At 38.0% G+C, this 72,089-nt stretch overlaps 2 protein-coding genes, 1 long non-coding RNA gene, 3 pseudogenes and 1 gene segment (V, D, J or C); 4 read left to right on the forward strand and 3 right to left on the reverse strand.

Annotated features, from left to right (window-relative positions):
* Positions 1-3,993: 3,993 nt before the first annotated feature.
* On the forward strand, positions 3,994-4,435 carry LOC103469178 (immunoglobulin heavy variable 3-30-3-like). The segment is given in 2 exon segments: positions 3,994-4,039; positions 4,122-4,435. Coding segments are annotated over 2 exon segments (360 nt in total).
* A 5,694-nt stretch (positions 4,436-10,129) lies between these two features.
* Positions 10,130-10,582, forward strand: LOC103469180 (immunoglobulin heavy variable 3-23 pseudogene; annotated as a pseudogene).
* Positions 10,583-18,681: 8,099 nt separating this feature from the next.
* Positions 18,682-19,567, forward strand: LOC145552511 (uncharacterized). Of its 2 annotated transcripts, XR_014088579.1 has the most exons (3): positions 18,682-19,032; positions 19,142-19,219; positions 19,307-19,567. It is a non-coding gene; the product is annotated as an uncharacterized LOC145552511 (long non-coding RNA). The 2 variants fall into 2 exon arrangements; XR_014088578.1 differs by having other exon boundaries at positions 19,142-19,567.
* A 14,977-nt stretch (positions 19,568-34,544) lies between these two features.
* LOC145552676 (immunoglobulin heavy variable 3-23 pseudogene) lies at positions 34,545-34,997 on the forward strand (annotated as a pseudogene).
* Positions 34,998-46,327: 11,330 nt separating this feature from the next.
* On the reverse strand, positions 46,328-51,808 carry LOC145552513 (nucleus accumbens-associated protein 1 pseudogene; annotated as a pseudogene). Its single transcript, XR_014088580.1, has 2 exons — positions 51,581-51,808; positions 46,328-48,149 (listed from the first exon to the last, which is right to left on the reverse strand). The product of XR_014088580.1 is annotated as a nucleus accumbens-associated protein 1 pseudogene (transcript).
* Positions 51,809-58,303: 6,495 nt separating this feature from the next.
* Positions 58,304-63,254, reverse strand: LOC145552512 (uncharacterized). Its single transcript, XM_081609874.1, has 8 exons — positions 62,842-63,254; positions 59,899-59,956; positions 59,734-59,780; positions 59,528-59,646; positions 59,282-59,394; positions 58,884-59,047; positions 58,530-58,691; positions 58,304-58,433 (listed from the first exon to the last, which is right to left on the reverse strand). Exons 2-7 carry the CDS (start codon positions 59,948-59,950, stop codon positions 58,674-58,676), a joined length of 513 nt encoding a protein of 170 aa, XP_081466000.1. The 5' UTR covers positions 59,951-59,956; positions 62,842-63,254; the 3' UTR covers positions 58,304-58,433; positions 58,530-58,673.
* Positions 63,255-69,397: 6,143 nt separating this feature from the next.
* Positions 69,398-72,089, reverse strand: part of LOC145552514 (uncharacterized) — a 5,860-nt gene continuing 3,168 nt past the window's right edge. The window contains exons 2-6 of one of the 4 annotated variants that reach the window (XR_014088583.1): positions 71,290-71,347; positions 71,125-71,171; positions 70,919-71,037; positions 70,673-70,785; positions 69,398-70,438 (exon numbers count right to left, since the gene is read on the reverse strand). Coding sequence is in view for 1 of the 4 variants with exons in the window: in XM_081609875.1 (XP_081466001.1) it covers positions 70,230-70,438; positions 70,673-70,785; positions 70,919-71,037; positions 71,125-71,171; positions 71,290-71,341 (540 nt within the window). In the remaining 3 variants the exon portion in view is untranslated. Of the gene's footprint in view, positions 70,439-70,672; positions 70,786-70,918; positions 71,038-71,124 lie in introns of all 4 variants that reach the window. The other 3 variants (XR_014088582.1, XR_014088581.1, XM_081609875.1) reach the window with 3 other exon arrangements.

Genomic DNA, 72,089 nt, shown 5'->3' on the forward strand with positions numbered 1-72,089 from the left:
GTTCTGACTTTCAAAATAAAAGCCTACTTCACCCAAACCAAGTCTTCGAAGTAAAAATGAGCCATGTGAAGTGGATTATTTTAAAATAAAATATAATAACTTTTTCATTATCGGTAACACTGATAAGTGAAATTAAAGGTTAGATAAAAATAATAATAAAAAAATACACTTTTTTTTCATCAAAAAACGACTAACAGTGGTTTTGAACCAAGTCAGACAAATGCAATTTAGACTCTTATCTCAAGCACTCATTCAACTATAAAGTATGAATTCATTCAGTGGTCAAAAAAATCTGCCAGGACATTTAGTCTAACCTGCAGAGAAACTATCTTCATATTCAGCTGCTGGGAGGGAAAATGGATCAAAATTTACGAGAAAAAATTTGTTGAGATTGATTTAGTTTTTCTTATATCAGTGAAACCACTGTAAAAGGGTAGCAGACACCTACAGAGGTCTGTACTTTGACCAGAAGGTGGCAGTAGAAGAAAACAGTTACAGTAATAATGATGTACGTCATACAGTTGTACAGAAAAAACAGTCATTAACAACATGACAGCAACAGATGTTGTGTCTGTTATTGAGAAAGTAACACTCAGGAGTAACACTAGTCAACACTGTAAGACATTTTGTGGAAATTCAGGCTTTTTCCCTACTGGAAAGGATCCAACCTCTCATTTGGAAAATGTGGTATCAACTGGATCAGAAAATCCATCAGAAAAACATTTAAATTTGTGGGCTACATTTAAACAGAATAATGTAGAACATATTACTCGAGCAGTTTTCAGGGCTGATTAAAAATCATCAGAGAAAGCAGCAGCACGACAAAATTCAGTGTTCAAAGTGGAGGAGATAAACAGAATGTTTTTTCCAACAACAATGGTCATGTTGCTGAAAATGGGGTGTCTCTAATTTAGCAGCACCTTGTAAAAAGACATAAAGCAGCAAAATATGTGATGTAAATTATATTTCTCAAAGAAATTGACATTTTAATGTTCTTATTTAACCATTTTTGCTTTACAGTGTAAAGGAATATAATCATGGGGCTTTTTTATTGAGTTTGGTGGTAAATGTGTTTCTGAATAATGTGAAAATACAATTGTTTTGTAAAATAACAGTGTCATTATCCATAATCTGCTGTGGAGGAGGAGCCAATGAAAAACAAATCTGCCTACATCTGTGTATTTAAGTTAAGAACTGAGACCAGCAGATACAGTTTAACAACATGGACTACAGGAGCGGACTGCTGCTTTTATTCATCTGCTGTGCAGGTGAAATGTTGACGTTTTATCAGATTTTCTCAATTAAATGTTTGATTTGCCTACATTTAACAAGGCAATACATGAAGCTAAGATTGTTTCACTTCTTTTTTCCCCTCAAAGGTGCTGATGGGCAAACTCTGACTGAATCTGAATCAGTGGTTAAAACACAGGGAGAATCTCACAAACTGACCTGCACAGCCTCTGGATTCTCAATCAGTAGCAGGTGGATGCACTGGATCAGACAGGCTCCTGGAAAAGGACTGGAATGGGTTGCTGCTCATTATGACAATAGGAACATAATTTATTCACAGTCAGTTCAAGGCCGGTTCACCATCTCCAGAGATGACGGCAGAAATCAGCTGTATCTGCAGATGAACAGCCTGAGAACAGAAGATTCTGCTGTTTATTACTGCGCTCGAGACGCACAGTGACTGAAGTTGGTTTAGCAGCTGTACAAAAACCTCAGTGCCTTCAAAGTTATCTGAAGGGAGTCTTAATTTTTGACACTTTCCCTCTGCTCCCTCATACTCAGGTTTTCTCATCCCCACTACTCTGAAGTTACTGCTGTTTGTGTAAACTGTTCCCGGGTTATTTGCAAGAATTGGTTGCTGCTCATGTCTGGGTTGTCGCTTGTCTAATCTGGGTTAATCAATAAATGTTTTTTTTCCTTCATATACCTGCCTTCTTCCTGCTTGCCTCTGAGTCCTTTATCAACTCCAGTTATAAGCAAAACTTCCCCAGAAACTCATAGCACTTTTCCTTCAAATTTTATTCATTAAAAGAAAAAAATGTGTTGATTTTTTTGTGCATCAAATGGTTACTGTTATAAACCCATCTCTAATGAGTTCTTCTTAGTTTGAAACCTGAACTGAAGTCAGATATTTTGTTACTTCAGCTAAGTGAAAACATGAACTCACATTGTTCTGGTTGCTCTCAGTCTTTGTGGTGAGTTCCTCCAGCTCCTTAGGCTGCATTAGACAGTGTTTTTATTGGAGATTTGAAGATATAAAACAAAACCTGTCATGAAGAGTTCTCATAATAACCAGTTCATTTACTCTACTACTCAGCAAGTAACAATTTCAGAATATGGAGGCTCAGTGTCTTTTTTTATTTTTTATTTTTTTATAAATTGTGTTTATCTCAAAAACCTGGAGTTTCAACTCCACCCTCCCTCGCAGGAGGAGTCAATGCAAAGCTGAACAATTTCCAGGTTTATTTGTGTGACTGTGGCAAGGCTGTCAGAGAACAAGAATCACACAGAAACAAGATGAAGAATAAATTTAGTCTGCTGTTTTTTGTCATTTGCTTTACGGGTGAGAAAATATCAAGAGAACTTTGACCTCCCTTTGTGAAGCTGTTTTCTAACAACTATATATTTTTTTTATCTGCTTTATTTCACAGGTGTTTGTTGTCAGACTTTGACAGAATCTGATCCAGCGGTTAAAAGACCAGGAGAATCTCACAGACTGACCTGTACAGCCTCTGGATTCTCAATCAATGGCTGGTGGATACACTGGATCAGACAGGCTCCTGGAAAAGGACTGGAGTGGCTTGCTGCACATTATAATGATGGCAACATACGTTACTCTCAGTCAGTTCAAGGCCGGTTCACCATCTCCAGAGACAACAGCAGAGAGCAGGTGTATCTGCAGATGAACAGCCTGAGAACAGAAGATTCTGCTGTTTATTACTGCGCTCGAGAATCACAGTGACTGAAGACGGTTCATCTGCCGTACAAAAACCTCAAATCCCCTCAGAGTTGTTTTGTGGGTTAATTTCTTTTCTGTATGAGACACGGATGTAAAACTAAAAATGATACAGCTGTCACGTCAAACTCTGACACTACGACTGAAGAATAAGAGAGGAACATTTTTATCACTGTCCAACCAGCTTGGAAGTTGTATATATAATTTAAGGAAACATGACTCAGATGTGTATCATAGAAAACAAATATTTTCCATTTTAATTTCTTTGCATAAATTGACTGACTGAGGCCTCTAAAATGTCCTATTCAGACCTCCAGTAAAACAGTGTTGATGGATGTAAAGACATTCACCAGAGTTAACAGCAACAACATGGTGTATTTTCAGATTATCCATTAAATCCGCAGAAGCTGGACAAAAACTCCTCACAAGGCACAAATTAAGAATACTGAGCTTCAATAGATGTTTATGACTTCCTGTTAGCAGAGGTTCCATAAAAGTGTGTTTTAAGAAAAATATTTGTGTTTTGGTTCTCCTCTATAAAGACCTTTATTTTGATGAACCTTCAACATTAGTGTGAAAAAGAAATATATACCAACTGCAAAGATAAATTGTAAAAATACCAGTGAATGCATGCAAAAAACTGGTCAACAATTATAAGAAGGGTTTCACTATGAAACAGAAATGTTTCATAAATAATAAAGATTTATGACATGCCATTTTGTTAGGATGACAAGCATCGGTTTTGGTTACCTGACGGAAGGCAAAAGAAAAAAAAAAAGTAAAATAAATAAATCTGCCATTGCAAAAGATGCATTATTATTAACTTAATTATGTATTTTTAGAGAGATAACTAAATTCCACCAGGAAAGATATGTCAGACATCTTTACCTCTTAAATCTGAGTTTGAGGTCCACCCTCCCTGACAGGAGGAGTCAATGCAAAGCTAAATAACTCCCAGCTGTATTTATATGACTGTGGTCACAGGTGAGGCTGTCAAAGAACCAAAATCAAAATCACGCTGAGACACAATGGACTACAAACATGAGCTGATGGTTTTTATCATTTGCTTGACAGGTGAGAAATTGGTGACAAAAATTAATTGTGCCCTTTTGAAACTTTTAGAGCAACAGCTATATTTTACTGTGTTGCTTCACAGGCATTTACTGTCAAACTCTGACAGAATCTGGATCAGTGGTTAAAAAACCAGGAGAATCCCACAAACTGACCTGTACAGCTTCTGGATTCTCATTCAGCAGCTACTGGATGAACTGGATCAGACAGGCTCCTGGAAAAGGACCAGAGTGGGTCGCTCGTATCAGCAGTGGTGGTAGTGGCAAGTACTACTCACAGTCAGTCCAGGGCCAGTTCACCATCTCCAGAGACAACAGCAGAGATGAGCTTTATCTGCAGATGAACAGCCTGAGAACAGAGGATTCTGCTGTTTACCACTGCGTTCGAGAGGCACAGTGACTGAAGTCACTTCTGCAGCTGTACAAAAACCTCAATCTGCTCAGAGTTATCTAGTGGAATATTTTATTTTCTCTGTGAAGCCTGTCTGCAAAACTAAGATTCAGTTTCCACAACATAACAAAACAGTGATCCTAAGATTTAAGAGGAATAAATCCATACAATAAATGTTTCCTTTTCCACCACTCTACCACATTCGGAAATATTGGATCTGATGCCAAAAAATTGCAAAATATCTACAATCAATCAACAAATGCTAAATTGATTTTTAAGTCGTTTTGTCATTTAATTCGATTCAAAGTTTATTCTGAAAACAATTGAAGGTATTCATTTCCTAAAGTATGGAAGAATCCCTCTAAACACGATCTGTAAAAATTATGCATAATTATTTTATGCATAATCTGCAGCCATGGTGCAAAAACACAGCGTACCACTCAGTGTCACTTTTTGAACACATAACAGTTTCACTTTTAATGGCTGTTACCATATAAAGAGGTGATAACAGAGTTTCACATAAACCCACATAAATCACATTATTAACCCTTCACTGTCTTAGAGTCAAATCATGTTATTTAACATTTCTCATGACATTTCCTCATGGTAACAAATGCAACTTGTATTTGTACACACTATCCTGAAACCATTAAACTCTACTATTTAAGGTTCAAAGTCTACTTCTGTCTTCCCATAACATCACATAAATAAGCCTATTTTATGTGACTAAATCAAAGTCACATAAAGTCTGAAAAAGACTAGTCTATAAATAAATACAGTTAAACCTATAATAATCATCAATGCATACTTCTGGAAATGCATGTTACAAATCTGAGGGTGGAGTTCACCTTTTGGCCTCCACCCTCCCTGCTAGGAGGAGTCAATGCAAAACTTTGTGTTTTCCAGCTTTAATAGTGGGACTGTGGAAATGCTGTCAGAGAGCAAGAATCCCACTGAAACATGATGGACTGCAAATCTGGGTTGTTAATTTTTATCATCTGCTTTACAGGTAAGAAATAGCTGACAGGACTTTAATCTGCTTTAGAGAAACTATTTTTCTTACAATGACTATATGTTTCTGCTTCACAGGCATTTATTGTCAGACTTTGACAGAATCTGAACCAGCAGTAAAAAGACCAGGAGAATCTCACAAACTGACCTGTACAACGTCTGGATTCACATTCAGCAGCTACTGGATGCATTGGATCAGACAGGCTCCTGGAAAAGGACTGGAATGGCTTGCAATAATTAGATCTGACAGCGGGGAAATGTATTACTCACGGTCAGTCCAGGGCAGGTTCACCATCTCCAGAGACAATGGAAGAGATGAGCTGTATCTGCAGATGAACAACCTGAGAACAGAAGATTCTGCTGTTTATTTCTGCGCTCTAGACGCACAGTGACTGAAGCTGTTTAAGCAGCTGTGCAAAAACCTCAATCCCCCTCAGAGTTATCTAGTGGTTTGTTTTATTTTCTCTGTCAGACTTGTCTGTAAAACCGACAGTTCTTTAGTTCATGTTTTTAATTTTAAAATATATCATTTTAAAAATAAGCTTCAATGCAAACACTATTACTTATATTTTATCATGCATAAATGTGCTTTATTTTGTTTAAGCTCCTTACATATTTAGCACAAAATATTTGTAATATATATTTCAAAAACAAATAAGTGCAGCTTTGTACTCTAAGAATGTGATAATCAGTAAAGGATCTGACTTCTCATTTGGATACTGTCAAATAAACTGGATCAGACAAACTGTGGGATACATTTTCACAGTGGGAAGTGGAACAAGTTATTATAACATCTCTCAAATACAAATCAGAGATAGCAGCATCAGTATGATGGATTAGACACTGTCTGATTTAAGTGCTGATGACTCTTTTGTATATTTCTGTGCCACATAAGCACAGTAGGCAGAGAGGCAGAACAAAACCTGCACTGAAAATATTTCCTCAATGACCAGATGGTGGCAGTGTTGACTAAACAACCAGAGGACTGTAGATTTTTGAGAATTATTTTTCCTATTTTTGTCCAGCTATTCTAATATTAGAATAACTAACTAATCTATAAGTTTATATCACACTGGCATATATTGACTATAGACAGAATAAAACTTACAAAAAAGATTAATTAACTGCACTTTTGGTTTATTTTTTTCTTGACTTTAAGCTTGATATATAAGTAATAGCTATATATTTAAGATATTACTGTCTTTAAGCAATATATTTAACAATATCTTTAAAATATATTGCTAAATATATTGGTATTAAATGAAGATCAAAACTTTATATTAAAAACCTAAATGCATAGTTTTTTTTATAAGTATAATATTTTTAAATGGAATGACATTTTCTTAATTTACTCCTCAGTAGATAAATATTAAAACATGTACACACACAAAACGGCAGATGTGACAATTATAATATTCCTCTGTTTCATATGTCAACTGGGGACATGCTCATTAGTTATTCTAACAGCTGCTATAGCAGACTAAACTATCTAAAATAATAAAACATTGTCTTTCAAAAATAATTACTCATGTAGCATTGATCAAACATGCATAAAATCCAGCATCCTAAACAGGGAAAACTCAAGTCTTGAGATGAGTTTTCCAATAATAAACTTTATTTTAAATCTCTTACATCTCTCACATTTTTGGTCTGACTGCTGATTAACACTGACATCTTTCAGTGAGAAAAAACATCAGCAGAATAATCTCAATTGACTACTTTAGGGTGAAAAAAAAGAGAGTCGTGAAACTGTATGAGCTACAGCAAATCCAGTCAAAGAATGAGTTTCACATACAAATCTATGTGTTATTTATTCTCCCTCCCTGTCAGGAGGAGTCAATGCAAAACTTTAAACCCAGCCATATATGTGCGACTTTAAAAACGCTGTCAGAGACAAAAGAGCACACTGGACCAGGATGGACCACAAATCAGGAATGTTTCTCTTATCATCTGCTTTATGGGTATGGAAATGCAGACAGAGATTTATTCTGTATATCAGAAACTGTTTTCTAACAAAAAACTTTACTTCATGCCTCCATTGTTTAACAGGTGTTGATGGCCAGACTCTGACAGAATCAGATCCAGTGAATAAAAGACCTGGAGAATCCCACAAACTGAGCTGCACGGCCTCTGGATTCACATTTAGCAACCACTGGATGGCCTGGATAAGACAGAGTCCGGGGAAAGGACCGGAGTGGCTCGCTGATATCAGGGGGGATGGTGGCAGCACATATCACTCACAGTCAGTTCGAGGCCGGTTTACCATCTCCAGAGACAACAGCAGGCAGCAGCTGTATCTGCAGATGAACAGCCTGAGAACAGAAGATTCTGCTGTTTATTTCTGCGCTCGAGAGACACAGTGACTGAAGTCGTTGCAGCAGGTGTACAAAACCTCAAGTCCCCTGAGCTTTTTCCCTTTGTGACACTGTCTTCCCCCATGAGACTGACAACGATATAATAGCTGCATGGAATAGTTTACTAAGATAAGGAGAGGAATAAACATAATGTAAAATGTTTTAAGGGATGTAAATGTAATCTAATGCCAACAAACCATGTGGATCTGAGATGTTGGTTTAAATGTGGAGACTTTTGGTGGAAAGGAAAACTTTTGGTGCTTCAAAAAGCATGGAGATCATCATAAAATATATGTTCTCCATAAAACAGTTTTCATAATAAGCAGCTTTATTTTTAGGAAAAACAAAACTATGTTCAATTTAATCTCTTTTGTACAGACATGAATTAAGAGATAGAGTCAGTTTATGCCAGTCTTATTTAGTACTTAATATGTTTGTGTTGCTGTGCAGTAAATGTAATGAAATCCAAATGAAACACAAAACATTTAAAGATTTTCTCACCTCAACACTGAAGGAAATGAACAGCAACGTACAGTGGCTTTTTAAGCTAATAACCACTTTTCTGTTGTGAGCACAGCCATGCGTTAAGCATTCAATCAAAAATCACACAAAACAATGTAAAAAGCTGAATGGATTGTTTCAAACATTTTAGCAGAGAGCTTTGATAATGACTATTATTTTTATTTATATCTTTGTTTTTGTTTTCTCCAAGGTAAAATGTTACATTATATCGGTGCATCTTAACCACTGACTGACATTTATCAACATTTATTCACATTTTCTGTGGAGTTTTAAAAAAGAAGAAAAAAAATGTAATTTAATTTCTCAAATCCCCTAAACACCTCTTTTAAAAATCTGTGGTTTCAAAATTTGATCTACTTCTGACTGTTTACAGCCTGTAACCTTTTTAAGCACCTATTGTCACATCGTACCCCTGATCAATGCATATGCATGTCTGAGGAATAATGGGAACAAAAGTGTACATGAATACCAATAATTATTATCAAATGAATCAACAGTTTTATATGTCTGTATAATAGTCAGGATTATTTTGAATTCAATATGATGAACATGTTCATTCTTCTGCTGCTTGCTCTGCCTCTGCCTTGTGAGTTCTTCCACTTTCTAAATTTTCTTTCACCAAACAATATTTACATTTTCTTTCTCTTTCGTAAAACTGAAGAAGATCCTAAAGAACATCCTCTAGACTAGAATATCCTCAATTTCACAAGTGTAATTCCTTGTGCTTCCGTAATCCTGCCAGGTTCTACAGGTCAGAGAATGGAGTCCATTCCCTCCAGTGCAGTGATGAAAAGACTCTGAGTCTCTCCTGCAGAGGATCCGGCTTCTCATTTGAGTCCTATGATGTGGACTGGATCAGACAGCCTGTGGGAAAATCACTGGAATGAATGGGACGTATTTATTATAATGCAAGAGGAACCGACTATTTGAGCACTTTACAAAGTCAAATACAAATCACCAGAGACAACAGCAACAGCATGATAAACCTGAGACTGTCTAGTCTAAGGCCAGAGGACTCAGCTGTGTATTACTGTGGTGAAAGCAGGTGGAGAGGCTGGACAAGAGAAAGTTTTCTCTGACAGTAGAATGACTCAGTAGTGCATTAATAGAAAACATTATAATTGGTAATTTACTTTTCAAGAAGTGATGAATATTTTCAACAAATATATTCTCATATTCGTTTTGTGTTGGAGATGTGCCTAAATAATTTTATTTGGTGTTTATTGTATTTGTGTTCAGCTTATCTGTCAATTGTTTAGATCTTCTCAGATTTTTAGTCATGTTGACTATTTATTGTTATCCAGACATATTTCCTGTTTTGAAACAGCATCTCTTTGGAAGCAATGGCATTTCTTTACTGTATGTCACCCAAATTTATTGTATGAAACAAAAAATTAGTTCAATAAATAAATCTGTTCATGATCCTCTCTATGTTTGGTTTTTAATACCAGTGGTTATTGTTAATTTCTGTTCACACATCCGTTTAATTTATTTATTTATTTTTTTGGTCTTAAGAAAATAATCTGGTTGTAATATAACATGCACTGTTTTCAGATAAATAAATATAGGATTTTCACTGATTTTGTTTAAAGAATAGCATTCAAATCTCTAATAATTTACATTAAAAAAAACAAGAAGTTTTAATTAAGGTAGATCCTGAAGTAAAACCACGCGAAAATAACAAAACTAAACAAATAAGTTGCTTAGTGTTTGTCCAATCAGGAGGAGCCCTACAATGCAGGATGTCATCCACAGCTACTGCATATATTTGACTTTAGGTGGGCTGACTAGGAACAACAGGAACCTGTTTATCAGAATGGACTACAGGACAGGGCTGCTGCTTTTAACTATCTGCTTTGCAGGTGAAATATTCAAGCTTTTTTCCCACATTTTCTCAGTTTAGATCAATTTTCAGTTTGTACATGCAGATAGTTTTTCAAACTTTTTTCTTCTCCTTGCAGGTGTTGATAATCAGACTCTGACAGAATCTGATCCAGCTGTTAAACGACCTGGAGACTCACACAAACTGACCTGTACAGGATCTGGATTCACATTCAGCAGCTACTTGATGGCTTGGGTCAGACAGGCTCCTGGGAAAGGACTGGAATGGGTTTCAACTATCGATATCAAAAGCACATATTACTCTGAGTCAGTTCGAGGAAGGTTTACTATCTCCAGAGACAACAGCAAACAGCAGGTGTATCTGCAGATGAACAGCCTAACGACTGAAGACTCCGCCGTCTATTATTGTGCTCGGCGACCACAGTGACTGAAGTCGGTTCAGTCACTGTACAAAATCCCCTGATGTGAATCTGTAACAGAAAAAAGATGAAAGAGAAATACATCCCACAATGCACACATTTGAACATGAAAGTGTTTGAATTTATTAGTAATTTAACTATAATTAAGAATAAAAAATATAAATGTTTCCATGTGAATTTAATAAATAAAATGTATGATATGTTTTTTATTAATCAGATAGACATGACATCTCCAAGACATGAGGAAACATCTATTGAAATGTGTCATAGTGGACCCAAAAACATAAAATACTCAACATTGGAACAATGAAAACTATTCCCAATTGCAACACAAAACATTAAATAAACTTAAAAAACAAACTAAAAAAAAGCTAACAACCACCAAAATTGTTTTCACCAAAACCAGACATTAATTTGTTGACTTTTCTAGTTTTGTTTATAAATCCTTTATATCTCACTTAGTTATCTTTTGATGTTCAATTTGTTCTCCACATTTGTGGATTAAAACATCAAATAATACCAAAGAGATTAACCAATGTAATCTCATCCGAAAAGGAGAAAAACTATATACATACATAGGTACCTTCAAAATGTATCCCATTAATGTAATAGATGTTAGGAGTCCATACTTATGTTCCACAAGATATTTGTCTTTGTCTCAGATAAACTTATGTTAACGCCTCCCGCTGTCTTTTTATGTAAATCATTTGTTTGTCATGGCGACTTCACTTCACACACCTTAAAAGAGGATCAGATGTTCTCTCTGCACCTGCAGCAATCATGTTCTCCTCGACTCTGTTGCTTCTGCTTCTAGTTTCTGTATCAAGTAAGTCTTTCCAGATTATTTACAACCATTGATTTGTCTGTGTTAAAAATCTCACACAGTAAATCCTTCTTTGCAGGTTTAAAAGGTGAACAGCTGAACCAGCTGCCCTCCATGACTGTGGAGGCTGGGAGCAGTGTGAGCATCACCTGTCATGTCTCTTATTCTATCGATAGTGACTTCACACACTGGATCAGACAGCCTGCAGGAAAAGGACTGGAGTGGATCAGTAGAGACACAACTATCAAAGATTCGCTACAAAGCAAGTTTAGTGTCAACTTAGACTCCTCCAACAGTAGAGTGGCTCTAAATGGACAGAACATGCAGCCAGAAGACACTGCTGTGTATTACTGTGCAAGAGAGAGAGCCACAGTGACACAGACTATATGAGGAGCTGAACAAAAACCCCAGAGAATCAGAATAAATGTTGCAGCAAATCACCACCAGGGGGCCTCAGACCTTAATAATGCCAGGAACACACAATTCTGTATCTTTGTTTACATTTCACTGGCTGGTGATCACTTTACTTTCTCTAACACATAGTCATCTTTAGTGTACTTCTATTAAAACAATTTGGAAATGTTTTCAAAGTTTGAGAGGAAAAATAATAACTGCAGTCTTATCACTTTGAAATAATATGTTTTCAACACCCTTAAAAATAAGTTTTACATTTTCATTCTTGAGGAACAATTAGGCATGTAGCCATTTCTGAGGGTGGTACGCCTAACTATCTGCTGAGGAATTAAATTGTGACTTTTAGAGAATTTTGCTTTCTTCAAATTCTCATATTAAGATAATAAACTCATGTACTCCCAGTCCTGATCTCTGTAGAACGATGCCGTCTTTCTTTAAGTCTGTGGAGTAATGGGGTAAAGGATAAGACCGCTGCTTTTATCATCTTTAAACAAGAAAACATTTTGTTTGGCTTAAGCTTATGGCCCAGTTTATGCATTGATGTAGGTATTTATGGACAGATATAACACTGTAATAGTTTTTTTTTTTTTTTACAACAAATGTATCATTTAAACATTACAACAACTTAGACGGTGAAGAATCTTATGCTTCTAATTTAACTTAATATTGCATGTTTATTTAATATTCAAATTTCATTAGGATGGCTGCTTATTAAGCTTATTTATTGTTACTGATACTGGTAATCAAATATGAACACAACTGAACAAGTGGTTTTCATAAGAGTTTTCAATAATTCTGAAAAAGCTAGTTGAGAGTTGACACTTTAAAAGGTAAATTTATAAACCTAATACAACAAACCTCTTTTTTACAACATGTTTTAAAGTATATGTAAATATCAAACTTTTGTTATATTATATATATTATATATTTTTCTTTAATTTGCCAGCCAGATAATTTTCTTTCATTTTTTCTTGTAGTTATCAGCATAATTAATAAAGTTTCAATGGCTAGATTTCAGAAGGATAATGATTCATTCAGTTAAAATAGAAAACTGTCAAAATGCATGAAATGGTATTAATAAGGACTATGGTATTAATAGTCCAGTCCAAGTTTGTGTTCCTCCCTCTGTTGCAGGAGGAGTCAATGCAAAACTTCAGTCACTTCCAGCCATGAATATATGACGATCGTCAGACAGCAATTAGCACACTGGATCATGATGGACTACAGTTCAGCACTTCTCCTTTTAGTCATCTCTCTGATGGGTGTGAAATGCTAACAGAACTTAATCTGTCTTTAGTCAATGATCACCAAACTAAAACTGTGCTTTATTTGTTGTTTTATAGGTGTTGATGGTCAGACTCTGACAGAGTCTGAACCAGCAGTAAAAAGACCAGGAGAATCTCACAAACTGACCTGCACAGCCTCTGGATTCACATTCAGTGACCGCTGGATGGTCTGGGTCAGACAGGCTCCTGGAAAAGGGCTGGAGTGGCTTGCTTTAATCCACCCAGGCGGTGGCAGCACATACTATTCTCAGTCAGTTCAAGGCCGCTTCACCATCTCCAGAGACAACGGCAAACAGCAGCTGTATCTGCAGATGAACAGCCTGAGAACAGAAGATTCTGCTGTTTATTTCTGCGCTCGAGAGTCACAGTGACTGAAGTCAGTTCAGCAGCTGTACAAAAACCTCAATGCCTTCAAAGTTATCTGGACAGAGTTTCTTAATATAGTGTAAGACTGTAAATATGAACAATCTGACACTGAGATAAAGGGAAGAAGAAGCATAATAGGCTTGTGTTTGATCATATCTGTTCTAAATGCAAGAGGATCCATTTTGTTTATATGTAAGGTGTATGTGAGAGAAATTAGGTCAATAAATGTTTTCCATTATTACAAAAAAGTTTGAGCACAAGTAACTTCTTGTTCATAATATAATTTTGATGTTTTATTTGAATCGCTTTCACAATATTAACCAACCCAGAAAGTTATAAAAGAATTCTGACCTGAGGTTTATTGTTATCCAACAAAATGAAAATTGGAAAAGAAAATCTCACTGTTTTCTTAAAGCAATGAAGCGGAATTAATAAACAACCAAAACATAATGTTGATAAAATAATCTGTATCTGGTACTCCCTTCACCTTTTTTAAATAACAGTCACACATCTTTTATTCATGGAGTTGGTTATTTAATCTGCAAAATATCCATCCATCCATCCATCCGTCCGTCCGTCCGTCCGTCCGTCCGTCCGTCCGTCCATCCATCCATCCATCCATCCATCCATCCATCCATCCATCCATCCATCCATCCATCCATCCATCCATCCATCCATCCATCCATCCATCCATCCATCCATCCATCCATCCATCCAGTCTCATCTCAACCTGACTTCTTTTAAATAAAATAAAGATATCACAAAAAAATAATGACGAAAAGGCCAGATATTAAAAAAACAACACAAAGTAAAAAAAACTTATTAATGTGATGAAGAAATCATGCATGTAAAGAATAAAAATCTAATCTCTAATGATCAAATTGTAGAAGGATCAAAGACTAAAGAAAAGTGAGAAAATTGTTAAACTCTTCTTAGCTCTAAGTTTCATTTCCTCAGCAGGAGGAGTCAATGCAAAACCTTCAACTTCCAGCTTTAGTTAAATTACCAGTCACTCTTGGAGAACATAGAGCCACACTGAAACATGATGGATCTCAGATCAGGACTGTTTATTTTTGCCCTCTGTTTTATGGGTGAGAAATTGCTAAAAGAGCATTCATCTATCTTTGAGAAATTATCTTCTTATAAGAATTACAGTTTTGCTTCTTTGGTTTGCAGGTGTCAAAGGTCAGACTCTGATTGAATCTGAGTCAGTGGTTAAAATAACTGGAGACTCCCACAAACTGACCTGTACGGCCTCAGGATTCACATTCAGTGACCACTGGATGCATTGGGTCAGACAGGCTCCTGGGAAAGGACTGGAGTGGGTTGCAGCTCTCAATTATGGTGGAGGCAACAAATACTACTCTCAGTCAGTCCAAGGCAGGTTCACCATCTCCAGAGACAACAGTAAACAGCAGCTGTATCTGCAGATGAACAGCCTGAAGACTGAAGATTCTGCTGTTTATTACTGCGCTCGAGAGGCACAGTGACTGAAGATGATGTAGCAGCTGCACAAAAACCTCAAGTCCTCTCAAGTCTGAAAGTCTGCAATGTAACTGTGAGGGATTGTTACTGTATAGAGATAAAAAGACTGCACTGAACCACTGAGACAAAGTAAAGAATGAAACATTATTATTATCATCTCTATCCTATCACATGATTCCAATCTAATGTGAAGAAATATGAGTCCATCTGTGAGGCACTTATACAAAATGAATTCTATAACTTCATAATTAATCTATTTATTATATTTCACAAATAAGGGTTTTAGGACTTCTTTTTTGAGCACAACCTAGTGAAAATTAACTATAAATACTAATTATAACTTACAGATGTCAAGGCACTTGTCTCTTATATAATATTCAGTGGGTGCAGGGGTAAAAAGAACATTAGAACAGAAAAACAGCTTTTGATCTTTGTTGAAAGTAACCTGAAAATATTGGCAGTGTTTTCTGAACTTTGATTTCAGTTTTTATCTAGAACTTCTTTAATTTACAAAAAAGAAATAAACAAGTCCACCCTCATACTGTTTATCCACAAACCAGATTAGAGATAACAAAATCCCCAAATATTGCAGGAATTCACCACAAGGTGTCCTCAGATCACTGATGTTAACAAGACGTAAACATTTAGAGTCTTAGTTTTAATAGATGGATACTCACTAATTAAATTCAACAGGTTCTTGTTGGAACCTTGTTTTTTGTTGATCATGGAAGGTTTGAGAATAATCATCAATAACAGTAGAAATAAAGTCAGAATACCTAACAAAAATTGTAAATAATACCTGTCAAGATAATCTCAATCTGTCTAGAAAACTAAATATGTTGAATTCCTGTGTTCACCTGAGCAACAGTTTTTTTCTGTCATCTGCAGAAGTAACACAATGCTGACTCTAGATTATATTTTTATTTTCCCATATATTCAAATTTCTGTAAGTGCCTCGTTTCTTCCTGTGAGGAGGAGTTAATGTAAAACTCAGCCGTATTTATGCAGGTTCCTACAGAGAACAGAGGACATTGAGGTTACATGATGGACTACAGGACAGTGCTGCTGATTTTAACTGTCTTTTGGACAGGTGATGATTTACCCTGATTTTATTTGAAAATATTTGATTCACATCACTAACATATCTGTTATGTCTTTAATTTTTATAATAGGAAGCCACTCTCAGACTCTAAAAGAATCTGAACCAGCGATTAAAATACCAGGAGAATCCCACACCCTGACCTGTACCGCCTCAGGATTCACATTCAGAGATCATGCAATGCACTGGGTCAGACAGGCTCCTGGGAAGGACTGGAGTGGTTGCTGCCGTAAGTCAACCCAGTGGTAGCAGCCAGTGGTATTCTCCATCAGTTCAAGGCCGGTTCACCATCTCCAGAGACAACGACAAACAGCAGGTGTACCTCAGATGAACAGTCTGAAGACTGAAGATTCAGCTGTTTATTACTGCACTCGAGAACACAGTGACTGAAGTTGGTTGAGCAGCTGTACAAAAACCTCCAGCGACAATAAATATTGATATGTTAGACCTCAATCTGACGCATGAACCGATATTTGTCTTCAAATAATAATTCTTACTTTTTATGATTAGAATTTTAGCACTTCTATATTTTTTTTTTATATCAGAAAGGTAAACATAGAAGTATAAGTAGTAAAACTAAACTGAAGCAGCTGGTTTTTAACTTGTTGCTTTTGATGCTCAAATTTTCAACAAGCTTTTTGTGTTTCAAAACTTGAGCTAGATCTTGATGAGGAGCTCCAACAGAACTGCTGATTTTAAACTGCATTACTATTAAATACTGTGGCAATGAAAAAGCCAATTAAAAATAAACTCTAACAATACATTAAATGGACTTTTAACATTTTCTCCAAAACAAAGTCTTTATTTAGATTCATAATGAAGATGTTAGTTCTTCAGCAAACCTTAATTCTACAACAAAACTAAGTAGGAGGTGTAATATACCTCCTACTTAGTTAGGAGGTATAAAAAAAAAATTCCCTTCTCACCCTCCTCGGGTGGTTTGTTTCATCCTCTGAGCTCGGGTCCTCTACCAGAGGCCTGGGAGCTTGAGGGTTCTGCGCAGTATCTTGGCTGTGCCTAGAACTGCACATTTCTGGACTGAGATGTCTGATGTTGTTCCTGGGATCTGTTTGAGCCACTGCTCCAGTTTGGGGGTGACTGCCCCGAGGGCCCCGATGACCACAGGCACCACTGTGGTCTTTACCTTCCAGGTCTTTTCCAGTTCCTCCCTGAGGCCCTGGTACTTCTCCAATTTCTCATGCTCCTTTTTCCTGATGTTGTAGTCACTTGGTATTGCTACATCCACCACTTGGGTGTGCGGTGGGGTTGTGTGTGTGGGTGTGTGTATAATCAGTATGCTTCTTGTTTCCATTCGAGCAAAACATCTCATGATTCCATCTCCTCCCTTCGAGGAGGAGTTCATGCAAAGCTGATAAACTGATGATGTTTTTAACACCCTGAAGTGGAGAAACAGCAGAAAAAAGAGACTCAGTTCAACATGATGCACTGCAGGACTTCACTGCTGCTCTTTGCTGTCTGCTGGACAGGTGAACATCTTTTGGTTTATTAGGTTGGAATTAGACCTTTATAGACAATTATAGCCTGGGACTTTTTGGAGTCCCAGGCTATAATTGTATTAACATTTTTGCAGGTGTTGGTGGTCAGACTCTGACAGAATCTGAACCAGTGACTAAAATACCTGGAGAATCTCACACCCTGACCTGCACGGCATCTGGGTTCACACTTAGCAGCTATTACATGGCTTGGGTCAGACAGGCACCTGGAAGAGGACTGGAATGGATCGCGTATATAGGCACCTACAGTTCTCCAATATCTTACTCCCAGTCAGTCCAGGGAAGATTCATCGTCTCCAGCGATGACTCCAATAGTAAAATCTATCTGAAGATGAACCAGCTGAAAGCTGAGGACACAGCTGTGTATTACTGTGCTCGACGGGCACAGTGACACAGGGAAGCAGGAGGCTCAAACAAAAACTTCCTCCATCTGCCACTTCCTCTGCAAACCTTCTGCTCAACTTGTTTGTGTTGATATTATTGGCAAAAATTATTCAAAGTAACATTAATCAAAGAAATATGGATAAAAAATAACATGGTGAACAGAATCGTTTTCTCTATTACATTAATTGTAGAATAATAACTGATAGTGTAATTATTCAAATGTTACAATGCATGTAATTAACCATAGCAAATCTCTATTATAATAACATACTGTTAATTAGTTAACAAAAAAACAGCAGCATAAAACTTTCATTAGTTAGTAAAACCTTCAGACTGAGCAGATCCAGGAGGTTTGATTGGTTGTTTTTAGAACCATGTTTAGGTTATTTGTTTGAAATGCTGTTGCAGTGACTTCAGACTGCAAGAACATGAAGATAAAGTTCCGTCCCAACAAACATGAACTTTCAACAAAACAAATAGAAAAAAATTCTAGAATTGCAAATTTAATTTATACTAACAGGAAAAATAAGACTGAGTTGTCACACTTATTTGTAGGTAAATTTAAAAGCAATTTATTAGTGAATTTGTGTCCAAAGAAACATGATATGGAATATGCCTCACTTCACACAGACATGCTTATTTTCGTTATTAAACTGGGTTTGCAAGGCTGCTGTGAGATGCTAAAATTACCAACAACCTCAAGAACAAATGATGAACGAAATGTTTCTGACCGTCATTATATCACACGTGCCTTTATTAAAACCTGTAACAAATTACAGATATGCTGATATAGAGAAAGGAAAGTGTTTATTATCTTATGTGGAGGCAGAATGTCCTTGAAGATAAACAAATGGTTTCAATATGTTGCACTCTGTCAGTGAAATTATCTTGCTTTGTTGGCAGTTGATCAAAAATGACTGAAATCACAATTTTTTTTGTTTAAAAATGTTTATTTAATTACCATGATGCTGTTGAGGTCAGCTTTTATTTTAAATGTAAATATTTTGTTGTCATTGTTCTTGTCAAAGAAACATTTTGTTTTTCAGGATTGTTTTGTAAAAGTAACAAAGACTAAAACGTCAAAGGGGTGAGTAATTCTTACTGTATATTTCAGAAGATTAAGAAGTCAACTTAGAAAAAATGTTAAACTGTACATTTTTAGTTCCTTCCAGCTTTATTAATGTGACAGTGTTTAGGTTGTCAGGGAACAAGAAACATATTTGAACATGATGGACTACAGATCAGGACTGATCCTTTTAATGATTTGTTTATGGGTGAGAAAAAGTTGAAGGAATATTTTATAGATTTTTGTGCAACTTTTCTCTAAAAGCAGCTCAACTTTCTGACTGTGTCACTCACAGGTGTTGATGGTCAGACTCTGACTGAATCTGATTCAGTGGTTAAAAGACCAGGAGAATCCCACAAGCTAACATGTACAGCTTCAGGATTCACATCCAGCAGCTATGGCATGCACTGGAGCAGACAGACTCCTGGAAAAGGACTGGAGTGGCTTGTTTATATCAGTGGTAATGGTGGCACCACACACTACTCTCAGTCAGTTTGCTGCAGTTTCCTCTCAGTTCTCTTTACAATCGTCTCAGTAAAAAGCTCCCCCTCCTTTAACCCCCGATTTTTAATTTTCAGTTCACAGACACAAACATGCGAGCACGTTTACAAAGAAAAAGTGAGAATATTTCTACAATATGCGGCACAGTGAAACACTCTGAGGTGAGGTGGGTTGAGAGGAAGAAGTACGGAGGAATAAGTAGTGTTATTGTGTTTTAATACAATTAAATTTAGTTCTATTTCCAAGGCTGGAACACGAGTTGTCAGGCTTGCATAGAGGAAAAAAAAAGCCAGCGACACTTCTTACATTCATATATATATTTTTATGTCACCTCTGCTCCCAGCTTGCCAAAACATCTCTCCTTTCTTCCTCTGGCTGCACTAGCAGCGCCCCCTGCCTGGCACCTCGGGAAATGTATCTTAAATGCAACCGTGGCTGCACTTACACACCGTATGAGACGAGGGAGGCAGAGGACAACCTCACGCATTCTCCTTTTACTCCACTAACTCTCTTTACAGTCATAAAGCAAAAATAAAAAGTAAAATAGAAAAAAGTTGCGAGTTTTTACGTCTGGTATAACGGAGTGACGGCTGTCGCCCCCAAAAGCTCTGTTGTACAGACAGCAGGATGTAAAGAGAGATCAGGGAGGGCCAAAGAGTGAGGAGGAGGAAAGCACAACTGGGATGGGGGAATACTGGTACGTGCGTCACCAGACTTAAACCTTCCGGGGGGGCTGAGCGTTTAGAACAACGGTCCTCCGTCCCCGCCCACGCCTGGCAGAGATTCACCTGAGGAGCCGCCCGACTCCATGCCGGCGCCGCTGGCGGCCTCCAGGGAGGCGGGCTCGAAGGCCTGGTCCGCCCCAGGGCTTCGTCCTCCGTCTTGACTCCGTCGGGGAGGAAGGAGGAGTAGGCGTCGCTCTCGGCCATCAGCAGCTTCAGCTTGGAGATCCAGCTCTTTCGCACCACGCGGCGGGCGTTGGTGCACATGTCCGCTGCGATGGCGTTCATCTCGCTCTCTTTGAAACTCGTGGCGAAATTCTGGCAATAAACTGAGACACACAAGATGCAGTTAGGCTGCTAGAGAAACACCTGTCACGCTTTAACCTGATTAAAGTGCTGCACAAAGGGAAGCACCAGTGAAAATACTTTGGGTACCCTTGATTTTATGTGAAACCTATATCTGTTAATACGGAGTTGCTTTTCCAACTGATTAAATGTACTCAATGAAATTGCATTTTATTTTTAAGGAAAACTTAAAACTTTAAAGAGTCTGACTTATCAACCTGTCACTATCATAATGTCAAGCAAAATTCACACTCCCACTTAGGCAGACGCTTGACTTTTCTACAGATGTGACAGATTCGTTTTTCCACCCCTGCGGTTTTGGCGCATCGCCAACGTGCAAAGGTGCAAGTAGGTGGGACAGCTTCATAGCTGCTTTTTCCCACAAACCCTAAGAGATGAAAGAAAACAGTCAGATTGAAAACTGTCGGTTGAATGCTTGGAATTCCTTCAGTAAATATTCAGTCCCACCCTCACTGAAAAACATACTGATACAAAATAAGTAAATATTTCGCACAGAGCACGTAGTTTCTTCAATTTCCTTGTGATAATATCTTGAAATAGTTCTGCAGCTACGCAGACTTCAGATCCGTTAATCTGAGAGCATGTTTCTGCTCCCATCATATGTTCTTGAAAACAACTCAATTAAACTACAATGACTAAAACTAGAAGTCAGTCTTTTCAGGTGCTCCAGGTCATCGAGAATAACTGGAACTCACACTGAAATGATTCACTTCTGCAGCCGACAACTGGAATAAAATGACTACATAGAGCTTTAAAACTTGTTGACTTATTTTATCTATGTATTGATCCAGATATCAGGCACTCACTTAGCCATCTGTTAACTGACAGCCATGGAAGAAGAAAGAAAAACCCTTCCTAAAGATTTATCTCCAAAAATACTGAACTTATCTCATTTTAAAACCACATAGTTAAAAGACTGGGGTGACGCTGAAAGTGGGAAATCCCACAGACAAATCCTTTGAGTCACATTTGCTAGTAAAATGAGATGGAACATTTCTGCATCTTCTCAGAACAACTCAAGACTTTGCTGTTCGATGGAGTTTAGTAGATTGTGGCTACAAAATGAATGGTGCCCTCGCATTTCATCACAAATGTTAATTTAATTTATTGGACTTTGTGATACACTTCTTTATTTACCAGCAATTCCTTCAAAAGTCAAATTGGTGTCACAATTTTAGAATAAAGACAGATTTCCTCAAGCTATTAATGGAGAAGGAGAGTCATTAGGACCAAGGAGCATCCAGAAATAGCAAAAGTATGGCAAAAGTGAAAATCTAGCACAATATGGCCATCCATCTAACAGGAAAGCCTTAATTAGAGAATCTGATAACTCTGGAGAGCAGTAGAGATCCAAAGTTAGGTGGTAGAATGGATTTACATGACAACTATTGGTTTGCCGTTAAGGATGATCTTAACGGTGGTAGAAGACGTGTTTTGCTGGAATATGGCAATACGGTAGAGCTGTTGTAAAAGAATATTTTAGTAATCGAGGAATCTATCGATTATTCTTACGATTAATCGGAGAAAAAAATTCTAAAGAAAGATATTGATAAATCTGGTGTAACACCAATGGTAACACTGATCGTACCAGTCCTACTGGGGACCCACACCATTGTAAAGGTCAAAGAAGGGACACCTGGTCCACGCCACACAGCGCAAGGGCCATTTGGGGGAGAAACCTGAGGTGCCAGGGGATCTGGACCAGGGCAGCCAGAACCTCTGTCCCAGAGGAGCTTCCAACTATCTGCCCACCTGCACTAACCAGTGACAGGGCATGTGAAGCGCAGAGCCGCCCATGGAGAGGCAGCAGGACAATGGATTGAAATACTCAAAGAGGAGAGAGAACAGAGAGCATGATGCAGCTCTCTGGAAATTAGAAGCAAGGTGAAACAGACCCGGATGGAGAAGGAGAAATTCTGGCACAGAGGACATCACAGTGCCATGCTCGGAGGGGCAACGTTCATCCTTTGGCCGGAACGTAAAACAGGGGGCGGTGTTCTAACCAGCTGTGGAACGAACACCTGACATAAAGACACCTGTACTCCCTCCATTGATTGGAGCATGGAGGGAGGGGACTGAGACCAAGCGACATCTGTATCATCCTGAGGGAGACCATCTCCCCTTGGGCAGACAAGCCGGCAGGAACCTGACCTAAGGAACCGTCTTCTCCTTCCTGGAGCAAAGGAGGGGCGAATAACAACTGTTCTCTGAGACGTCCACGTTTGGAGCCAGCACATTCTATAACACTCGGGTCCTTGACCATCTTATTACAGACTAGAGACTAGATGTCTCCTTCAAACTGAAAAATCAAACAAACTAACTCTGCCGCGGCCTAATTTTTATTGTTTTGACTTGTTTATTCTACTATATTTTTGTGATTTTATTTTATTATTTATTTGCAGCAAAGTGGGGACTAAAAGGGAGGAGAAAAAAAAGTTAGGTTAAACGTTACAGCCAGACGGAGCGGTATGCCAATAGCTAGGATACAATACATATGCTGGACGGTGAATGTAACTCTGTATCTGATCATTTAATGACATGTGTGGTTGTAACATTGATCATTTTTCTGCATTAAGCCTGCTTTTATACAAGCAAATCTATTATTTTCAAGGTAATTACACTCAGGGTTCTGGTTGGGTCCTGAAACTGGTTAACGAACCTGGTGGAACATAGAAACAAAAAAATGACGAACTCCAACAAAACGTACAAAAGACGAGATGCTAACCAGTTTTTTCCATACATGCTAGGCTACATGACGGTGCAGCATTATCCTTATGGCACCAGTATAGTTTTTCCGTAAGCAATATGTTTCTATATACTTACTATAAAGTATATGAACGTTAGTCTTCTTTCTTGATAAAAACTGTTCACTACAAATCCCTGGTTACACCGATGGCTGCCAGTCGTTATGCTTGACAGCTGCTATCCTTTGCTCCTCGTTGAAGGTTACGCAATAAAATTACAAATTCGGTTTTCAACCTTATCCGTTTCTGCAGCCGACCGTGCAGCGTCCTGTGAGCATTTTAGCAAAACAACTGAATAAAAGAAATATTAAGCTACCACATGTCTGTTTTTTTATTTTTTCAGCTTTAAAGGAGCGCATAGGTCGTTTTTGCCAAGGCTAGAACTGTATATATTTAACAGCTTCTCTTTTCCGGTCCTCGATATTCGCGGTCTGCGAAGGACCCGGATGAAGACCCTGAATTCGGGCACAGCTTTTAACACAAGTTTAGGAAACATGACTTATTACGTGAGAACATAGAATTCGACGGGTTTGGTGCCTATGACGTGTGAATGGACGTCATAGACGTCAGGGTCTTTATCTGCACCTTTTTCTTCTCAAACCCTCACTTTGCAGTCCTTTGTCGCAGAGCCTGGATAAGTTACAGTTCATCTTGCGTTAAAGCAGAAAACTTAAGCTTTTCCTCTAATTAATTTGAGTCTACAGTTATTATGGATAGCGGATTGACCCAAATCGTCACTGTCAACATCCTAAGGTTTATAGTTCATCCACTTTTCTTGAACTTAACCTGGATGGAGTGGATGCGTTTGGCAACTGGAGATCCCGCTCGCACCACCACCTGCGTTCTGATGAGGATTTTAGAAGACATCCTAGAGCTTTTTACATGCTCAAGTTAGTCTTCCAAAGGACTGCCGCACCGCTGAAGCCATAAATCCATCGTTGGCAACAAGGTGCCTGAGGCCTTCGCCAAGGTCATCAAGGTTAAAGGAGAAGTCCGAACAGGCACACTGACAATTTAAACCATCTTATTGTCAAATATGTGGTGGATAGAGTCAATTCCAACGTAGACTCTGACTCTGACGACAGAAATCACGCTGATCAGCTGATCAGCGATATGGTTGACGAGATCAAAGTGATGATTAAGGATCTTTTGTTGTCAGACTGCATGCATCTAGTAAGGAACCGAAGAAAGTCGTGGTCCGCCCAGTTGAGCCAACATCTATCTTCTGAAAGGGAGGATCCAGGTTTTTTCACAAGTTCACTCGGAAACATTCATCTAGGGTTGCTCCAGTGAACCTACCTGGAAATCCCAGAGACCTCTCACACCGTGGCCAACAGAACTACGGCAACCTTGGTTCCTGAGGAGGCCTACGTTCCTTCAGATAATGTGTCAGACGTCATAGATCTAGAAAATTATCCTGAGATCCGTCAGCCATAGACTCTCAGGAATTTGAACTGGAGCCAAGGTAAACATCATACCCAGGGAGGCCTTCGTTTATCCTCTCAGAAAGAGGATTTCGAGCCAGAGCCCAGTTTGATGAGATCACACCTGTGGAACCGTTCATTTGTCCAGTTGAGTCATTTTTTTTGTGTTGTTAGGCCATTTTAAATTGTTTGCTTAGGAGTTAGTTAGGTCTTTTTAAATTGCGTAGGAGTTAGGTGTTTTTTATACTTGTTTGCTTAGGAGTTAGTTGTTTTTATAGTTGTTTGCTTAGTAGTTAGGTGTTTTTTTTAATTGTTTGCGTAGTAGTTAGTTGTTTTATAGTTGTTTGCTTAGTAGTTAGTTGTTTTTTATAGTTGTTTGCTTAGTAGTTAGGTGTTTTTTATAGTTGTTTGCTTAGTAGTTAGTTGTTTTTTATAGTTGTTTGCTTAGTAGTTAGATAGGTTTTTAAATTGCTTAGGAGTTAGTTAGGTCTTTTTAAATTGCTTAGTAGTTAGGTCATTCTACAATTGTTTGCCTAGTAGTTACAGTGGATATAAAATCTACACACAGACTTTTATATCAACCTGCAAAGAGCTGCCACAGGATCAAATGGATCTCGTTATTCAAAGATATCAGTCAGGTGAAGGCTACAGAAGTTCATTAAGTATTGCCATGGAACAATGTGAAGATTGTCATCATCAAGTGGAGAAAACATGGCACAATCGTGACATTACCAAGAACAGGACGTCCGTCCAAAATTGATAAGACAAGAGAAAACTGGTGAGGGAGGCTGAAGAGAGACCGACAGCAACACTGAAGGAGCTGCAAGAATTTCTGGCAAGTACTGGCTGGACTACAGTACGTGACAACAATCTCTGTCTTCTTCATATGTCTGGGCTATGGGGTAGGGTGGCAAGACAGAAGCCTTATATCTCAAAAAAAAATCTTCAAAGCCCGGCTAAATTTTGCGAAGACATCTGAAATCTCCCAAACACATGTGGAAAAATGTGTTATGGCCTGATGAAACCAAGGTTGAACGTTTTGGACACAATTCCAAAAGGTATATTTGGGGCAAAAAAAAACACTGCCCCTCACCAAAAGAACACCATACCTACAGCATGGTGGTGTTAGCATCAGGCTTTGGGGCTGTTTTGCTTCAGCTGGAACCGGAGCCTTAAGGTAAGGTAAGGCAAGGTAAGGTAAGGTAAGGTAAGTTTATGTATAGCACATTTTCAGCAACAAGGCAATTCAAAGTGCTTTACAGGAATTAAATTTAAACCACCCTTATTCAGGGTGGACGGAATTATGAACAGTTCCAAATATCAGTCAGTGTTGGCACAAAGCCTTTGGCCTTCTGCTAGAACTTCATCTTTAAGCAGGACAACGACCTAAAAGACACGTCTAAATCAACAAAAGAATGGCTTCACCGGAATAAGATTAAGGCTGTGGAATGGCCCAGCCAGAGTCCAGACCTGAATCCCATCAAACACCTATGGGGTGATCTGAAGAGGGCTGTGCACAGGAGATTACTCAGGTTTTCTCTTCCCCACTACTCTGCAGGTACTGCTGTTTGTGTAAACTGTTCCCGGGTTATTTGCAAGAATTGGTTGCTGCTCAAGTCTGGGTTGTCGCTTGTCTAATCTGGGTTAATCAATAAATGTTTTTTTCCTTCATATACCTGCCTTCTTCTTGCTTGTCTCTGAGTCCTTTATCAACTCCAGTTATAAGCAAAACTTCCCCAGAAACTCAAAGCACTTTTCCTTCAAATTTTATTCATTAAAAGAAAAAAATTGTTGATTTTTTTGTGCATCAAATGGTTACTGTTATAAACCCATCTCTAATGAGTTCTTCTTAGTTTGAAACCTGAACTGAAGTCAGATATTTTGTTACTTCAGCTAAGTGAAAACATGAACTCACATTGTTCTGCTTACTCTCAGTCTTTGTGGTGAGTTCCTCCAGCTCCTTGCATTAGACAGTGTTTTTTATTTTTTTATAAATTGTGTTTATTTCAAAAACCTGGAGTTTCAACTCCACCCTCCCTCGCAGGAGGAGTCAATGCAAAGCTGAACAATTTCCAGGTTTATCTGTGTGACTGTGGCAAGGCTGTCAGAGAACAAGAATCACACAGAAACAAGATGAAGAATAAATTTAGTCTGCTGTTTTTTGTCATTTGCTTTACGGGTGAGAAAATATCAAGAGAACTTTGACCTCCCTTTGTGAAGCTGTTTTCTAACAACAATTTTTTTTTTTAATCTGCTTTATTTCACAGGTGTTTGTTGTCAGACTTTGACAGAATCTGATCCAGCAGTTAAAAGACCAGGAGAATCTCACAGACTGACCTGTACAGCCTCTGGATTCTCAATCAATGGCTGGTGGATACACTGGATCAGACAGGCTCCTGGAAAAGGACTGGAGTGGCTTGCTGCACATTATAATGATGGCAACATACGTTACTCTCAGTCAGTTCAAGGCCGGTTCACCATCTCCAGAGACAACAGCAGAGAGCAGGTGTATCTGCAGATGAACAGCCTGAGAACAGAAGATTCTGCTGTTTATTACTGTGCTCGAGAGGCACAGTGACTGAAGACGGTTCATCTGCCGTACAAAAACCTCAAATCCCCTCAGAGTTGTTTTGTGGGTTAATTTCTTTTCTGTATGAGACACGGATGTAAAACTAAAAATGATACAGCTGTCACGTCAAACTCTGACACTACGACTGAAGAATAAGAGAGGAACATTTTTATCACTGTCCAACCAGCTTGGAAGTTGTATATATAATTTAAGGAAACATGACTCAGATGTGTGTCATAGAAAACAAATATTTTCCATTTTAATTTCTTTGCATAATTTACTGACTGAGGCCTCTAAAATGTCCTATTCACACCTCCAGTAAAACAGTTTTGATGGATGTAAAAACATTCACCAGAGTTAACAGCAACAACATGGTGTATTTTCACATTATCCAATAAATCCGCAGAAGCTGGACAACATCTCCTCACAAGGCACAAATTAAGAATACTGAGTTTCAATAGATGTTTATGACTTCCTGTTAGCAGAAGTTCCATAAAAGTGTGTTTTAAGAAAAATATTTGTGTTTTGGTTCTCCTCTATAAAGACCTTTATTTTGATGAACCTTCAACATTAGTGTGAAAAAGAAATATATACCAACTGCAAAGATAAATTGTAAAAATACCTGTGAATGCATGCAAAAAACTGGTCAACAATTATAAGAAGGGTTTCACTATGAAACAGAAATGTTTCATAAATAATAAAGATTTATGACATGCCATTTTGTTAGGATGACAAGCATCGGTTTTGGTTACCTGACGGAAGGCAAAAGAAAAAAAAAAAAGTAAAATAAATAAATCTGCCATTGCAAAAGATGCATTATTATTAACTTAATTATGTAGTTTTAGAGAGATAACTAAATTCCACCAGGAAAGATATGTCAGACATCTTTACCTCTTAAATCTGAGTTTGAGGTCCACCCTCCCTGACAGGAGGAGTCAATGCAAAGCTAAATAACTTCCAGCTGTATTTATATGACTGTGGTCACAGGTGAGGCTGTCAAAGAACCAAAATCAAAATCACGCTGAGACACAATGGACTACAAACATGAACTGATGGTTTTTATCATTTGCTTGACAGGTGAGAAATTGGTGACAAAAATTAATTGTGCCCTTTTGAAACTTTTAGAGCAGCAGCTATATTTTACTGTGTTGCTTCACAGGCATTTACTGTCAAACTCTGACAGAATCTGGATCAGTGGTTAAAAAACCAGGAGAATCCCACAAACTGTCCTGTACAGCTTCTGGATTCTCATTCAGCAGCTACTGGATGAACTGGATCAGACAGGCTCCTGGAAAAGGACCAGAGTGGGTCGCTCGTATCAGCAGTGGTGGTAGTGGCAAGTACTACTCACAGTCAGTCCAGGGCCGGTTCACCATCTCCAGAGACAACAGCAGAGATGAGCTTTATCTGCAGATGAACAGCCTGAGAACAGAGGATTCTGCTGTTTACCACTGCGTTCGAGAGGCACAGTGACTGAAGTCACTTCTGCAGCTGTACAAAAACCTCAATTTGCTCAGAGTTATCTAGTGGAATATTTTATTTTCTCTGTGAAGCCTGTCTGCAAAACTAAGATTCAGTTTCCACAACATAACAAAACAGTGATCCTAAGATTTAAGAGGAATAAATCCATACAATAAATGTTTCCTTTTCCACCACTCTACCACATTCGGAAATATTGGATCTGATGCCAAAAAATTGCAAAATATCTACAATCAATCAACAAATGCTAAATTGATTTTTAAGTCGTTTTGTCATTTAATTCGATTCAAAGTTTATTCTGAAAACAATTGAAGGTATTCATTTCCTAAAGTATGGAAGAATCCCTCTAAACACGATCTGTAAAAATTATGCATAATTATTTTATGCATAATCTGCAGCCATGGTGCAAAAACACAGCGTACCACTCAGTGTCACTTTTTGAACACATAACAGTTTCACTTTTAATGGCTGTTACCATATAAAGAGGTGATAACAGAGTTTCACATAAACCCACATAAATCACATTATTAACCCTTCACTGTCTTAGAGTCAAATCATGTTATTTAACATTTCTCATGACATTTCCTCATGGTAACAAATGCAACTTGTATTTGTACACACTATCCTGAAACCATTAAACTCTACTATTTAAGGTTCAAAGCCTACTTCTGTCTTCCCATAACATCACATAAATAAGCCTATTTTATGTGACTAAATCAAAGTCACATAAAGTCTGAAAAACACTAGTCTATAAGTACAATTAAACCTATAATAACCTATAATAATAATCAATGCATACTTCTGGAAATGCATGTTACAAATCTGAGGGTGGAGTTCACCTTTTGACCTCCACCCTCCCTGCTAGGAGGAGTCAATGCAAAACTTTGTGTTTTCCAGCTTTATTAGTGGGACTGTGGAAATGCTGTCAGAGAGCAAGAATCCCACTGAAACATGATGGACTGCAAATCTGGGTTGTTAATTTTTATCATCTGCTTTACAGGTAAGAAATAGCTGACAGGACTTTAATCTGCTTTAGAGAAACTATTTTTCTTACAATGACTATATGTTTCTGCTTCACAGGCATTTATTGTCAGACTTTAACAGAATCTGAACCAGCAGTGAAAAGACCAGGAGAATCTCACAAACTGACCTGTACAACGTCTGGATTCACATTCAGCAGCTACTGGATGGCCTGGATCAGACAGGCTCCTGGAAAAGGACTGGAGTGGATCGCTTATATCAGTAGTGACAGTGGTAGTAGCAAGTACTACTCACAGTCAGTGCAGGGCAGGTTCACCATCTCCAGAGACAATGGAAGAGAGCAGCTGTATCTGCAGATGAACAACCTGAGAACAGAAGATTCTGCTGTTTATTTCTGCGCTCGAGACGCACAGTGACTGAAGCTGTTTAAGCAGCTGTGCAAAAACCTCAATCCCCCTCAGAGTTATCTAGTGGATTGTTTTATTTTCTCTGTCAGACTTGTCTGTAAAACCGACAGTTCTTTAGTTTATGTTTTTAATTTTAAAATATATCATTTTAAAAATAAGCTTCAATGCAAACACTATTACTTATATTTTATCATGCATAAATGTGCTTTATTTTGTTTAAGCTCCTTACATATTTAGCACAAAATATTTGTAATATATATTTCAAAAACAAATAAGTGCAGCTTTGTACTCTAAGAATGTGATAATCAGTAAAGGATCTGACTTCTCATTTGGTTGCTGTCAAATAAACTGGATCAGACAAACTGTGGGATACATTTTCACAGTGGGAAGTGGAACAAGTTATTATAACATCTCTCAAATACAAATCAGAGATAGCAGCATCAGTATGATGGATTAGACACTGTCTGATTTAAGTGCTGATGACTCTTTTGTATATTTCTGTGCCACATAAGCACAGTAGGCAGAGAGGCAGAACAAAACCTGCACTGAAAATATTTCCTCAATGACCAGATGGTGGCAGTGTTGACTAAACAACCAGAGGACTGTAGATTTTTGAGAATTATTTTTCCTATTTTTGTCCAGCTATTCTAATATTAGAATAACTAACTAATCTATAAGTTTATATCACACTGGCATATATTGACTATAGACAGAATAAAACTTACAAAAAAGATTAATTAACTGCACTTTTGGTTTATTTTTTTCTTGACTTTAAGCTTGATATATAAGTAATAGCTATATATTTAAGATATTACTGTCTTTAAGCAATATATTTAACAATATCTTTAAAATATATTGCTAAATATATTGGTATTAAATGAAGATCAAAACTTTATATTAAAAACCTAAATGCATAGTTTTTTTTATAAGTATAATATTTTTAAATGGAATGACATTTTCTTAATTTACTCTTCAGTAGATAAATATTAAAACATGTACACATATAAAAAGGCAGATGTGACATTTATAATATTCCTCTGTTTCATATGTCAACTGGGGACATGTTCATTAGTTATTCTGACAGCTGCTATAGCAGACTAAACTATCTAAAATAATAAAACATTGTCTTTCAAAAATAATTACTCATGTAGCATTGATCAAACATGCATAAAATCCAGCATCCTAAACAGGGAAAACTCAAGTCTTGAGATGAGTTTTCCAATAATAAACTTTATTTTAAATCTCTTACATCTCTCACATTTTTGGTCTGACTGCTGATTAACACTGACATCTTTCAGTGAGAGAAAACATCAGCAGAATAATCTCAATTGACTACTTTAGGGTGAAAAAAAAGAGAGTCGTGAAACTGTATGAGCTACAGCAAATCCAGTCAAAGAATGAGTTTCACATACAAATCTATGTGTTATTTATTCTCCCTCCCTGTCAGGAGGAGTCAATGCAAAACTTTAAACCCAGCCATATATGTGCGACTTTAAAAACGCTGTCAGAGACAAAAGAGCACACTGGACCAGGATGGACCACAAATCAGGAATGTTTCTCTTTATCATCTGCTTTATGGGTATGGAAATGCAGACAGAGATTTATTCTGTATATCAGAAACTGTTTTCTAACAAAAAACTTTACTTCATGCCTCCATTGTTTAACAGGTGTTGATGGCCAGACTCTGACAGAATCAGATCCAGTGAATAAAAGACCTGGAGAATCCCACAAACTGAGCTGCACGGCCTCTGGATTCACATTTAGCAACCACTGGATGGCCTGGATAAGACAGAGTCCGGGGAAAGGACCGGAGTGGCTCGCTGATATCAGGGGGGATGGTGGCAGCACATATCACTCACAGTCAGTTCGAGGCCGGTTTACCATCTCCAGAGACAACAGCAGGCAGCAGCTGTATCTGCAGATGAACAGCCTGAGAACAGAAGATTCTGCTGTTTATTTCTGCGCTCGAGAGACACAGTGACTGAAGTCGTTGCAGCAGGTGTACAAAAACCTCAAGTCCCCTGAGCTTTTTTCCCTTTGTGACACTGTCTTCCCCCATGAGACTGACAACGATATAATAGCTGCATGGAAATACTAAGATAAGGAGAGGAATAAACATAATGTAAAATGTTTTAAGGGATGTAAATGTAATCTAATGCCAACAAACCCATGTGGATCTGAGATGTTGGTTTAAATGTGGAGACTTTTGGTGGAAAAGGAAAACTTTTGGTGCTTCAAAAAGCATAGAGATCATCATAAAATATATGTTCTCCATAAAACAGTTTTCCATAATAAGCAGCTTTATTTTTTAGGAAAAACAAAACTATGTTCAATTTAATCTCTTTTGTACAGACATGAATTAAGAGATAGAGTCAGTTTATGTCAGTCTTATTTAGTACTTAATATGTTTGTGTTGCTGTGCAGTAAATGTAATGAAATCCAAACGAAACACAAAAAATTTAAAGATTTTCTCACCACAACACTGAAGGAAATGAACAGCAACGTACAGTGGCTTTTTAAGATAATAACCACTTTTCTGTTGTGAGCACAGCCATGCGTTAAGTATTCAATCAAAAATCACACAAAACAATGTAAAAAGCTGAATGGATTGTTTCAAACATTTTAGCAGAGAGCTTTGATAATGACTATTATTATTTTTATTTATATTTTTCTGTTTTTGTTTTCTCCAAGGTAAAATGTGACATTATATCGGTGCATCATAACCACTGACTGACATTTATCAACATTTATTTACATTTTCTGTGGAGTTTTAAAAAAGAAGAAAAAAAAAACGTAATTTAGCTTCTCAATTCCCCATAACACCTTTTTTAAAAATCTGTGGTTTCAAAATTTGATCTACTTCTGATTGTTTACAGCCTATAACCTTTTAAAGCACCTATTGCCACATTGTACCTCTGATCAATGCATATGCATGTCTGAGGAATAATGGGAACAAAAGTGTACATGAATACAAATAATTATTATCAAATGAATCAACAGTTTTATACGTCTATATAATAGTCAGGATTTTTTTGAATTCAATACGATGAACATGTTCATTCTTCTGCTGCTTGCTCTGCCTCTGCCTTGTGAGTTCTTCCACTTTCTAAATTTTCTTTCACCAAACAATATTTACATTTTCTTTCTCTTTTGTAAAACTGAAGAAGATCCTAAAGAACATCCTCTAGACTAGAATATCCTCAATTTCACAAGTGTAATTCCTTGTGCTTCCGTAATCCTGCCAGGTTCTACAGGTCAGAGAATGGAGTCCATTCCCTCCAGTGCAGTGATGAAAAGGCCTGGAGAGACTCTGAGTCTTTCCTGCAGAGGATCCAGCTTCTCATTTGAGTCCTATTATGTGGACTGGATCAGACAGCCTGTGGGAAAATCACTGGAATGAATGGGATGTATTTATTATAATGCAAGAGGAACCGACTATTTGAGCACTTTACAAAGTCAAATACAAATCACCAGAGACAACAGCAACAGCATGATGAACCTGAGACTGTCTAGTCTAAGGCCAGAGGACTCAGCTGTGTATTACTGTGGTGAAAGCAGGTGGAGAGGCTGGACAAGAGAGAAAGTTTTCTCTGACAGTAGAATGACTCAGTAGTGCATTAATAGAAAACATTATAATTGGTAATTTACTTTTCAAGAAGTGATTAATATTTTCAACAAATATAATCTGTGTTTTCTCATATTCGTTTTGTGTTGGAGATGTGCCTAAATAATTTTATTTGGTGTTTATTGTATTTGTGTTCAGCTTATCAGTCAATGGTTTATATCTTCTCAGATTTTTGGTCAGGCTGACTATTTATTGGTATCCAGACATATTTCCTGTTTTGAAACAGCATCTCTTTGGAAGCAATGGCATTTCTTTACTGTATGTCACCCAAATTTATTGTATGAAACAAAAAATTAGTTCAATAAATAAATCTGTTCATGATCCTCTCTATGTTTGGTTTTTAATACCAGTGGTTATTGTTAATTTCTGTTCACACATCCGTTTAATTTATTTATTTATTTTTTTGGTCTTAAGAAAATAATCTGGTTGTAATATAACATGCACTGTTTTCAGATAAATAAATATAGGATTTTCACTGATTTTGTTTAAAGAATAGCATTCAAATCTCTAATAATTTACATTAAAAAAAACAAGAAGTTTTAATTAAGGTAGATCCTGAAGTAAAACCACGCGAAAATAACAAAACTAAACAAATAAGCTGCTTAGTGTTTGTCCAATCAGGAGGAGCCCTACAATGCAGGATGTCATCCACAGCTACTGTATATATTTGACTTTAGGTGGGCTGACTAGGAACAACAGGAACCTGTTTATCAGAATGGACTATAGGACAGGGCTGCTGCTTTTAACTATCTGCTTTGCAGGTGAAATATTCAAGCTTTTTTCCCACATTTTCTCAGTTTAGATCAATTTTCAGTTTGTACATGCAGATAGTTTTTCAAACTTTTTTCTTCTCCTTGCAGGTGTTGATAATCAGACTCTGACAGAATCTGATCCAGCTGTTAAACGACCTGGAGACTCACACAAACTGACCTGTACAGGATCTGGATTCACATTCAGCAGCTACTTGATGGCTTGGGTCAGACAGGCTCCTGGGAAAGGACTGGAGTGGGTTTCAACTATCGATATCACAAGCACATATTACTCTGAGTCAGTTCGAGGAAGGTTTACTATCTCCAGAGACAACAGCAAACAGCAGGTGTATCTGCAGATGAACAGCCTAACGACTGAAGACTCCGCCGTCTATTATTGTGCTCGGCGACCACAGTGACTGAAGTCGGTTCAGTCACTGTACAAAATCCCCTGATGTGAATCTGTAACAGAAAAAAGATGAAAGAGAAATACATCCCACAATGCACACATTTGAACATGAAAGTGTTTGAATTTATTTAGTAATTTAACTATAATTAAGAATAAAAAATATAAATGTTTCCATGTGAATTTAATAAATAAAATGTATGATATGTTTTTTATTAATCAGATAGACATGACATCTCCAAGACATGAGGAAACATCTATTGAAATGTGTCATAGTGGACCCAAAAACATAAAATACTCAACATTGGAACAATGAAAACTATTCCCAATTGCAACACAAAACATTAAATAAACTTAAAAAACAAACTAAAAAAAAGCTAACAACCACCAAAATTGTTTTCACCAAAACCAGACATTAATTTGTTGACTTTTCTAGTTTTGTTTATAAATCCTTTATATCTCACTTAGTTATCTTTTGATGTTCAATTTGTTCTCCACATTTGTGGATTAAAACATCAAATAATACCAAAGAGATTAACCAATGTAATCTCATCCGAAAAGGAGAAAAACTATATACATACATAGGTACCTTCAAAATGTATCCCATTAATGTAATAGATGTTAGGAGTCCATACTTATGTTCCACAAGATATTTGTCTTTGTCTCAGATAAACTTATGTTAACGCCTCCCGCTGTCTTTTTATGTAAATCATTTGTTTGTCATGGCGACTTCACTTCACACACCTTAAAAGAGGATCAGATGTTCTCTCTGCACCTGCAGCAATCATGTTCTCCTCGACTCTGTTGCTTCTGCTTCTAGTTTCTGTATCAAGTAAGTCTTTCCAGATTATTTACAACCATTGATTTGTCTGTGTTAAAAATCTCACACAGTAAATCCTTCTTTGCAGGTTTAAAAGGTGAACAGCTGAACCAGCTGCCCTCCATGACTGTGGAGGCTGGGAGCAGTGTGAGCATCACCTGTCATGTCTCTTATTCTATCGATAGTGACTTCACACACTGGATCAGACAGCCTGCAGGAAAAGGACTGGAGTGGATCAGTAGAGACACAACTATCAAAGATTCGCTACAAAGCAAGTTTAGTGTCAACTTAGACTCCTCCAACAGTAGAGTGGCTCTAAATGGACAGAACATGCAGCCAGAAGACACTGCTGTGTATTACTGTGCAAGAGAGAGAGCCACAGTGACACAGACTATATGAGGAGCTGAACAAAAACCCCAGAGAATCAGAATAAATGTTGCAGCAAATCACCACCAGGGGGCCTCAGACCTTAATAATGCCAGGAACACACAATTCTGTATCTTTGTTTACATTTCACTGGCGATCACTTTACTTTCTCTAACACATAGTCATCTTTAGTGTACTTCTATTAAAACAATTTGGAAATGTTTTCAAAGTTTGAGAGGAAAAATAATAACTGCAGTCTTATCACTTTGAAATAATATGTTTTCAACACCCTTAAAAATAAGTTTTTACATTTTCATTCTTGAGGAACAATTAGGCATGTAGCCATTTCTGAGGGTGGTATGCCTAACTATCTGCTGAGGAATTAAATTGTGACTTTTAGAGAATTTTGCTTTCTTCAAATTCTCATATTAAAGATAATAAACTCATGTACTCCCAGTCCTGATCTCTGTAGAACGATGCCGTCTTTCTTTAAGTCTGTGGAGTAATGGGGTAAAGGATAAGACCGCTGCTTTTATCATTCTTTAAACAAGAAAACATTTTGTTTGGCTTAAGCTTATGGCCCAGTTTATGCATTGATGTAGGTATTTATGGACAGATATAACACTGTAATAGTTTTTTTTTTTTTTTTTACAACAAATGTATCATTTAAACATTACAACAACTTAGACGGTGAAGAATCTCTATGCTTCTAATTTAACTTAATATTGCATGTTTATTTAATATTCAAATTTCATTAGGATTGGCTGCTTATTAAGCTTATTTATTGTTACTGATACTGGTAATCAAATATGAACACAACTGAACAAGTGGTTTTCATAAGAGTTTTCAAATAATTCTGAAAAAGCTTGAGAGTTGACACTTTAAAAGGTAAATTTATAAACCTAATACAACAAACCTCTTTTTTACAACATGTTTTAAAGTATATGTAAATATCAAACTTTTGTTATATTATATATATTATATATTTTTCTTTAATTTGCCAGCCAGATAATTTTCTTTCATTTTTTCTTGTAGTTATCAGCATAATTAATAAAGTTTCAATGGCTAGATTTCAGAAGGATAATGATTCATTCAGTTAAAATAGAAAACTTTCAAAATGCATGAAATGGTATTAATAGTCCAGTCCAAGTTTGTGTTCCTCCCTCTGTTGCAGGAGGAGTCAATGCAAAACTTCAGTCACTTCCAGCCATGAATATATGACGATCGTCAGACAACAAGTAGCACACTGGATCATGATGGACTACAGTTCAGCACTTCTCCTTTTAGTCATCTCTCTGATGGGTGTGAAATGCTAACAGAACTTAATCTGTCTTTAGTCAATGATCACCAAACTAAAACTGTGCTTTATTTGTTGTTTTATAGGTGTTGATGGTCAGACTCTGACAGAGTCTGAACCAGCAGTAAAAAGACCAGGAGAATCTCACAAACTGACCTGCACAGCCTCTGGATTCACATTCAGTGACCGCTGGATGGTCTGGGTCAGACAGGCTCCTGGAAAAGGGCTGGAGTGGCTTGCTTTAATCCACCCAGGCGGTGGCAGCACATACTATTCTCAGTCAGTTCAAGGCCGCTTCACCATCTCCAGAGACAACGGCAAACAGCAGCTGTATCTGCAGATGAACAGCCTGAGAACAGAAGATTCTGCTGTTTATTTCTGCGCTCGAGAGTCACAGTGACTGAAGTCAGTTCAGCAGCTGTACAAAAACCTCAATGCCTTCAAAGTTATCTGGACAGAGTTTCTTAATATAGTGTAAGACTGTAAATATGAACAATCTGACACTGAGATAAAGGGAAGAAGAAGCATAATAGGCTTGTGTTTGATCATATCTGTTCTAAATGCAAGAGGATCCATTTTGTTTATATGTAAGGTGTATGTGAGAGAAATTAGGTCAATAAATGTTTTCCATTATTACAAAAAAGTTTGAGCACAAGTAACTTCTTGTTCATAATATAATTTTGATGTTTTATTTGAATCGCTTTCACAATATTAACCAACCCAGAAAGTTATAAAAGAATTCTGACCTGAGGTTTATTGTTATCCAACAAAATGAAAATTGGAAAAAAAAATCTCACTGTTTTCTTAAAGCAATGAAGCGGAATTAATAAACAACCAAAACATAATGTTGATAAAATAATCTGTATCTGGTACTCCCTTCACCTTTTTTAAATAACAGTCACACATCTTTTATTAATGGAGTTGGTTATTTAATCTGCAAAATATCCATCCATCCATCCATCCATCCATCCATCCATCCATCCATCCATCCATCCATCCATCCATCCATCCATCCATCCATCCATCCATCCATCCATCCATCCATCCATCCATCCATCCATCCATCCATCCATCCATCCATCCATCCATCCATCCATCCATCCATCCATCCATCCATCCATCCATCCAGTCTCATCTCAACCTGACTTCTTTTAAATAAAATAAAGATATCACAAAAAAATAATGACGAAAAGGCCAGATATTAAAAAAACAACACAAAGTAAAAAAAATGTATTAATGTGATGAAGAAATCATGCATGTAAAGAATAAAAATCTAATCTCTAATGATCAAATTGTAGAAGGATCAAAGACTAAAGAAAAGTGAGAAAATTGTTAAACTCTTCTTAGCTCTAAGTTTCATTTCCTCAGCAGGAGGAGTCAATGCAAAACCTTCAACTTCCAGCTTTAGTTAAATTACCAGTCACTCTTGGAGAACATAGAGCCACACTGAAACATGATGGATCTCAGATCAGGACTGTTTATTTTTGCCCTCTGTTTTATGGGTGAGAAATTGCTAAAAGAGCATTCATCTATCTTTGAGAAATTATCTTCTTATAAGAATTACAGTTTTGCTTCTTTGGTTTGCAGGTGTCGAAGGTCAGACTCTGATTGAATCTGAGTCAGTGGTTAAAATAACTGGAGACTCCCACAAACTGACCTGTACGGCCTCAGGATTCACATTCAGTGACCACTGGATGCATTGGGTCAGACAGGCTCCTGGGAAAGGACTGGAGTGGGTTGCAGCTCTCAATTATGGTGGAGGCAACAAATACTACTCTCAGTCAGTCCAAGGCCGGTTCACCATCTCCAGAGACAACAGTAAACAGCAGCTGTATCTGCAGATGAACAGCCTGAAGACTGAAGATTCTGCTGTTTATTACTGCGCTCGAGAGTCACAGTGACTGAAGATGATGTAGCAGCTGCACAAAAACCTCAAGTCCTCTCAAGTCTGAAAGTCTGCAATGTAACTGTGAGGGATTGTTACTGTATAGAGATAAAAAGACTGCACTGAACCACTGAGACAAAGTAAAGAATGAAACATTATTATTATCATCTCTATCCTATCACATGATTCCAATCTAATGTGAAGAAATATGAGTCCATCTGTGAGGCACTTATACAAAATGAATTCTATAACTTCATAATTAATCTATTTATTATATTTCACAAAATAAGGGTTTTAGGACTTCTTTTTTTGAGCACAACCTAGTGAAAATTAACTATAAATACTAATTATAACTTACAGATGTCAAGGCACTTGTCTCTTATATAATATTCAGTGGGTGCAGGGGTAAAAAGAACATTAGAACAGAAAAACAGCTTTTGATCTTTGTTGAAAGTAACCTGAAAATATTGGCAGTGTTTTCTGAACTTTGATTTCAGTTTTTATCTAGAACTTCTTTAATTTTACAAAAAAAGAAATAAACAAGTCCACCCTCATACTGTTTATCCACAAACCAGATTTAGAGATTAACAAAATCCCCAAATATTGCAGGAATTCACCACAAGGTGTCCTCAGATCACTGATGTTAACAAGACGTAAACATTTAAGAGTCTATAGTTTTAATAGATGGATACTCACTAATTAAATTCAACAGGTTCTTGTTGGAACCTTGTTTTTTGTTGATCATGGAAGGTTTGAGAATAATCATCAATAACAGTAGAAATAAAGTCAGAATACCTAACAAAAATTGTAAATAATACCTGTCAAGATAATCTTCAATCTGTCTAGAAAACTAAATATGTTGAATTTCCTGTGTTCACCTGAGCAACAGTTTTTTTCTGTCATTCTGCAGAAGTAACACAAATGCTGACTCTAGATTAATATTTTTTATTTTTCCCATATATTCAAATTTCTGTAAGTGCCTCGTTTCTTCCTGTGAGGAGGAGTTAATGTAAAACTCAGCCGTATTTATGCAGGTTCCTACAGAGAACAGAGGACATTGAGGTTAACATGATGGACTACAGGACAGTGCTGCTGATTTTAACTGTCTTTTGGACAGGTGATGATTTACCCTGATTTTTATTTGAAAATATTTGATTTCACATCACTAACATTATCTGTTATGTCTTTAATTGTTATAATAGGAAGCCACTCTCAGACTCTAAAAGAATCTGAACCAGCAATTAAAATACCAGGAGAATCCCACACCCTGACCTGTACCGCCTCAGGATTCACATTCAGAGATCATGCAATGCACTGGGTCAGACAGGCTCCTGGGAAAGGACTGGAGTGGGTTGCTGCCGTAAGTCAACCCAGTGGTAGCAGCCAGTGGTATTCTCCATCAGTTCAAGGCCGGTTCACCATCTCCAGAGACAACGACAAACAGCAGGTGTACCTTCAGATGAACAGTCTGAAGACTGAAGATTCAGCTGTTTATTACTGCACTCGAGAGACACAGTGACTGAAGTTGGTTGAGCAGCTGTACAAAAACCTCCAGCGACAATAAATATTGATATGTTAGACCTCAAGTCTGACTGCATGAACCGATATTTGTCTTCAAATAAATAATTTCTTACTTTTTATGATTAGAATTTTTAGCACTTCTATATATTTTTTTTATATCAGAAAGGTAAACATAGAAGTATAAGTAGTAAAACTAAACTGAAGCAGCTGGTTTTTAACTTGTTGCTTTTGATGCTCAAAATTTTCAACAAGCTTTTTGTGTTTCAAAAACTTGAGCTAGATCTTGATGAGGAGCTCCAACAGAACTGCTGATTTTAAAACTGCATTACTATTAAATACTGTGGCAATGAAAAAGCCAATTAAAAATAAAACTCTAACAATAACATTAAATGGACTTTTAACATTTTCTCCAAAACAAAGTCTTTATTTAGATATCATAATGAAGATGTTAGTTCTTCAGCAAACCTTAATTCTACAACAAAACTAAGTAGGAGGTGTAATATACCTCCTACTTAGTTAGGAGGTATAAAAAAAAAATTCCCTTCTCACCCTCCTCGGGTGGTTTGTTTCATCCTCTGAGCTCGGGTCCTCTACCAGAGGCCTGGGAGCTTGAGGGTTCTGCGCAGTATCTTGGCTGTGCCTAGAACTGCACATTTCTGGACTGAGATGTCTGATGTTGTTCCTGGGATCTGTTTGAGCCACTGCTCCAGTTTGGGGGTGACTGCCCCGAGGGCCCCGATGACCACAGGCACCACTGTGGTCTTTACCTTCCAGGTCTTTTCCAGTTCCTCCCTGAGGCCCTGGTACTTCTCCAATTTCTCATGCTCCTTTTTCCTGATGTTGTAGTCACTTGGTATTGCTACATCCACCACTTGGGTGTGCGTGTGTGGGGTTGTGTGTGTGTGTGTGTGTATAATCAGTATGCTTCTTGTTTCCATTCGAGCAAAACATCTCATGATTCCATCTCCTCCCTTCGAGGAGGAGTTCATGCAAAACTGATAAACTGATGATGTTTTAAACACCCTGAAGCGAAGAAACAGCAGAAAAAAGAGACTCAGTTCAACATGATGCACTGCAGGACTTCCCTGCTGCTCTTAGCTGTCTGCTGGACAGGTGAACATCTTTTGGTTTATTAGGTTGGAATTAGACCTTTATAGACAATTATAGCCTGGGACTTTTTGGAGTCCCAGGCTATAATTGTATTAACATTTTTGCAGGTGTTGGTGGTCAGACTCTGACAGAATCTGAACCAGTGACTAAAATACCTGGAGAATCTCACACCCTGACCTGCACGGCATCTGGGTTCACACTTAGCAGCTATTACATGGCTTGGGTCAGACAGGCACCTGGAAGAGGACTGGAATGGATCGCGTATATAGGCACCTACAGTTCTCCAATATCTTACTCCCAGTCAGTCCAGGGAAGATTCATCGTCTCCAGAGATGACTCCAATAGTAAAATCTATTTGAAGATGAACCAGCTGAAAGCTGAGGACACAGCTGTGTATTACTGTGCTCGAGAGGCACAGTGACACAGGGAAGCAGGAGACTCATACAAAAACTTCCTCCATCTGCCACTTCCTCTGCAAACCTCCTGCTCAACTTGTTTGTGTTGATATTATTCGCAAAAATTCTTCAAAACAACATTAATCAAAGAAACATGGATAAAAAAATAACATGGTGAACAGAATCGTTTTCCCTATTACATTAATTGTAGAATAATAACTGATAGTGTAATTATTCAAATGTTACAATGCATGTAATTAACCATAGCAAATCTCTATTATAATAACATACTGTTAATTAGTTAACAAATAACAGCAGCATAAAACTTTCATTAGTTAGTAAAACCTTCAGACTGAGCAGATCCAGGAGGTTTGACTGGTTGTTTTTAGAACCATGTTTAGGTTATTTGTTTGAAATACTGTTGCAGTGACTTCAGACTGCAAGAACATGAAGATAAAGTTCCGTCCCAACAAACATGAACTTTCAACAAAACAAATAGAAAAAAATTCTAGAATTGCAAATTTAATTTATACTAACAGGAAAAAAAAGACTGAGTTGTCACACTTATTTTTAGGTAAATTTAAAAGCAATTTATTAGTGAATTTGTGTCCAAAGAAACATGATACGGAATAAGCCTCACTTCACACAGACATGCTTATTTTTGTTATTAAACTGGGTTTGCAAGGCTGCTGTGAGATGCTAAAATTACCAACAACCTCAAGAACAAATGATGAACGAAATGTTTCTGACCGTCATTATATCACACGTGCCTTTATTAAAACCTGTAACAAATTACAGATATGCTGATATAGAGAAAGGAAAGTGTTTATTATCTTATGTGGAGGCAGAATGTCCTTGAAGATAAACAAATGGTTTCAATATGTTTCACTCTGTCAGTGAAATTATCTTGCTTTGTTGGCAGTTGATCAAAAATTACTGAAATCACAATTTTTTTTGTTTAAAAATGTTTATTTAATTACCATGATGCTGTTGAGGTCAGCTTTTATTTTAAATGTAAATATTTTGTTGTCATTGTTCTTGTCAAAGAAACATTTTGTTTTTCAGGATTGTTTTGTAAAAGTAACAAAGACTAAAACGTCAAAGGGGTGAGCAATTCTTACTGAATATTTCAGAAGATTAAGAAGTCAACTTAGAAAAAATGTTAAACTGTACATTTTTAGTTCCTCCCTCCCTCTTAGGAGGAGCTAATGCAAAACTTCAGAAGCTTCCAGCTTTATTAATGTGACAGTGTTTAGGCTGTCAGGGAACAAGAAACATATTTGAACATGATGGACTACAGATCAGGACTGATCCTTTTAATGATTTGCTTTATGGGTGAGAAAAAGGAACATTTAGTAGATTTTTGTGCAACTTTCCTCTAAAACCAAATCAACTATATGACTGTCTTACTCAGAGGTGTTGATGGTCAGATTCTGACTGAATCTGATTCTGTGGTTAATAAACCTGGAGAATCCCACAAGCTGACATGTACAGCTTCAGGATTCACATTCAGCAGCTTTGAGATGAACTGGATCTGACAGGCTCCTGGGAAAGGACTGGAGTGGGTTGCCGGCTTAAGTCAGCAGGGTAGCAACCAACCGGTGGTATTCTCCATCAGTTCAAGGCCGATTTATCATCTCCAGAGAAAACAACAAAAAGCAACTGTATCTGCAGATGAACAACCTGAAAATAGAGGATTCTGCTGTTTATTACTGCACTCGATAGACACAGTGACTGAAGTTGGTTTAACAGCTGTACAAACACCTCAATGGCTTCAAAGTTATTTGAAGGGAGTCTTAATTTTGACTGTAAGACTGGGTAAGTATGAAAAACAGAAATTATCTCCAATGTTCTGTCACCCTGAGGGGTTGCAGATAATTCTAGGTATGATAATCCATAAGGAGCCCTAATAATTGTGCACATCTTGACCTAGAATGTTTTTAGGATGGTTTCAGCTGTGAATGGATTGAGGAATTTTGCTAATCTTGTGAGGCAAATGAAATGCTGACAGCTGTATTGTTCTCCTTATCTTATCAGATCTGTTTTCTCTACACATTTGCCCATTTATTGCTGTAGGTAGGCTTCAGCCTCTTGTAACCCAGAGTTGGAAAAAAATTAAAGCACAGAAAAACACTTTTAATGAGATAGGTGCTTCTGGTCAACCTCTGACCCCGTCTGAAAGATGTGTGGTCATTGACATTGATGGGCAAACAGGAAACTCAGAATATGTGGTAACTTTTTATATATAAACTTTGAAAGAGTTTCCAACTTTCATTCAGTGTTTTTTTTTTCTTCTTTTTTTTAGTCAGTGGACCTGGAGTTGGTGAGCTAAAACTACAGGCAGCTGTCTCAGTGTCACACCAGTGGTGCTTTTGAGGAGGAGGAGGAGGAGCATATTCAAAATATGAAATATCCTCAACTTCTTAACTGGCACCATCAAGGAGAAAACACTTAACACACACAATGGATTGTACAAGAAAGATACTTGCAGTAATTATTTACCTTGCAGGTAAAAAAAAATTCCTGAAAGATTTTGAACTGATAAGTATTTTGTATTTTGTTTTTCAAGTTAAATATCTAACATCTCTTTTTTATACTCCTTTCAGTTGTTGATGGTCAGACTCTGACTGAATCTGAACCAGCAGTAAAAAACCCTGGAAACTCCCACAAACTGACCTGCACAGCCTCTGGATTCACATTCAGCCACTACTGGATGGTCTGGATCAGACAGGCTCCTGGAAAAGGACCTGAGTGGGTTGCAAATATTGAAGATGACAGTGACAGGAAATTTTACTCTCAATCAGTTCAAGGCCGATTTATCATCTCCAGAGAAAACAACAAACAGCAGGTGTATCTGCAGATGAACAACCTGAAGATAGAGGATTCTGCTGTCTATCATTGCACTCGAGACGCACAGTGACTGAAGTTGTTGCAGCAGCTGCACAAAAACCTGTAGAAATTCACTCTGATCTGAAAAACCCTACCTGCTGCATCTGTGCTCACGTATTGAATTTTTTTACTTCTATTAGATGAAGATAACTAATATGCCATGCCAAATAATTTCCCCCCAAGTAAATAGTAAATAAAGACTAGCAGATATACAATTAAATATACATCTCAACACACCATGACTATAGTTCTCCCTGAGGTACAGCCACATGTTTCAATATACTCTGTGTTGAAATGGGAGTGAGGTCAGACATTTTGTTTTCTTGCTCATTTTGCTGTCAGTTTTTGTGTCATCATGTTGTTGATTGAATACAAAGAAAACAAGTTTTGATTTTTAACATATGCATTTTTACTGAATTGTATAAATGCATTTGAACAAATGTTTGAGGTTTTGATTATTTTCAGAATAGGCCACAGCAGTATCAGTTCTTCCATGGCTAATTTTACTAATACATTTATTTTTGGATTAGATAAAGACTTAAATGTCAATGGTTCAGAAAGTGGAAATACTTTAGAAGCATTGATGGCCAATATATGTAAATATAGCTATCCTCCACAATTTATTGAAAAAAATCTATCATCTGCAGATCTTTATAGTCCGTTGTGATCCCAAGAGTCTTTATATAACTCATTTATCACTCACCTCTACTCCACAGAGCAAGTATGTGATAGATTGTGAGGAGCAGCATATAACTCATTTCATACAAGTAATAGCACTGTTGAACTTCAGAAAAGACACAACGGGATAATTGATCTGCAACATTGTGATTTTAAAATAGCTTGAATGATTTCTTATTGTGTTGAAGAGCCCCAGATATTAAAAAGGTTGCTAAAATATTTTCCCGTTTTCCCAGTTGCCCAATGCAGAAGGACACACATCAAGGAAAATAATAATTAAATTAAATTCCTAGGAGAATAACATGAACTTTCAGCAGCTTCAAACTTTGGAGGATAGTTAAATCTCATTTATGTGAAAAGAAAGAACACAAAATACAAGAGCTTGTTTTAGATGTCCAATTTTATGAATTGAAAGGCATTGTTCTGATTATAAGTAGTGACTAAAACATGTCTTATTCCTCCCAGGTAATTAGAGCTACTGATTATTTTTCAATCAGTCACACATCCAGTTATGTAAATCTACAGTCTCCACCCCTTCTGGTTTTGTTTTACATTCATATCAAGCCAGTTTTTGCACTCAGAGTCTGACTTATCATGATGACAGTCATACAAAGTATCCTCCTTTTGGCTCTCATATCAGGTGAGTGACTCTGTTTAGTGGAGGAAATGAAAAGATCTGGTTTCTGCCGTTTTCAGAACTCATTCTTTGTTTCAGCTGCGCAGGGTCAGTCCCTCACCTCCTCAGAGGCTGTGATCAGCAAAGCAGGACAATCAGTCACTCTGTCCTGTAAAGTGCAAGGAATGTCTCTTGCTTGGCTCCACTGGATTCGACAGAAACCGTTAAAAGCACTAGAATGGATTGGACGCATTGACTGGCACCGGGACAATATTTGCCCAACATCTCCAAGGCCAATTTTCTATCACCAAAGATACTTCTAAAAACACAGTTTCTCTGACAGTGAAAAGTCTGAAACCAGAAGATTCAGCGGCTTATTATTGTGCTAGAGAGACACAGTGACACAGAACTCAACAAAGCCGTACAAAAACTGATGAAGATCTCTGTGAGAGGCAGCAATGCTAGTCAGCACGGGCGCCTGTATAAATATAGTTTTTCTTCTGAAATAGAACCATCTTTGTTTACCTGTTTCCTCTCAGTCCTCTTTACAATCGTCTCAGTAAAAGCTCCCCCTCCTTTAACCCCCAATTTTTAATTTTCAGTTCACCGACACAAACATGCGAGCACGTTTACAAAGAAAAAGTGAGAATATTTCTACAATATGCGGCACAGTGAAACACTCTTAGGTGAGGTGGGTTGAGAGGAAGATGTACGGAGGAATACGTAGTGTTATTGTGTTTTAATACAATTAAATTTAGTTCTATTTCCAAGGCTGGAACACGAGTTGTCAGGCTTGCATAGAGGAAAAAAAAAGCCAGCGACACTTCTTACATTCATATATATATTTTTATGTCACCTCTGCTCCCAGCTTGCCAAAACATCTCTCCTTTCTTCCTCTGGCTGCACTAGCAGCGCCCCCTGCCTGGCACCTCGGGAAATGTATCTTAAATGCAACCGTGGCTGCACTTACACACCGTATGAGACGAGGGGAGGCAGAGGACAAACCCTCACGCATTCTCCTTTTACTCCACTAACTCTCTTTTACAGTCATAAAGCAAAATAAAAAGTAAAATAGAAAAAAAGTTGCGAGTTTTTACGTCCTGGTTATAACGGAGTGACGGCTGTCGCCCCCAAAAGCTCTGTTGTACAGACAGCAGAGATGTAAAGAGAGATCAGGGAGGGGCCAAAGAGTGAGGAGGAGGAAAGCACAACTGGGATGGGGGGAATACTGGTACGTGCGTCACCAGACTTAAACCTTTCCGGGGGGGCTGAGCGTTTTAGAACAACGGTCCTCCGTCCCCGCCCACGCCTGGCAGAGATTCACCTGAGGAGCCGCCCGACTCCATGCCGGCGCCGCCGGCGGCCTCCAGGGAGGCGGGCTCGAAGGCCTGGTCCGCCCCCAGGGCTTCGTCCTCCGTCTTGACTCCGTCGGGGAGGAAGGAGGAGTAGGCGTCGCTCTCGGCCATCAGCAGCTTCAGCTTGGAGATCCAGCTCTTTCGCACCACGCGGCGGGCGTTGGTGCACATGTCCGCTGCGATGGCGTTCATCTCGCTCTCTTTGAAACTCGTGGCGAAATTCTGGCAATAAACTGAGACACACAAGATGCAGTTAGGCTGCTAGAGAAACACCTGTCACGCTTTAACCTGATTAAAGTGCTGCACAAAGGGAAGCACCAGTGAAAATACTTTGGGTACCCTTGATTTTATGTGAAACCTATATCTGTTAATACGGAGTTGCTTTTCCAACTGATTAAATGTACTCAAATTAAATTGCATTTTTAGTTTTTAAAGAAAACTTAGAACTTTAAAGAGTCTGACTTTATCAACCTGTCACTATCATAATGTCAAGCAAATTTCACACTCCCACTTAGGCAGACGCTTGACTTTTCTACAGATGTGACAGATTCGTTTTTCCACCCCTGCGGTTTTGGCGCATCGCCAACGTGCAAAGGTGCAAGTAGGTGGGACAGCTTCATAGCTGCCTTTTCCCCACAAACCCTAAGAGACGAAAGAAAACAGTCAGATTGAAAACTGTCGGTTAAATGCTTGGGAATTCTTTCAGTAAAATATTCAAGTCCCACCCTCACTGAAAACATACTGATACAAAATAAGGAAATATTTCGCACAGAGCACGTAGTTTCTTCAATTTCCTTTGTGATAATATCTTGAAATAGTTCTGCAGCTACGCAGACTTCAGATCTGTTTAATCTGAGAGCATGTTTCTGCTCCCATCATATGTTCTTGAAAACAACTCAATTAAACTACAATGACTAAAACTAGTAGTCAGTCTTTTCAGGTGCTCCAGGTCATTGAGAATAACTGGAACTCACACTGAAATGATTCACTTCTGCAGCCGACAACTGGAATAAAATGACTACATAGAGCTTTAAGACTTGTTGACCTATTTTATCTATGTATTGATCCAGATATCAGGCACTCACTTAGCCATCTGTTAACTGACAGCCATGGAAGAAGAAAGAAAAACCCTTCCTAAAGATTTATCTCCAAAATACTGAACTTATCTCGTTTTAAAACCACATAGTTAAAAGATTGGGGTGACGCTGAAAGTGGGAAATCCCACAGACAATCCTTTGAGTCACATTTGCTAGTAAAATGAGATGGAACATTTCTGCATCTTCTCAGAACAACTCAAGACTTTGCTGTTCGATGGAGTTTAGTAGATTGTGGCTACAAAATGAATGGTGCCCTCGCATTTCATCACAAATGTTAATTTAATTTATTGGACTTTGTGATACACTTCTTTATTTACCAGCAATTCCTTCAAAAGTCAAATTGGTGTCACAATTTTAGAATAAAGACAGATTTCCTCAAGCTATTAATGGAGAAGGAGAGTCATTAGGACCAAGGAGCATCCAGAAATAGCAAAAGTATGGCAAAAGTGAAAATCTAGCACAATATGGCCATCCATCTAACAGGAAAGCCTTAATTAGAGAATCTGATAACTCTGGAGGAGCAGTAGAGATCCAAAGTTAGGTTGGTAGAATGGATTTACATGACAACTATTGGTTTTGCCGTTAAGGATGATCTTAACGGTGGTAAGAAGACGTGTTTTGCTGGAATATGGCAATACGGTAGAGCTGTTGTAAAAGAATATTTTAGTAATCGAGGAATCTATCGATTATTCTTACGATTAATCGGAGAAAAAAAATTCTAAAGAAAGATATTGATAAATCTGGTGTAACACCAATGGTAACACTGATCGTACCAGGTCCTACTGGGGACCCACACCATTGTAAAGGTCAAAGGAAGGGACACCTGGGTCCACGCCACACAGCGCAAGGGCCATTTGGGGGAGAAACCTGAGGTGCCAGGGGATCTGGACCAGGGGCAGCCAGAACCTCTGTCCCAGAGGAGCTTCCAACTATCTGCCCACCTGCACTAACCAGTGACAGGGCAGTGTGAAGCGCAGAGCCGCCCATGGAGAGGCAGCAGGACAACTGGATTGAAATACTCCAAAGAGGAGGAGAGAACAGAGAGCATGATGCAGCTCTCTGGAAATTAGAAGCAAGGTGAAACAGACCCGGATGGAGAAGGAGAAAATTCTGGCACAGAGGACATCACAGTGCCATGCTCGGAGGGGCAAACTTTCATCCTTTGGCCGGAACGTAAAACAGGGGGCGGTGTTCTAACCAGCTGTGGAACGAACACCTGACATAAAGACACCTGTACTCCCTCTCCATTGATTGGAGCATGGAGGGGAGGGGGACTGAGACCAAGCGACATCTGTATCATCCTGAGGGAGACCATCTCCCCTTGGGCAGACAAGCCGGCAGGAACCTGACCTAAGGAAACCGTCTTCTCCTTCCTGGAGCAAAGGAGGGGGCGAATAACAACTGTTCTCCGAGACGTCCACGTTTGGAGCCAGCACATTCTATAACACTCGGGGTCCTTGACCATCTTATTACAGACTCAGAGACTAGATGCAGTGACCATTTGTCTCTAAACTTAAATTCAAAAATCAAAAAACTCAAAATCAAAGGTGATCTAAAGAAATGGTGAATAAAACTCAAATAGTCACCTGATGCACCGTGGATTCTGGTTTACGCAGCAAAAAGGATCAAAGGTCAAAATATAGTTCTTTGGTTTTAGTTGCAGATCAGGCAAAAGGTTACAGGCTTCTGCTCCTATTCCTGCACCTGCTCTCTGACTGACAATAGAAACCGATATGACTTATTGGCTGATTCTGTAGGCTGGTAAAAAACCTTATGACCACCCACGTGCATAATATGCTACCTAAGACCCACCTATTTATATCGTGAAATACCCACATCCCAACCTGAAATTAATTAACTAATTAAGTGAATTCCTAATGAAAGAACTTATTCTAAACAGCAAATTAAACAAAATTCTAATAATAAATCAACTAGGAAATAAACAATAAGAATAAACTAAACAATTTAAATTCTAAGATTTAACCAAAAAATGGGAAAATAGCTTCTACACTAGATATCCTCCTTCAAACCTGAAAAATCAAACAAAACTAACTCTGCCCGCGGCCTAATTTTTGTTGTTTTTAACTTTGTTTTATTTCTACTATATTTTTTGTGATTTTATTTTATTATTTTTATTTGCAGCAAAGTGGGGACTAAAAGGGGAGGAGAAAAAAAAAGTTAGGTTAAACGTGACAGCCAGACGGAGCGGTATGCCATATAGCTAGGATACACATACATATGCTGGACGGTGAATGTAACTCTGTATCTGATCCATTTATATGACAGGTGTGGCTTGTAACATTTGATCATTTTTCTGCATTAAAGCCTGCTTTTATACAAGCAAATCTCATTATTTCTCAAGGTAATTTACAGTCAGGGGTTCTGGTTGGGTCCTGAAACTGGTGGAGCATAGAAACAAAATGAACGAACTCCAACAAAACGTACAAAAGACGAGATGCTAACCAGTTTTTTCCATACATGCTAGGCTACATGACGGTGCAGCATTATCCTTATGGCTATCCGGATATAGTTTTTCCGTAAAGCAATATGTTTCTAATCATACTTACTTATAAAGTATATGAACGTTAGTCTTCTGTCTTGATAAAAACTGTTCACTACAAATCCCTGGTTACACCGATGGCTGCCAGTCGTTATGCTTGACAGCTGCTATCCTTTGCTCCTCGTTGAAGGTTACGCAATAAAATTACAAATTCGGTTTTCAACCTTATCCGTTTCTGCAGCCGACCGTGCAGCGTCCTGTGAGCATTTTTACAGCAAAACAAACTGAATAAAAGAAATATTAAGCTACCACATGTCTGTTTTTTATTTTTTTAACCAGCTTTGAAGGAGCGCATAGGTCGTTTTTGCCAAGGCTAGAACTGAATAATTTAACTCTCTTTTCCGGTCCTCGATATTCGCGGTCTTCGAAGGACCCGGATGCAGACCGTGAATTCGGGCACAGCTTTTAACACAAGTTTAGGAAACATGACTTATTACGTGAGAACATAGAATTCGACGGGTTTGGTGCCTATGACGTGTGAATGGACGTCATAGACGTCAGGGTCTTTATCTGCACTTTTTCTTCTCAAACCCTCACTTTGCAGTCCTTTGTCGCAGAGCCTGGATAAGTTACAGTTCATCTTGCGTTAAAGCAGAAAACTTTAAGCTTTTCCTCTAATTAATTGAGTCTACAGTTATTATGGATAGCGGATTGACCCAAATCGTCACTGTCAATATCCTAAGGTTTATAGTTCATCCACTTTTCTTGAACTTAACCTGGATGGAGTGGATGCGTTTGGCAACTGGAGATCCCGCTCGCACCACCACCTGCGTTCTGATGAGGATTTTAGAAGACATCCTAGAGCTTTTTACATCCAACGCTCAAGTTAGTCTTCCAAAGGACTGCCGCACCGCTGAAGCCATAAAATCCATCGTTGGCAACAAGGTGCCTGAGGCCTTCGCCAAGGTCATCAAGGTTAAAGGAGAAGTCCGAACAGAGCACACTGACAATTTAAACCATCTTATTGTCAAATATGTGGTGGATAGAGTCAATTCCAACGTAGACTCTGACTCTGACGACAGAAATCACGCTGATCAGCTGATCAGCGATATGGTTGACGAGATCAAAGTGATGATTAAGGATCTTTTTGTCAGACTGCATGCATCTAGTAAGGAACCGAAGAAAGTCGTGGTCCGCCCAGTTGAGCCAACATCTATGCTCAAACGTCTGAAAGGGAGGATCCAGGGTTTTTTCACCAAGTTCACTCGGAAACATTCATCTAGGGTTGCTCCAGTGAACCTACTGGAAATCCCAGAGACCTCTCACACCGTGGCCAACAGAACTACGGCAACCTTGGTTCCTGAGGAGGCCTACGTTCCTTCAGATAATGTGTCAGACGTCATAGATCTAGAAAATTATCCTGAGATCCCGTCAGCCATAGACTCTCAGGAATTTGAACTGGAGCCAAGGTACAACATCATACCCAGGGAGGCCTTCGTTTATCCTCTTCAGAAAGAGGATTTCGAGCCAGAGCCCAGGTTTGATGAGATCACACCTGTGGAACCGTTCATTTGTCCAGTTGAGTCATTTTAATTTTTTTTCGTAGTTGTTAGTTAGGCCATTTTACAATTGTTTGCTTAGTAGTTAGTTAGGTTTTTAAATTGCATAGGAGTTAGGTGTTTTTTATACTTGTTTGCTTAGGAGTTAGTTGTTTTTTATAGTTGTTTGCTTAGTAGTTAGGTGTTTTTTATAATTGTTTGCTTAGGAGTTAGTTGTTTTTTATAGTTGTTTGCTTAGTAGTTAGGTGTTTTTTATAGTTGTTTGCTTAGTAGTTAGTTGTTTTTTATAGTTGTTTGCTTAGTAGTTAGGTGTTTTTTATAGTTGTTTGCTTAGTAGTTAGATAGGTTTTTAAATTGCTTAGGAGTTAGTTAGGTCTTTTTAAATTGCTTAGTAGTTAGGTCATTCTACAATTGTTTGCCTAGTAGTTACAGTGGATATAAAAACTACACACAGACTTTTATATCAACCTGCAAAGAGCTGCCACAGGATCAAATGGATCTCGTTATTCAAAGATATCAGTCAGGTGAAGGCTACAGAAGAATTTCCAATTCATTAAGTATTGCCATGGAACAATGTGAAGATTGTCATCATCAAGTGGAGAAAACATGGCACAATCGTGACATTACCAAGAACAGGACGTCCGTCCAAAATTGATAAGACAAGAAGAAAACTGGTGAGGGAGGCTGAAGAGAGACCGACAGCAACACTGAAGGAGCTGCAAGAATTTCTGGCAAGTACTGGCTGGACTACAGTACGTGACAACAATCTCTGTCTTCTTCATATGTCTGGGCTATGGGGTAGGGTGGCAAGACAGAAGCCTTATATCTCAAAAAAAAATCTTCAAAGCCCGGCTAAATTTTGCGAAGACATCTGAAATCTCCCAAACACATGTGGAAAAATGTGTTATGGCCTGATGAAACCAAGGTTGAACGTTTTGGACACAATTCCAAAAGGTATATTTGGGGCAAAAAAAACACTGCCCCTCACCAAAAGAACCCCATACCTACAGTTAAGCATGGTGGTGGTAGCATCATGCTTTGGGGCTGTTTTGCTTCAGCTGGAACCGGAGCCTTAAGGTAAGGTAAGGCAAGGTAAGGTAAGGTAAGTTTATGTATAGCACATTTTCAGCAACAAGGCAATTCAAAGTGCTTTACAGGAATTAAATTTAAACCACCCTTATTCAGGGTGGACGGAATTATGAACAGTTCCAAATATCAGTCAGTGTTGGCACAAAGCCTTTGGCCTTCTGCTAGAACTTCATCTTTAAGCAGGACAACGACCTAAAAGACACGTCTAAATCAACAAAAGAATGGCTTCACCGGAATAAGATTAAGGCTGTGGAATGGCCCAGCCAGAGTCCAGACCTGAATCCCATCAAACACCTATGGGGTGATCTGAAGAGGGCTGTGCACAGGAGATGCCCACGCAATCTATCAGATTTGGAGCAGTTTTACAAAGAAGAGTGAGCAAATATCCCGACATCAAAATGTACCACACATTTGTTCCATCTCGACATACTGTAGTCCAGATAGAACCTATCAAGGTTCTTACTCAAAAAGACAGAGTGCTGTAATAAAAGCCAAAGGTGCTGCAATAAAGTATTGTACGTTTTTTTTATTTTATATTTGGTGTGTAGACTTTTTATATCCACTGTAGGTCTTTTTAAAAGTTTTAGTACTTGGGTCATTTTAAACTTGCTTGTTTAGTAGTTAGTTGGATGTAAAATGGCTTGTTTAGTAGTTAGTTGGTTGTAAAATGGCTTCTTTAGTAGTTAGTTGGTTGTAAAATGGCTCTTTAGTAGTTAGTTGGTTGTAAAATGGTTCTTTAGTAGTTAGGTAGTTAGGTCCTCTCCATGGGCTGCCACCTTATCGTGGTGGAGGGGTTTGAGTGTCCCAGTGATCCCAGGAGCTATGCTGTCTGGCGTTTTATGCCCCTGGTAGGGTCACCCCAGGCAGACAGGTCCTAGGTGAGGAACCAGACTAAGTGCAGCCCAAAGATCCCTTCTGATGAGTTAGAGCAATGGACTTAGTGTTCCCTTTCTGGGGCGTGGGTCACCGGGGCCCCCACTCTAGAGCCATGCCTGGAGATGGGACACGCTGGCGAGCGCCTGGTGGCCAGGCTTTTACCCATGCTAACATTAGCATTATGGCTATCATTAGCATATTGAGGGTTATCGCTAGAATGTTGACAAGCACAAAGTCAGTGAACTAACAATTTAGTTCGCCAACATTAGTGTATAAATTAAAATTATTCAACATAATAAACTTAGCTTAAGTGACATCAGTAGCACCTGTGATGTCACCAACATGTTAATTTACATTGACTTATTCCATTAAGTATGATAAATATTGCTAGTAAATATAAAATTATGTAAAATGCTTATTTTAGATTTAAGGCTAATACTAGCATCATGGCAATCATAAGCATATTGAGTCACTAGTAGTATCAACATGCTAGTGATTCAATATGCTATAGATAGCCATCAAGCTAACATTTACCTTGGACTCAACATAAGCATTTCACATAATTTCATATTTATTAGCAATATTTCCCATACTGACTGGATTAGGTCAATCTAAGTAAACATGCTGGTGACATCACAGGTGTTACCGATGTCACAGGGGCTACAGATGTCAGCACCTGTGATGTCAGTGTTACATCACACTGATGTCAGTGTTACATCACACTGATGTCAGTGTTACATCAGGTGTTACTGATGTCACTGATATAGTAGCAATATTTACCATACTGACTGCATTAGGTCAATGTAATTAAACATGCTGGTGACATCACAGGAGTCACTGTGATGTCACCTGTGATGTGTGATGACACATCACAGATGTCATTCAGTATGCTAATATCATTCAGTATGCTATAATTAGTATACAAGTTAAAATGATACAAAATGCATAAATGCTGTCGGTAACATGCGTGATGTCACCAGCATGTTAATTTACAGTGACTTAATCCATTGAGCATGATAAACATAGATAATAAATATGAAATTATGTAAAATGCCTTGTATTTTAGATACAAAGCTAATGTTAACATGAGGGCTTGGGATTGCCACTCGTCCCGTAATATATGGAATCGTATTTGGCTATTAAATGTTGCATGAACTGATACGATTTGTTGCGTATTTCTATAAATGTCCGATACACTCACCTGTCACACACACATCAACACTAAGTGAAACCATAATGACCAAAATAAAACCCAGGAAAGCTCAGCTAAATTGTAGTGGTGGGACCATATTCATGTCTTTGATGTCTGTCATGGCAGACCGGGTGGAGTTCTGAGTAGTGTGACATCACGTGCAAAGGGTCAAAATCACTCTTTGGTTACCTAGTAACTCACTCTCTGACTCTTGGTTACCTAGCAACAACTGATCAAGTTACTGGCGCAACCGTGCTCGTAACTGCTTAAAAATAAGTTATTAGCCACAGAAAACAAAATTGCACACAACGCTGGTCACCAACAAGTAAATTCAGCAGAAGATATATTTATAATGATTTCTTTCTTTTCCATTTTTTAATTCAAATTTTCCTCTCAGGCAGTCTTTCTAGATTGCTTAAATACCACAGAATCAGTCTCATTTACCAAAATCTCATATTGGAGCCATAAATCCATGCTTATCGAACCTTTCCTATAAGAAGTTCCTGTATGAACTGTAGTTTATTTTCCATCGACTATTTCTGATTTAAATACATTTGAAGAAATACAAAAAGAAACCAATGGAAGTGACTCTTAATTTTGCACCACTACTAGATTTAATAATTTATCGCTTTAAGAAATACTTCAATAAATGGAGTTAGTGAGTAACTTATGATCTGTAAAAAATTAAGATTATCCAACACAGATGATTTTTGGCACATACCGTTTATCTGTTCTTTTGAACAAAAACTGTGGCGCCATGTGTGGCTAAACCTAGAAAGCACAACAGCACAGTTTGTATGCATGTCCGAGTTTAAAAGAAATAGTAGAAAGTGCAAGGTGCAAAATAAAGATGAGATTTATGAAAGGCTTGCATAAAAGGCTTGATAAACGAGCAGCAGTGAGTCCTGCACAGGAGATGACATATCAAAGATCAAGTATCAGTCACAGTTACTGCAAGAGTTTGTGCTGAGACTGATAAATGAATGGAAAGGGTCACTGAGGACCAGAACTCAACATTATATATATATATATATACACATACACACACACTCTAAGAAATAATCCTGTAAATTCACTGTAAATACTGGCGTCTGTAGCTGCCAGTAGATTACCGTTCTTTCGAAAGAACGGTAATCTACCGTTTTTCTGAAAGAATGATAAAAAAATTACAGGTAGCTACAGACGCGAGGTTTTTTTTTACCACTCCTTTAGAAAAACGATAAAAACAAAAAAAAACTGCCGTCTGTGGATACCAGTAAGTTACTAGACATTTACCTTTTCAATCCTGTAATTACCTTTTAAAGTGGTGTACTGTAAGTAAATACTGTAATGACGCGTGAATGTAGATGTACAAATCTCACATTTCTGCTTGGTTCATCAGTGCATCACCTAATTGCAATATCTGTCCGACGTTTTCGGTGACGTCTGCTCCCACTGTATTAACACCCAGCTCCCCTCGCCTGCTGCCAGCTGGTCCAGGTTTAGCAAACCACGGGAAAACCAACACCTGACTCATTTAGGCTTTCCCAAATGACAGTTAAACACATATATTAAGTCAGGTAACATCTAGTTGTAATATTTTGGTTCACTCAAATATTTAATACATTCCTGAGCAAATCGGTTTGACTGATTAAAGTCTAAAAACATATTAGTACAGTACAGTCTTAGTTTTACGATAGAACATTAATACCTAACCCAGTGTAAGCTTCTTAGAAGTGCTACAATTGGTGCGGTTCTAAAATGCATAATCAGAACTTCACATAACAGAAGAGGATGTGATAACAGTCAGAACAGAATTTTTATTTAAAGGCACCACTCAAACCACATATTTCCAGTATATTCAAACATTCAAAATAAATAACACATAACCATTCCTCTGAGAACTGGTAAAAAAATAGACCTTCAAAGTCAATATATAGTTTCACCAACACTGGATTAAAAATTGAAGACTTTCAGTTTGCAGTGACATAAACTGGGTTTAACTCATTAATTTCTACAATCTTATGAACACAACACAGTTCTTAACAAAAGCATGGATGTTTCTTTATCACTAAACAAATGAAAGAAAATTACTTCCAAAATCTAAAATTCAACATGGCTGAAATAATGTGGAATTCTAGAATTTACAGGGTATTAAAATGTGAACTATTAATGGTTCTCAAGAGTCCAAGTGGCACTTACTTTATTAGATGCAGATGAAGGCACTGTCCAACATGGAAAAAGAAAAGACAATATAATTTAGATTCTAAATAATATGGAAACAGAAATATTTCAAAGAAAAGAAAAAGACAACAACTAACCTGAATGAGATGCCACTCAAAGTCCATCAGGTTTTTGATGAAGGTGGAAACCTGAACATTGACTGTCACTTTTTCTTTTGAATGGTCTTTCCTGTGTTTTTGGATACCATCTTCCCATGACCGGCTTTTGTGCCCCTTTCTGGGTCAATCCCAATGGAGGGACTAAAAAACAAAATCAAAAGTGGGAAAAATCCTGAAAATATAGTGTGGCATTCTGAATACAGCTGGTACAATATATAAATAAAGCTGTTTTTAATTACGTAAAGAGAAAATATCACCACCTTTGTCAAATGTCAATCATAACTTGCTTTAAAACCATGTCATTGTAAAAAAGAAATACAGGAATGGTTTTACCGTTGAATGAGCCAAAGTCTTGGCTGCCGCATTGGAGGCTGAAGATGAAGATGGACAACACTGTCCTGTCTGGAATGTTGGCTGGACCCTCTCAAAGACAATATGGCCTTCAATGCTGACCATGCACAAAACTGCTTGCCACAGGGACTGTAATAAACCAAGCCCTTAATTGGAAGAACATAAAACAAACCCTCTTATTGATACAGTATGCATTTAAATGATCATCATAATAAATAGTGTCCACTCTATCAGGTAAAGTAAAAGCAAGGATCTTAAACTCCTCAATTGTCGTGCAAGTCACATCAATGCTGAAAACTGTAGGCTGGATTAATGTACAGAGGTTGTAGAGGAATTTGTACTGAAGGTGAAGTGTGCTTTCAAAGTTCATCAAAAGCTACCTTGGATGATCTTGTGAAGTGTCTTTGGTGCTGCTCTTGTTTTCACCAATATGCAGGAGGAAGGGCTGTCCTGGTTGCACGGCAATGAGGAAGGTTTCAACGCTGGCTTGCATCTTTGACATAATGATAAGAAGACAAATAATAAAAATTATTAAATATATTTAGTAGCACAGCTACATTCAGATAGCAAACAAAGACAATGAGAAAGTGCTTCTACAAAGCAGAATCATTAGAATAACCACATACCTGCACATATCTGAAAACATGGTCCACAGTTTGACATGAGTCGTTTTGGATTCTTCTTGTGGCCTTTGGATGTAGGACGAAGCACATGAACCAACAGAAGAATGCCTGGTTTTCCCAGCCTGGAGGAACAACAGGATAAATAGCAGAAACATTAGGATAATAAATACAGATTTTAAAGAGAAGTGAGCAAAACTAACCAGACCCACCAAAATACTTTGTCCACCCGGTTTACCCTGGAGAGCATTTTTACCACCTACAACATAAAGCATAAAAATGTCAGAAATAATTACCATGAACACAACTCAGACATTAGGCATTATAGAAATTAGTCAGCTTATAGAAGCATTCTGGACAGCATTTCTTCTGCCAACCTGTCAGAAGAAATGTGCTGAAGTCATCATAACAGGCTTCAGTCACCAACATGAAGTACTAATGAAGAAAAAAAGAGGAAGCCAATGTCATTATTTATTATAATTATTATTCATAGAGACAAAAACATTTTGGCTTAGCTTTGCTCGCATAGATCAAACCACCGGTTCAGCACAGCCACTCTCCCCATTATGCCATCTATAGCCGAAAACTTCAAGAAAACGACTCCGCAGCTAAATAATGTTAACTCAAACGGCCTTTCTGACAGTTTTAATATTCGTTTAACCAGCCGACACCCCGTGCTACACCTGCTTGGCTAGCTTTAGCTGCTAACAAAATAATAAACCGAGGGTGCTCACGTCAAGTCCTCGAGAAGTCCTGCAACTTTTCAATGTATCTTTACTCCAACAGACCAGGATCAGCTCTGAACAGACCTGCTAACCAGCTTTTCATTTGATTCAGGTGTGTTAACTGGAGCAGGGAAGCATCTGAAAGTTGCAGGATAGCAGCTCTCAGGGACTGGACTTGAGCATCTCTGTACTGAACAGTTGTACCGCGATATCCAAACAAATAAACTTACGTTAAGCATAAGTTGATACTGTTGCGCAAACAGAAAGTTAATGCATTCATTAAAAATAATCAAAATCAAAAACCAGTGATTCTTGAGAATAGGGACAAAACAGGTCCTATGGATAAAGCACAAAATCTGAATAAAATATACACAAAATATTTTTTTTTCAAATATCTGACTAAACTAACCTGGTCATGTGAGCACAACAATGTATGTTTTCCTGGTGGTTGCTGAATATTTTTTTATTTCAAACATTGTAGTCGGTGGATGATGCTTGTAAAATCCCTTGTCCAGGAGCAGAACTCAATACATTATAATAGTTTAAAACAATTAAAGAAATACAAAAATTATACATTATGACAATTAAGTATATAAATAATTATAAAAGTATCAATAAATTGAATTAAAAATAATTTTAGATATTTTCCAACTCCGTTGAAATTTCTCAACACCGTCAGACATGAAAAGAATGTAATAAAAAAAAAAAAAAAAAATCAGGCATTATTGGGGGGCACCAGAACTTTTGAGGACCCCATGACCTCAGTTACTGCAAGAGTTTGTGCCGAGACTGATAAATGAATGGAAAGGGTCACTGAGGGCCAGAACTCAACATATATATATATATATATATATATATATATATATATATAAAAGCTGGTAGCTCTTGAATTGCAACAATTTCCCTCAGCACACTGGCTGCAATGTTGACACCTTGAGATGCCATGAGACCCAAATTCTGAACATCATGGCATGGAGTGCATCCCAGTTTTCCATGTCTGGCATATAACCATTCATTTTATCTTTTAAACTGGTTCTATTGACCCTGTGTCCAGACAGAGGGATAATCAGTAGCCTAGCATCATAACCAGTTTGTTCTGAAGATCCTACAGCTTCCACTTCTCTTCCTAACATGGCGCCTCCTCACCCTGACTCTCATACTGATAGGAGGAACCACAGAGCTCTGTTAGGTTAAAGCACATCTTCTGAAGTTGGGATATTTTTTCTCAAACAGGTTCCAGCGGAATCTGGTTTGAGGTGACCAACATCTGGTTAAAATCAACCATGGAGGGGGAGGGGGACTGAGACCAAGCGACATCTGTATCATCCTGAGGGAGACCATCTCCCCTTGGGCAGACAAGCCGGCAGGAACCTGACCTAAGGAAACCGTCTTCTCCTTCCTGGAGCAAAGGAGGGGGCGAATAACAACTGTTCAAACGAGACGTCCACGTTTGGAGCCAGCACATTCTATAACACTCGGGGTCCTTGACCATCTTATTACAGACTCAGAGGCTAGATGTAGTGACCATTTGTCTCTAAACTTAAATTCAAAAATCAAAAAACTCAAAAATCGAAGGTGATCTAAAGAAATGGTGAATAAAACTCAAATAGTCACCTGATGCACCGTGGATTCTGGTTTACGCAGCAAAAAAGGATCAAAGGTCAAAATATAGTTCTTTGGTTTTAGTTGCAGATCAGGCAAAAGGTTACAGGCTTCTGCTCCTATTCCTGCACCTGCTCTCTGACTGACAATAGAAACCGATATGACTTATTGGCTGATTTTGTAGGCTGGTAAAAAACCTTATGACCACCCACGTGCATAATATGCTACCTAAGACCCACCTATTTATATCGTGAAATACCCACATCCCAACCTGAAATTAATTAACTAATTAAGTGAATTCCTAATCAAAGAACTTATTCTAAACAGCAAATTAAACAAAAATTCTAATAATAAATCAACTAGGAAATAAACAATAAGAATAAACTAAACAATTTAAATTCTAAGATTTAACCAAAAAATGGGAAAATAGCTTCTACACTAGATGTCCTCCTTCAAACCTGAAAAATCAAACAAAACTAACTCTGGCCGCGGCCTAATTTTTGTTGTTTTTAACTTTGTTTTATTTCTACTATATTTTTTGTGATTTTATTTTATTATTTTTATTTGCAGCAAAGTGGGGACTAAAAGGGGAGGAGAAAAAAAGAGTTAGGTTAAACGTGACAGCCAGACGGAGCGGTATGCCATATAGCTAGGATACACATACATATGCTGGACGGTGAATGTAACTCTGTATCTGATCCATTTATATGACATGTGTGGCTTGTAACATTTGATCATTTTTCTGCATTAAAGCCTGCTTTTATACAAGCAAATCTCATTATTTCTCAAGGTAATTTACACTCAGGGGTTCTGGTTGGGTCCTGAAACTGGTGGAGCATAGAAACAAAATGAACGAACTCCAACAAAACGTACAAAAGACGAGATGCTAACCAGTTTTTTCCATACATGCTAGGCTACATGACGGTGCAGCATTATCCTTATGGCCACCAGTATAGTTTTTCCGTAAAGCAATATGTTTCTAATCATACTTACTTATAAAGTATATGAACGTTAGTCTTCTGTCTTGATAAAAACTGTTCACTACAAATCCCTGGTTACACCGATGGCTGCCAGTCGTTATGCTTGACAGCTGCTATCCTTTGCTCCTCGTTGAAGGTTACGCAATAAAATTACAAATTCGGTTTTCAACCTTATCCGTTTCTGCAGCCGACCGTGCAGCGTCCTGTGAGCATTTTTACAGCAAAACAATCTGAATAAAAGAAATATTAAGCTACCACATGTCTGTTTTTTTATTTTTTTAACCAGCTTTAAAGGAGCGCATAGGTCGTTTTTGCCAAGGCTAGAACTGTATAATTTAACAGCTTCTCTTTTCCGGTCCTCGATATTCGCGGTCTGCGAAGGACCCGGATGAAGACCCTGAATTCGGGCACAGCTTTTAACACAAGTTTAGGAAACATGACTTATTACGTGAGAACATAGAATTCGACGGGTTTGGTGCCTATGACGTGTGAATGGACGTCATAGACGTCAGGGTCTTTATCTGCACTTTTTCTTCTCAAACCCTCACTTTGCAGTCCTTTGTCGCAGAGCCTGGATAAGTTACAGTTCATCTTGCGTTAAAGCAGAAAACTTAAGCTTTTCCTCTAATTAATTGAGTCTACAGTTATTATGGATAGCGGATTGACCCAAATCGTCACTGTCAACATCCTAAGGTTTATAGTTCATCCACTTTTCTTGAACTTAACCTGGATGGAGTGGATGCGTTTGGCAACTGGAGATCCCGCTCGCACCACCACCTGCGTTCTGATGAGGATTTTAGAAGACATCCTAGAGCTTTTTACATCCAACGCTCAAAATAGTCTTCCAAAGGACTGCCGCACCGCTGAAGCCATAAAATCCATCGTTGGCAACAAGGTGCCTGAGGCCTTCGCCAAGGTCATCAAGGTTAAAGGAGAAGTCCGAACAGAGCACACTGACAATTTAAACCATCTTATTGTCAAATATGTGGTGGATAGAGTCAATTCCAACGTAGACTCTGACTCTGACGACAGAAATCACGCTGACCAGCTGATCAGCGATATGGTTGACGAGATCAAAGTGATGATTAAGGATCTTTTTGTCAGACTGCATGCATCTAGTAAGGAACCGAAGAAAGTCGTGGTCCGCCCAGTTGAGCCAACATCTATGCTCAAACGTCTGAAAGGGAGGATCCAGGGTTTTTTCACCAAGTTCACTCGGAAACATTCATCTAGGGTTGCTCCAGTGAACCTACTGGAAATCCCAGAGACCTCTCACACCGTGGCCAACAGAACTACGGCAACCTTGGTTCCTGAGGAGCCTACGTTCCTTCAGATAATGTGTCAGACGTCATAGATCTAGAAAATTATCCTGAGATCCCGTCAGCCATAGACTCTCAGGAATTTGAACTGGAGCCAAGGTATAACATCATACCCAGGGAGGCCTTCGTTTATCCTCTTCAGAAAGAGGATTTCGAGCCAGAGCCCAGGTTTGATGAGATCACACCTGTGGAACCGTTCATTTGTCCAGTTGAGTCATTTAATTTTTTTTCGTAGTTGTTAGTTAGGCCATTTTACAATTGTTTGCTTAGTAGTTAGTTAGGTCTTTTTAAATTGCGTAGGAGTTAGGTGTTTTTTATACTTGTTTGCTTAGGAGTTAGTTGTTTTTTATAGTTGTTTGCTTAGTAGTTAGGTGTTTTTTATAGTTGTTTGCTTAGTAGTTAGTTGTTTTTTATAGTTGTTTGCTTAGTAGTTAGGTGTTTTTTATAGTTGTTTGCTTAGTAGTTAGTTGTGTTTTATAGTTGTTTGCTTAGTAGTTAGGTGTTTTTTATAGTTGTTTGCTTAGTAGTTAGATAGGTTTTTAAATTGCTTAGGAGTTAGTTAGGTCTTTTTAAATTGCTTAGTAGTTAGGTCATTCTACAATTGTTTGCCTAGTAGTTACAGTGGATATAAAAACTACACACAGACTTTTATATCAACCTGCAAAGAGCTGCCACAGGATCAGATGGATCTCGTTATTCAAAGATATCAGTCAGGTGAAGGCTACAGAAGAATTTCCAATTCATTAAGTATTGCCATGGAACAATGTGAAGATTGTCATCATCAAGTGGAGAAAACATGGCACAATCGTGACATTACCAAGAACAGGACGTCCGTCCAAAATTGATAAGACAAGAAGAAAACTGGTGAGGGAGGCTGAAGAGAGACCGACAGCAACACTGAAGGAGCTGCAAGAATTTCTGGCAAGTACTGGCTGGACTACAGTACGTGACAACAATCTCTGTCTTCTTCATATGTCTGGGCTATGGGGTAGGGTGGCAAGACAGAAGCCTTATATCTAAAAAAAAAATCTTCAAAGCCCGGCTAAATTTTGCGAAGACATCTGAAATCTCCCAAACACATGTGGAAAAATGTGTTATGGCCTGATGAAACCAAGGTTGAACGTTTTGGACACAATTCCAAAAGGTATATTTGGGGCAAAAAAAACACTGCCCCTCACCAAAAGAACCCCATACCTACAGTTAAGCATGGTGGTGGTAGCATCATGCTTTGGGGCTGTTTTGCTTCAGCTGGAACCGGAGCCTTAAGGTAAGGTAAGGCAAGGTAAGGTAAGGTAAGGTAAGTTTATGTATAGCACATTTTCAGCAACAAGGCAATTCAAAGTGCTTTACAGGAATTAAATTTAAACCACCCTTATTCAGGGTGGACGGAATTATGAACAGTTCCAAATATCAGTCAGTGTTGGCACAAAGCCTTTGGCCTTCTGCTAGAACTTCATCTTTAAGCAGGACAACGACCTAAAAGACACGTCTAAATCAACAAAAGAATGGCTTCACCGGAATAAGATTAAGGCTGTGGAATGGCCCAGCCAGAGTCCAGACCTGAATCCCATCAAACACCTATGGGGTGATCTGAAGAGGGCTGTGCACAGGAGATGCCCACGCAATCTATCAGATTTGGAGCAGTTTTACAAAGAAGAGTGAGCAAATATCCCGACATCAAAATGTACCACACATTTGTTCTATCTCGACATACTGTAGTCCAGATAGAACCTATCAAGGTTCTTACTCAAAAAGACAGAGTGCTGTAATAAAAGCCAAAGGTGCTGCAATAAAGTATTGTACGTTTTTTTTATTTTATATTGGTGTGTAGACTTTTATATCCACTGTAGGTCTTTTTAAAAGTTTTAGTACTTGGGTCATTTTAAACTTGCTTGTTTAGTAGTTAGTTGGATGTAAAATGGCTTGTTTAGTAGTTAGTTGGTTGTAAAATGGCTTCTTTAGTAGTTAGTTGGTTGTAAAATGGCTCTTTAGTAGTTAGTTGGTTGTAAAATGGTTCTTTAGTAGTTAGGTAGTTAGGTCCTCTCCATGGGCTGCCACCTTATCGTGGTGGAGGGGTTTGAGTGTCCCAGTGATCCCAGGAGCTATGCTGTCTGGGGTTTTATGCCCCTGGTAGGGTCACCCCAGGCAGACAGGTCCTAGGTGAGGAACCAGACTAAGTGCAGCCCAAAGATCCCTTCTGATGAGTTAGAGCAATGGACTTAGTGTTCCCTTTCTGGGGCGTGGGTCACCGGGGCCCCCACTCTAGAGCCATGCCTGGAGATGGGACACGCTGGCGAGCGCCTGGTGGCCAGGCTTTTACCCATGCTAACATTAGCATTATGGCTATCATTAGCATATTGAGGGTTATCGCTAGAATGTTGACAAGCACAAAGTTAGTGAACTAACAATTTAGTTCGCCAACATTAGTGTATAAATTAAAATTATTCAACATAATAAACTTAGCTTAAGTGACATCAGTAGCACCTGTGATGTCACCAACATGTTAATTTACATTGACTTATTCCATTAAGTATGATAAATATTGCTAGTAAATATGAAATTATGTAAAATGCTTATTTTAGATTTAAGGCTAATACTAGCATGATGGCAATCATAAGCATATTGAGTCACTAGTAGTATCAACATGCTAGTGACTCAATATGCTATTGATAGCCATCATGCTAACATTAGCCTTGTACCTAACATAAGCATTTCACATAATTTCATATTTATTAGCAATATTTCCCATACTGACTGGATTAGGTCAATCTAAGTAAACATGCTGGTGACATCACAGGTGCTACTGATGTCAGTGACATCACAGGTGTTACCGATGTCACAGGGGCTACAGATGTCAGCACCTGTGATGTCAGTGTTACATCACACTGATGTCAGTGTTACATCAGGTGTTACTGATGTCACAGGTGCTACTGATGTCAGCACCTGTGATGTCAGTGACATCACACTGACGTCAGTGACATCACACTGATGTCAGTGTTACATCAGGTGTTACTGATGTCACTGATATAGTAGCAATATTTACCATACTGACTGCATTAGGTCAATGTAATTAAACATGCTGGTGACATCACAGGAGTCACTGTGATGTCACCTGTGATGTGTGATGACACATCACAGATGTAATTCAGTATGCTAATATCATTCAGTATGCTATAATTAGTATACAAGTTAAAATGATACAAAATGCATAAATGCTGTCGGTAACATGCGTGATGTCACCAGCATGTTAATTTACAGTGACTTAATCCATTGAGCATGATAAACATAGATAATAAATATGAAATTATGTAAAATGCCTTGTATTTTAGATACAAAGCTAATGTTAACATGAGGGCTTGGGATTGCCACTCGTCCCGTAATATATGGAATCGTATTTGGCTATTAAATGTTGCATGAACTGATACGATTTGTTGCGTATTTCTATAAATGTCCGATACACTCACCTGTCACACACACATCAACACTAAGTGAAACCATAATGACCAAAATAAAACCCAGGAAAGCTCAGCTAAATTGTAGTGGTGGGACCATATTCATGTCTTTGATGTCTGTCATGGCAGACCGGGTGGAGTTCTGAGTAGTGTGACATCACGTGCAAAGGGTCAAAATCACTCTTTGGTTACCTAGTAACTCACTCTCTGACTCTTGGTTACCTAGCAACAACTGATCAAGTTACTGGCGCAACCGTGCTCGTAACTGCTTAAAAATAAGTTATTAGCCACAGAAAACAAAATTGCACACAACGCTGGTCACCAACAAGTAAATTCAGCAGAAGATATATTTATAATGATTTCTTTCTTTTCCATTTTTGTTATTCAAATTTTCCTCTCAGGCAGTCTTTCTAGATTGCTTAAATACCACAGAATCAGTCTCATTTACCAAAATCTCATATTGGAGCCATAAATCCATGCTTATCGAACCTTTCCTATAAGAAGTTCCTGTATGAACTGTAGTTTATTTTCCATCGACTATTTCTGATTTAAATACATTTGAAGAAATACAAAAAGAAACCAATGGAAGTGACTCTTAATTTTGCACCACTACTAGATTTAATAATTTATCGCTTTAAGAAATACTTCAATAAATGGAGTTAGTGAGTAACTTATGATCTGTAAAAAATTAAGATTATCCAACACAGATGATTTTTGGCACATACCGTTTATCTGTTCTTTTGAACAAAAACTGTGGCGCCATGTGTGGCTAAACCTAGAAAGCACAACAGCACAGTTTGTATGCATGTCCGAGTTTAAAAGAAATAGTAGAAAGTGCAAGGTGCAAAATAAAGATGAGATTTATGAAAGGCTTGCATAAAAGGCTTGATAAACGAGCAGCAGTGAGTCCTGCACAGGAGATGACATATCAAAGATCAAGTATCAGTCACAGTTACTGCAAGAGTTTGTGCTGAGACTGATAAATGAATGGAAAGGGTCACTGAGGACCAGAACTCAACATTATATATATATATATATATATATATACACATACACACACATACACACACACTCTAAGAAATAATCCTGTAAATTCACTGTAAATACTGGCGTCTGTAGCTGCCAGTAGATTACCGTTCTTTCGAAAGAACGGTTTTTCTGAAATGATAAAAAAAAAATACAGGTAGATACGGACGCCAGGTTTTTTTTTACCGCTCTTTTAGAAAAATGGTAAAAATAAAAAACAAAAAAAAACCTGGCGTCTGTGGATACCAGTAAGTTACTAGACATTTACCTTTTCAATCCTGTAATTACCTTTTAAAGTGGTGTACTGTAAGTAAATACTGTAATGACGCGTGAATGTAGATGTACAAATCTCACATTTCTGCTTGGTTCATCAGTGCATCACCTAATTGCAATATCTGTCCGACGTTTTCGGTGACGTCTGCTCCCACTGTATTAACACCCAGCTCCCCTCGCCTGCTGCCAGCTGGTCCAGGTTTAGCAAACCACGGGAAAACCAACACCTGACTCATTTAGGCTTTCCCAAATGACAGTTAAACACATATATTAAGTCAGGTAACATCTAGTTGTAATATTTTGGTTCACTCAAATATTTAATACATTCCTGAGCAAATCGGTTTGACTGATTAAAGTCTAAAAACATATTAGTACAGTACAGTCTTAGTTTTACGATAGAACATTAATACCTAACCCAGTGTAAGCTTCTTAGAAGTGCTACAATTGGTGCGGTTCTAAAATGCATAATCAGAACTTCACATAACAGAAGAGGATGTGATAACAGTCAGAACAGAATTTTTATTTAAAGGCACCACTCAAACCACATATTTCCAGTATATTCAAACATTCAAAATAAATAACACATAACCATTCCTCTGAGAACTGGTAAAAAAAAATAGACCTTCAAAGTCAATATATAGTTTCACCAACACTGGATTAAAAATTGAAGACTTTCAGTTTGCAGCGAGATAAACTGGGTTTAACTCATTAATTTCTACAATCTTATGAACATAACACAGTTCTTAACCAAAGCATGGATGTTTCTTTATCACTAAACAAATGAAAGAAAAATTACTTCCAAAATCTAAAATTCAACATGGCTGAAATAATGTGGAATTCTAGAATTTACAGGGTATTAAAATGTGAACTATTAATGGTTCTCAAGAGTCCAAGTGGCACTTACTTTATTAGATGCAGATGAAGGCACTGTCCAACATGGAAAAAGAAAAGACAATATAATTTAGATTCTAAATAATATGGAAACAGAAATATTTCAAAGAAAAGAAAAAGACAACAACTAACCTGAATGAGATGCCACTCAAAGTCCATCAGGTTTTGATGAAGGTGAAAACCTGAACATTGACTGTCACTTTTTCTTTTGAATGGTCTTTCCTGTGTTTTTGGATACCATCTTCCCATGACCGGCTTTTGTGCCCCTTTCTGGGTCAATCCCAATGGAGGGACTAAAAAACAAAATCAAAAGTGGGAAAAATCCTGAAAATATAGTGTGGCATTCTGAATACAGCTGGTACAATATATAAATAAAGCTGTTTTTAATTACGTAAAGAGAAAATATCACCACCTTTGTCAAATGTCAATCATAACTTGCTTTAAAACCATGTCATTGTAACATAGAAATACAGGAATGGTTTTACCGTTGAATGAGCCAAAGTCTTGGCTGCCTCATTGGAGGCTGAAGATGAAGATGGACAACACTGTCCTGTCTGGAATGTTGGCTGGACCCTCTCAAAGACAATATGGCCTTCAATGCTGACCATGCACAAAACTGCTTGCCACAGGGACTGTAATAAACCAAGCCCTTAATTGGAAGAACATAAAACAAACCCTCTTATTGATACAGTATGCATTTAAATGATCATCATAATAAATAGTGTCCACTCTATCAGGTAAAGTAAAAGCAAGGATCTTAAACTCCTCAATTGTCATGCAAGTCACATCAATGCTGAAAACTGTAGGCTGGATTAATGTACAGAGGTTGTAGAGGAATTTGTACTGAAGGTGAAGTGTGCTTTCAAAGTTCATCAAAAGCTACCTTGGATGATCTTGTGAAGTGTCTTTGGTGCTGCTCTTGTTTTCACCAACATGCAGGAGGAAGGGCTGTCCTGGTTGCACGGCAATGAGGAAGGTTTCAACGTTGGCTTGCATCTTTGACATAATGATAAGAAGACAAATAATAAAAATTATTAAATATATTTAGTAGCACAGCTACATTCAGATAGCAAACAAAGACAATGAGAAAGTGCTTCTACAAAGCAGAATCATTACAATAACCACATACCTGCACATATCTGAAAACATAGTCCACAGTTTGACATGAGCTGTTTTGGATTCTTCTTGTGGCCTTTGGATGTAGGACGAAGCACATGAACCAACAGAAGAATGCCTGGTTTTCCCAGCCTGGAGGAACAACAGGATAAATAGCAGAAACATTAGGATAATAAATACAGATTTTAAAGAGAAGTGAGCAAAACTAACCAGACCCACCAAAATACTTTGTCCACCCGGTTTACCCTGGAGAGCATTTTTACCACCTACAACATAAAGCATAAAAATGTCAGAAATAATTACCATGAACACAACTCAGACATTAGGCATTATAGAAATTAGTCAGCTTATAGAAGCATTCTGGGCAGCATTTCTTCTGCCAACCTGTCAGAAGAAATGTGCTGAAGTCATCATAACAGGCTTCAGTCACCAACATGAAGTACTAATGAAGAAAAAAAGAGTCAGCCAATGTCATTATTTATTATAATTATTATTTATAGAGACAAAAACATTTTGGCTTAGCTTTGCTCGCATAGATCAAACCACCGGTTCAGCACAGCCACTCTCCCCATTATGCCATCAATAGCCGAAAACTTCAAGAAAACGACTCCGCAGCTAAATAATGTTAACTCAAACGGCCTTTCTGACAGTTTTAATATTCGTTTAACCAGCCGACACCCCGTGCTACACCTGCTTGGCTAGCTTTAGCTGCTAACAAAATAATAAACCGAGGGTGCTCACGTCAAGTCCTCGAGAAGTCCTGCAACTTTTCAATGTATCTTTACTCCAACAGACCAGGATCAGCTCTGAACAGACCTGCTAACCAGCTTTTCATTTGATTCAGGTGTGTTAACTGGAGCAGGGAAGCATCTGAAAGTTGCAGGATAGCAGCTCTCAGGGACTGGACTTGAGCATCTCTGTACTGAACAGTTGTACCGCGATATCCAAACAAATAAACTTACGTTAAGCATAAGTTGATACTGTTGCGCAAACAGAAAGTTAATGCATTCATTAAAAATAATCAAAATCAAAAACCAGTGATTCTTGAGAATAGGGACAAAACAGGTCCTATGGATAAAGCACAAAATCTGAATAAAATATACACAAAATATATTTTTTTCAAATATCTGACTAAACTAACCTGGGTCATGTGAGCACAACAATGTATGTTTTCCTGGTGGTTG

This window comes from Poecilia reticulata, chromosome 8, assembly GCF_904066995.2.
Source record: "Poecilia reticulata chromosome 8, P_reticulata-male-v2, whole genome shotgun sequence".
NCBI classification, from domain to species: domain Eukaryota; kingdom Metazoa; phylum Chordata; class Actinopteri; order Cyprinodontiformes; family Poeciliidae; genus Poecilia; species Poecilia reticulata.

What these genes read in the sequence shown, in the direction of transcription:
- LOC145552512 (XM_081609874.1), bottom strand. Translation starts at nt 59,950, where the DNA reads ATGTTGGTGACTGAAGCCTGTTATGATGACTTCAGCACATTTCTTCTG. An exon ending in CGGGTGGACAAAGTATTTTG is followed by an intron (nt 59,647 to 59,733) that starts GTGGGTCTGGTT and finishes TTGTTCCTCCAG; the next exon opens with GCTGGGAAAACCAGGCATTC. An exon ending in ATGTTTTCAGATATGTGCAG is followed by an intron (nt 59,395 to 59,527) that starts GTATGTGGTTAT and finishes ATTATGTCAAAG; the next exon opens with ATGCAAGCCAGCGTTGAAAC.